General features: G+C 43.2%; 1 pseudogene; it reads right to left on the reverse strand.

Moving 5' to 3' along the window:
- Positions 1–544: 544 nt before the first annotated feature.
- LOC141147919 (guanylate-binding protein 4-like) lies at positions 545–37,408 on the reverse strand (annotated as a pseudogene).
- Between the last annotated feature and the right edge of the window lie 34,681 nt (positions 37,409–72,089).

Raw genomic sequence — 72,089 nt, forward strand, 5'->3', positions numbered from 1 at the left:
ATGCATAGATGTGAATCGAGCCTAAGAAAAATTCACATCCTTATTGTGGAGGAAGCATATAGTGAGAAAAAAACAACAGATACTGATAGCTTCATGTGTTTATGGTGAATATTTTATTGCTACATAAGAAAAACAGGAAGCAAGAACAGTTGTAATTTAAAAGATTAAAAAAAAAACACTCCAACACAGTTCAATTTCAAAGCGATAAACACAATGGGGGTTATTTACGAAAGGCAACTCTACTTTGCACTACAAGTGCAAACTACAGGTGCAAAGTGCACTTGAAATTGCACTGAAAGCGCACTTGGAAGTGCAGTCGCTGTAAATCTGATGGGTAGATCTGAAATGACGGGGAAGCTCTGTTGATTTTATTATCCAATCATGTGCAAGCTAAAATGCTGTTTTTTATTTTCCTTGCATGTCCCCCTCGGATCTACAGCGGCTGCACTTCCAAGTGCACTTTCAGTGCAATTTCAGGTACACTTTGCACTTGTAGTTTGCACTTGTAGTGCATAGTGGATTTGCCTTTCATAAATAACCCTCAATGTCTATATGTCAGCAAATAAGATTTTTTTTTATAAAGCCTTCTTCTTGAAGAAGTCACGTGATGTCCTTACCACGCCTGCCACAACGGCCCCCTGCCATGAAAAAAATTGTGCAATACCGCAGAACATATCAACTACAGAATCCACCCATGAAGTTTCTTTTAGTTTTTCCGCCTCTTCTTTTAAGTCCTTAAGCTGTTGGCAGTACATGTCAGCTTCTTCATAAAACCCTTGACTGGTGTACAAGCCTTGTTCCTGCGTAAACACAAATGACAAAACTGATTAATAGAAAAGCTGCCACAAGAAGTTTTATTCAGAAAGCTCCAATTCTGTTGAATTTCCTTCATATTTTGGTACACTTGTCTCTATCCAAAACTGCTATTGCCTTTAATCTCTACCATATCCCTTCCTTTCTAGCATTCCCAACTGCCATCATGTCCAGCCATTGACACCTCACATTCCTTTTGTATTCAATTTACCCAATATTTTATATCCCTGTCAGTAACAGCTGATGGTGACCTCTCCTTGTAGTATCACCAGGGCTTTTTTCCAGTGGGAACAGGGGGAATGCAGTTCCAGCACCTCCAACACTGAATGTATGTAATGGCAAGGGGTTCCGGGGTATGCTGGAGGGTCCATTGATGCTGGCTGCTGGGGAATCTATTGTTGCTGGGGGGGTATATTGTTGAAGGAGGCGTCTACTGTTGCTGGGGTTGTCTTATGTTGCTGGGGGGGGGCAATTGTTGCTGGAAGGGATCTACTGTTGAGGGAGGGGTCTACTGTTGCTGGCTGCTGGGGGTCTATTAATGTTGGCTTCTGGGAGATCTACAGTTGGCTGGTTGGTAGTGGTTGGCCAAATATAGGTCTCCCAGTAGCCATTGCTGACTGGTAGGGGTCTCCTGTTCCTAGGGTGGATCTGTTGTTGGTAGGGGGTATATTTTTGCTGGGGGGTCTATTGTTGCTGGGGGGATCTATTGTTGATTTTTGGGGGGGTATTGTTGCTGGTTGCAGGGGATCTATTTTTACTGCATTTCTTATTATCATTCACAATTTACTTAACAACGCAAAATGATACTTGATACAGTTTTCTCTAAAAGGGGCGGTACTGGGAAGTGAGACCACAGGACGGAACTTTGAGATGGGTAGGGGGTGGAGACAAGGGGTGATTTGTAAGAGAAGAAGAGTACCTGTACCTATTTTCAGAGAAAAAAGCCTTGAGTATCATAGAGGGTTCTTCACCTCCCACATATCCCTGGATTCACATAGAGCTCCTATAGCACTTACTCTTTCCTTTGCTTGCATTACTAGATGCAGTTTTTCTTGCAGCGTCACATTCTCACTCCACTTGCTGTACAGTTCATATCTGCAGTTCGCCTTTCATCTTCAGCTTTTTTAGACTCTTGTGACAATTTTAATTCCTTTATTTTCTTTTCCAGTTCCTCCATTTTTCTACATGATTTATTTTCTGTCAAATAGGGAAATCAGTTTTGAATTTGATGGTGATATATCATTCTGAATTACTTGTAAAGCCAAGACTGAAGCAGAGATTTTATAACTTTTAGCTCTAACACCAGAAAAGAGGATAGGGAAGCATAGATAAACCATGGAGTTTGATTGGCTCACATGTCCACACGTGACTCTGCTATGGCTGTAACCATGATTTAAGCTCCACCCACCAAACAGCAGGAGAGGTGAACACTGTCTTTGGCCACAGTTGCGGCACTGAGAGGCTTGCCCAAAAATGCTGGGAGCGGCAAGGACTAATGGGGGATGTAGTCTCCAGGCAGGCATGGCTCATCAAGACGAAGACTGAATAGGACTACAAGTCCCAGAAGAACTCTGCCCTGGATTGTGAAAAGGAGACTGGGAAGTCTCTGAGATTGGGAGGGATAGGAGTGAGTGCTACCTAAAGCTCCTGACACTGTAGTGAGTTGTGAAGTTTCACATAAAGCCTGGAAAAAGAACAGGTGCTGGATCAATGTGCTGGGTCGATGTGCTGGGTCTATGTGCTGGGTCGATGTGCTGGGTCGATGTGCTGGGTCGATGTGCTGTTTTAATGCATGGGGACTGAATTGCTGCACCTGCCCAGAGACTCCTGTGTGTATACAGAGGACAATGCCCTGGAGTAAAGAAACCCACAAGGTTGCCAGTGAAGGACTGAGTACTGAGGTTTGTGTGGGTTGTGGTTAGGGATGAGCCGAACACCCCCCAGTTCGGTTCGCACCAGAACCTGCAAACCGACCGAAAATTTGCGCGAACTTTAGAACCCCATTGAAATCTATGGAACTCGAACGTTCGAAATCAAGTGTGCTAAATTTAAAGGCTAATTTGCACAGTATTGTCCTAAAAAGGGTTTGGGGACCCAGGTTCTGCCCCAGAGGACATGTATCAATGCAAAAAAAAGTTTTAAAAGCAGCCGTTTTTTCGGGAGCAGTGATTTTAATGATGCCTAAAGTGAAAAAAAGTGAAATATTCCTTTAAATATTGTACCTGGGGGTGTCTATAGTATGCCTGTAAAGTGGTGCATGTTTCCCGTGCTTAGAACAGTCCCTGCACAAAATGACATTTTTAAAGGAATAAAAGACATTTAAAACTGCTTGCGGCTTTAATGTAATGTCGGGTCCCAGCAATATGGATGAAAATCAGTGAGACAAACGGCATGGGTACCCCCCCCAGTCCATTACCAGGCCCTTTGGGTCTTGTATGGATATTAAGGGGAACCCCGCACCCAAGTTAAAAAAAGGAAAGGCGTGGGGCCCCCAGGCCCTATATAGTCTGAACAGCAGTATACAGGCGGTGCAAACATGACAGGGACTATAGGTTTGTTGTTAAGTAGAATCTGTTTGTAATTTTGAACTGGTACATTTTTAAAGTGTAGGTCCAGCAAAAAAATCTATTTTTAAGCTTTTTGGAAAACATAGGGAAGGGTTATCACCTATGTAACATTTGTTTTGCTGGCTGTGCACCTCTTCAGAAGATTTCACATCACTTTCTGTCCCAATGACAAATGTTTTTTGACAATTTGGGGTTTTTAGTGAAACAAGGATTGGTGATAAAGCATCAGTGGAGAGGAGACACATTTTTCCCATATTAACTCTTACAGGAGAGAATTTCCCTTCCTAGGGGTAGATTTCATCTCACTTCCTGTTGTCTCCTTCCGTTTGCAATAGGAGTCGTTTGTAAGTTGGATGTTTGAAAGTATGCCCTATATACTCTGCAGAAATTGCGGCCTTAGGTGTTGCCACAACACTGTAAGCCCTCACAGTTACTCTTGGTGGGCGCAGGAACAGGCTCTGCTGTGAAATATTGGATCAAGATTTGTAATTACATGCCCCTGTTGAACAGGGTCAGAAAAATTGGGCCTTTGGTGGTGCTGGTGCCACAACACTGTAAGTCCTCACAATTTATCTTGGTGGGTGCAGAAACGGGCCCTGCTGTGAAATATTAGATCAAGAATTGTAATTACATGCACCTGCTGAACAGGGGCAGAAAAATTGGGCCTTTGGTGGTGGTGGTGGTGTTGCCACAACACTATAAGTCCTCACAGTTACTCTTGGTGGGAGCTGGAACGGGCCCTGCTGTGAAATATTAGATCAAGAATTGTAATTACATGCACCTGTTGAGCAGGGGCAGAAAAATTTGGCATTTGGGGGTGGTGGTGCTGGTGCCACAACACTGTAAGTCCTCACAGTTACTCTTGGTGGGTGCAGAAACAGGCCCTGCTGTGAAATATTAGATCAAGAATTGTAATTACATGTTCCTGTTGAGCAGGGGCAGAAAAATTGGGCTTTAGGCATTGGTGCCACAACACTGCAAACCCTCACAGATACTGTAGTTGGAGCACTGGAACGAGCCCTGCTGCAAAGTATTGCATCAAAAATTGTAATAACACGCCCCTGTTAAACAGGGGCTGAAAAATTGGGCCTTAGGCACTGGTGCTGGTGCCACAACACTGCAACCCCTCACAGATACTCTAGTTGGAGCGCAGGAACGAGCCCTGCTGCAAAGTATTGCATCAAAAATTGTAATTACACGCCCCTGTTAAACAGGGGCTAATAAAATTGGACCTTAGCCACTGGTGGCGGCACCCAGAACCAAAAATATTCTTAAAAGCTATCAGCATGATCATTGAGGAAGAGAATAGTCACTCAGCATAACAGGATAGTCACTCAGCATCAGCATAGGCAGCCTTGAAGGGATCTGACATTTAAAAAAAAAAAAATATTCGGTTACATCAGCATCAGGTGCTTGGTAGCTGGTGGTGATCCAAGACTGATTCATTTTTATGAAGGTCAGTCGATCGACCGAGTCGGTGGACAGGCGCACCCTGTGATCGGTTACAAAGCCTCCAGCAGCACTAAATGTGCGTTCTGAAAGAACGCTGGATGCAGGACAGGCCAATAGCTCAATTGCATACTGTGCAAGCTCTGGCCAGTGATCCATCCTCAAGACCCAGTAACCCATAGGATTTTCGGTGGGAAAGGTGTCCAAGTCAGATCTTGCCACTAGGTATTTCTGCACCATGTAAAACAGACGCTGGCAATGGTTGCTGGAACCGATCATACCTTGGGGCTGCGGACTAAAAAATTGTCTGAACGCATCGGTCAGACGGCCACCTTCTCCACCGCTCCTTCTTTGACTGACCGAAGCCTCAGCAACACGTTGTCCAGGAACAGGAGTTTGTAACCTCCCAGTCTCCGGGAACCAATTGCACAGACCTTTCTGCAAGTCCTCCCAAAGAGGTTTCATCCTCTGCTCCCTCTGCGATGGCAAAATAAGGTCTGCAACCTTACCCTTGTAACGTGGATCAAGGAGGGTTGCCAGCCAGTATTGATCCCCCTCCTTGATACCACGAATACGAGGATCCTTCTGCAGGCTTTGCAGGATCAGGGAGGCCATGCAACGAAGGTTTGCTGAGGCATTCTGTCCGGAGTCCTCTGGGTCACTAAGAACGACATGATCCGTAGCCACCTCCTCCCAGCCACGTACAAGTCCATGGGTTTCTTGGGACTGTAAATAATCCCCTAAAGACTGCTACTGATGCGGAGTGCCAGGCTCCACCTCCATGGTGACACAATCCTCCTCTTCCTCCTCCTCCTCTTCCTCTTCCTGTGCGATCGGCGGGCACGCAGGAACACTGTCTGGATAAAGGGGGCCTTGAGAGCTAAGGAAATCCTCCTCTTCCTGCCTCTGTTCTGCCTCAAGTGCCCTGTCCATTATTCCACGCAGTGTGTGCTCCAACAGGTGGACAAGGGGGACAGTGATGCATGCACTGTCACTGCTCACCATCCTCGTGGCCTCCTCAAATGGTGACAGAACAGTGCATGCATCCTTGATCATTAGCCACTGGCGTGGCAAAAAAAAAGCCAAGCTCCCCTGACCCTGTCCTGGTGCCATAGTCGCACAGCTACTCACTGATGGCCCTCTGCTGCGTGTGCAGCCGCTGCAGCATGGCCAATGTTGAGTTCCAGCTGGTGGGCATGTCACAGATTAGGCAGTTCTTGGACAGGTTAAATTCCTTTTGGAGGTCAGCCAGCTGAACATTGGCATTATATGAACTGCGGAAATGCACACAGACTTTCCTGGCCTGCCTCAGGACATCCTGTAAGCCTGGATACCTGCCCAAGAACCACTGCACCACATAGTTAAGGATGAGAGCCAAACAGGGCACATGGGTCAGTTGTCCCTGTCGAAGGGCGGAGAGGAGGTTGGTGCCATTGTCGCAAACCACTATACCTGCCTTAAGCTGGCATGGCATCAACCACCTCTGAACCTGTCCCTGCAGAGCTGACAGAATATCTGCCCCAGTGTGGCTCCTGTCCCCCAAGCACACCAGCTCAAGCACCGCATGGCATCTTTTGGCCTGTGTGCTTGCGTAGCCCCTTGAACGCCTACGGAGCACCACTGGTTCTGAAGACAAATCAGCACAGGAATAAACCTTGGCAGAAGAAGAAGAGGAGGGGGTGGAGGAGAGAGGTGTGGCAGAATCACCAGTAGTAGTATTTTGGAGGCGTGGTGGCGGAACAACCTCCAACACTACTGCACCCTGTCCTGCATCCTTCCCAGCTGCCAGAAGAGTCACCCAGTGCGCGGTGAAAGATAGGTAACATCCCTGTCCATGCCTGCTGGACCATGAGTCAGTGGTAATATGCACCTTACCGCTGACCGCCTTGTCCAGCGAGGCCAAGACATTGCCTTCCACATGCCGGTAATGAGCCGGAATCGCCTTCCATGAGAAAAAGTGGCGTTTGGGAACCTGCCACTGAAGAACCACACATTCCACAAACTCATGGAAGGGGGCAGAGTCTACAAACTGAAAAGACAGCAGTTGAAGTGCTAGCAATTTAGCCAAGCTAGCGAACTTCTTTCGGCGGTGCAACAGCTGGTACAATCGGATGTCGGTGTACCGATAGCAGATTGCCCCCAAATACTTGGCTGTGACACACCTAATTCTACACCTCCATTCCTCTCAGTGCAGGTCTCAGAGAGACTGAAGGTATAGGGGGTTGGAGATCCCAGCTGAAGAGGAGCAAGGAGAGGTCCTCTTTGTTCTTTGGTGTGGGTCTTTTAGGTACGCTTGCCAACAAACTGCATGGCAGGTCAACATATGTCTGGTCAAGCATGTGGTGCCCGAGCCGGAGATGTTTTGGCCATGCGAGATACGCTTGAGACATATGTTGCAAATAGCAGCGGTGGGATCTGATGCACTTGTCTCAAAAAAGGCCCACACCAAAGAACTTTTGGAATAACGTGCAGAGACAGCAGCGCCCTACACATGCAGAGCTCTGCGGTGTGATGCAGTCAGTGTGCTGCCCTTAAGCGGACCTCTGGAGGGCATCCTGCCTCATTGATGATGTGCCTCCTCCTCCTCCTCCTCTCTCCCATCAGGCACCCACGTGGAGTCAGTGACCTCATCATCCCCGCCCTCCTCATCACTGGAGCAAAGCTGGCAGTATACTGCAACTGGGGGAACATGACTGCCAGATTGCTTTCCTTCTTGGGCACCCCCTCTCTCTGGGCTCACGTTACTGCCTTCCTCTAGCTGGGTACCATCATCGGAGCCTTCAAAACACTGGGCATCCTCCTGGAGCATGTACCCAACACTGTGGTCAAACAGTTCGGGGGACTCCTCAGGAGGACATGGTGGGGCTAGGGAAGGAGTGACTGATGCCATTGAGCTGAGGGAAGAGGCTGCGTCGGCAGCTGCTTTGCCAGACAAAGTACCCTGAGCCTGGGTGAGAGAGGATTAGGAGGATGAGGATGGCTTGATCATCCACTCTACCAAGTCTTCTGGATGTTGCGGCTCAACACGGCCAGCTGCCGAAAAAAAGGACAAGCATGTCCCACGGCCATGTTTAGATGAGGATGCACCATCTCCACGACCAGCACTGTTGCCTCTAGACACAGAGCCTGCTTGCCCTCTTTTATTGGCTTGTGACTGTCTGCCTCTCCTTGTTGGCCTTCCAGACATACTAATGGCCTGCAGTGAGATGTAGCTGCACAAAGCTGTAATGTATATATATACACTGATACTGCAGCTAGCAGAATCAACTGTCTGCCTGTAATACTATTAGTATGAGAACACCAGCAATTGTCTTCAGGTAGCTTTAGGTGCAGACTGTGCAGAGGACGCAGTACACTAACTGTAAATACTGTAGCTGCCTGCCTGTGATATTAATAGGAGCAGAACAACAGCAATTGTCTTCAGGTAGCTTTAGGTGCACACTGTGCAGAGGATGCACTACACTAACTGTAAATACTGTAGCTGCCTGCCTGTGGTATTAATAGGATCAGAAGAACACCACTAATTTTCATCAGGTAGCTTTAGGTGCACACTGTGCAGAGGACACAGTACACCAACTGTAAATACTGTAGCTGCCTGCCTGTGGTATTAATAGGAGCAGAACAATAGCAATTGTCTCCAGGTAGCTTTAGGTGCACAGTGTGCAGAGGATGCACTACACTAACTGTAAATACTGTAGCTGCCTGCCTGTGGTATTAATAGGATCAGAAGAACACCACTAATTTTCTTCAGGTAGCTTTAGGTGCACACTGTGCAGAGGACGCACTACACTAACTTGTAAATACTGCAGCTGCCTGCGGTACTGTACTAAAAGGATCAGAAGAACACCTCTAATTTTCTACAGGCAGCTTTAGGTGCACACTGTGCAGAGGATGCACTACACTAACTTGCAAATGCTACAGCTGTCTGTGGTACTGTACTAATAGGATCAGAAGAACACCACTAGTTTTCTTCAGGTAGCTTTAGGTGCACACTGTGCAGAGGACGCACTACACTAACTGTAAGTACTGAAGCTATTAGGACTAATAGGATCAGAGGAACACCAGCAATTTTCTTTAGGTAGCTGTAAATACTGTAAAAACACCTGCCTGCCAGTAGTAGGAAGAGAATAACAGGAACGGATCTAGCTAAACTGAATACAGTATATATATATATATATATATATATATATATATATACACATACACACATATACACACACACAATACCTAGGATGTATATATGTGTATATATATATATATATATATATATATATATATATATATATATATATACATACATACACACACACACACACACACACACAAAATACACTGTAAGTGCAGCTAACTGACTCACCTGCCTACTCTATCTAACGTAAATCAAATGACAATGTCTCTCTGTCTATCTATATCTCTCTCAACTCCGGAACACACTACACAGGACTGCCGTGCAGGTGGACTTATATAGTGTGGGGCGTGTACTAAACCACCTGAGCCATATTTGGCCAAAGCCACCCTGTCTTTGGCCAATTACGGCTCTCTGTACAGATGGCGCTGTGATTGGCCAAGCATGCAGGTCATAGTGCATGGTTGGCCAATCATCAGCCAGCAATGCACTGCTATGCCGCAGTTACTATGGGCCGTGACGCGCCACTCGAATTTGGTGCAAACAGCCCATATCGTTTGAATAGTAAAGTGGTCAGTTGCGCTTATATTAACCTCATATTCCCTTTAAAATAGTGAAAGGTAAAAATATATACTTCTACAAATACCTCCAAATAATCTGTATCTACAAATTAATACAAAATAGATATAATAATTCAATCTAATCCACCATTAAACAAATCCTGTGCTCATAAAAAATGCATAGGTGATAAAATTCACTAAAATGTGTATATGCTCCTAAAATATATCTGTTGCTTATAATAAAATTATATCTGGTTCAATACATAGCTTGTTACTATGAAACTTCCCAAAAATAAACAAATAAGTGCAAAATGTGCCAAAAGTATACACAATAATCTTCCTTTTTCTAAATAATCCTTCATGTGAAGTGTAGGCAATTCATCAAGTGTTAATAGAACTGCTCAGTGTTAATTATATTGTGACATTATTGAAACAAAAAAATAGAAATAGAAATAGTGTCAAACAAGTGTGTTACTTTTACTTCTTTCACTTCTTCTTTACTGCTAATTGCTCCTCCACTCAGATTCCGGACATGTAAAAAGAGAAATTATATGTCCATTGCGCAGAGATTAAACATAAATTGGATATTATCTATCAGATAGAGTTATTCCACTCACATACTCTCCTAGAAGGGATCGCTTGTATTGATCAGCTGCAAAACCGGAGCTGAGCGGCAAAGTGCTTCATTCACCGCCGCTGCTATCTCACACACTGCAGATGCTGGGGACTTCACAGGCTCCTCCTACATGTTACGTCACTGCCACGTGACTTTTTCAGCCTTGAAATCTGAGTGGAGGAGCAATTAGCAGTAAAGAAGAAGTGAAAGAAGTAAAAGTAACACACTTGTTTGACACTATTTCTATTTATATTTTTTTGTTTCAATAATGTCACAATATAATTAACACTGAGCAGTTCTATTAACACTTGATGAATTGCCTACACTTCACATGAAGGATTATTTAGAAAAAGGAAGATAATTGTGTATACTTTCAGCACATTTTGCACTTATTTATTTATTTTTGTGGAAGTTTCATAGTAACAAGCTATGTATTGAACCAGATAGAATTTTATTATAAGCAACAGATATATTTTAAGAGCATATACACATTTTAGTGAATTTTATCACCTATGCATTTTTTATGCGCACAGGATTTGTTTAATGGTGGATTAGATTGAATTATATTATATCTATTTTGTATTAATTTGTAGATACAGATTATTTGGAGGTATTTGTAGAAGTATATATTTTTACCTTTCACTATTTTAAAGGGAATATGAGGTTAATATAAGCGCAACTGACCACTTTACTATTCACTGATCCAGCAATTATTTAGTTGCAGCTATATTATTTAATCATCTCATATTAACCACTGGGTTTCCATAATAGTAATTTTAACCACGTCAGCGCTTGAGCCTCTCATATACTTGATTATAGAAGCCCATATTGTTTGTAATTCGGCGAACGGCCGAACACGTGATGTTCGGGTCGAACATGGGTTCGACTAGAACACGAAGCTCATCCCTAGTTGTGGTGTCCAGATCTGTGTTGTTGTGAAAGAGCTGTGAAAGCTCCACAACTACATGGAGAATGAGAACGCTCAACTCCAGGACATCTATTGCTGTATCCAGGACAACTACATGCTGTTCCCAAACCCCGGGACTCCCAAGCTTGCCATCCCAGGTGGCTTTAGACCTGCTGCTGCAATGGAAAAGCCGTTACCCATCCCAACCAGCTCAAGATGTGGGCACAAACCTCTTGCTGGGCAATAGTAGGTGACCCTAAAGACGGCCGCACTGGTAAGAGGCCTTTGACCACCATCTTTGCTACTTTCTATATTTTCTGTACCATCTATTTTTTTGTGACCCTTAGGATCTGTTCCCTAAAGAGCTTCCTCCATTGTGTAGGATTGCAACTCAAAATCTGAGTGCTCCATCACAGATTTTGGGCACCAACGCTGCCAACCAATAGCTGTTTACCACTGGCCAGTGGGAGGGGGATAAGTATGGAGTGTGTCTTTATAGACCCTGAGTGTGTTCCCTATTTTTCAGTGTATTCCCTAATGTCGGAATCTAGGAGGTTTAATCTCTGTCCTTGAACCAGGTTTTTGGGTACCCATTGTATGTGACTCGTTGCCCAAAAAAAAAACAACCCTTCTTTCAGCCTTGTGTCAGAGAGTGCAAAACCATCAAGTGTATAAATAAAACAAGGAACAGGGGGACCCAAACACCCTCAGGTTAAGCCTTACACCTGGGTTTTTTTTTTTTTTTTTTTTTTACTTGCTTAGGTTCTTATTCTGGCCAGTAAAGAGACCAGAACACACAGGTGCAGAGATGTTGGAAGTTCTCTAAGAGTACATAGGGCACACAGGTGCAGGGAATCTTGAAGCTCTCTTGGAGTACACAGGGCATGCAGGGGCAGGAATGATAAAAGCTCTCAGGGTACTGTAGTGTACAGGTAAACTGTTTAATAATTATATCTGCACATTCTTGGGTGTTCAATCAACTGTAATTTGCTTTTTTGGATAATTGGGTTGCACATAATTGGATTGGAGAAATATTCACAGAATGCATTTGGAGTGAAGATACTCAGCTCCTTTAGTAAATCAGCAACTGTGTCTATGCATAAAAGTTCAAGTAGAACACAATGCACATAGATCCATGAGCACTGAATATAAAATCAGGTTCATTGTGGGACTTGTTGTTTAAAGGGACTTGACCCATTCCTAAACCATAGCCATTCATCTGGTGATGTACCCCTCAATGATTTAAACAGTCTGCAAGATTTTGAACAAGATTTTGGAGCGTATCAGTGGGAATTTGTGCCCATTTGTGAGATAATGTACCAATATTGGATGCAAAGACCTGGTTCACAATCAACACTCTAAATTATTCTCAAAGGTGTTCAGGTGGTAGGGTTGAGGTCAGGGCTCTGTGCAGGACACACAAGCTCCTCCACGCCAAATGTCTTTGTGGAGCTGGCTTTGAACACAGGGGCATGGTCATGTTGAACTGAAAAGGACCTTTCCCAAATGCACAACCGAGTAAGATGTCTTGCCTGCATGCTAGTGTATTTGTAAGGCATTAGGGAAGTTGGATATGGATATTTATATCATAGAGTTAACTAATAATTATTTTAAAAGTTAAAAAAATGAGAATATAAACAACTCAATCCAATAACAATAGTGTAGCACCCTCTGTGTACAGTGTAGGAAAATTTAGTTGGGCTCCTCTGTAGACAGAGGAGCCAGGATTAATTTGTTTAGAGTAGTTGGCAGAGTTCCAGGAGCTGGGTCTCTGTAGCCTCCCCATGGCTTCTGGAATGTTCTAGAACTTAGAGGGGAGAGAAGCAGAGATGAGGCATGAATATTTATGGAGTCTCCTCCAATCCCTGGGTGTAAAAATGGAGAAACCCCCTAGGGGTGGGATTTTGAAGGCACTACCATAACCACAATGTAAAAAAGTATATAAAGTTTATTAATCATGGTAAGTACAAAAAGGAAAAAACATACAATATAAGGGATGCATAGTACTTGTACACACATACGACATAAGATACACAATCCAGAAATCCTACGTTTCGGAGATGGACTGTAGTCTCCTTCATCAGGGCTTTTTCTAGGAAGCACAGTGTATCATAGTGATTAGACAGGTACAAAAATGCATCCACAATTTAAAAAGCGTGAGGAAGAGATGGAGCAGGGAGTCCCCCACAGGCTCAATCCACCAGAAAATCACTTGGTATGGTAGAAAGGATGATATGAAAAAAGGGAAGAAGGGGGAGAGAGAGAAATGTCCCCTTCCTATCACCCAACAGCCCCACTGGATTCGTGAACCGAAACAGCGACAGGCTGACACATGTACTGAGGCCCAAAAATGAGTTGGAGGATCTAGGTTAGATGGAAAAATCAGAAGACCGGTGAGGGTAGGGGATAAGACTGCTGCACAATCTGGAGAGCCAAAGCTGCAAGTGAACACTAGTACAGCAGATTTCGCAAAAATGGGGAGTTTTCAGAGAGCAGCAGGTCCCTGGTCCTGGGACAGTCCAGAGACAGTTTCAAGTCCTCAAGTTGCATTCAAGTTACAGTTCTGGGCATCCCAAACCTTCCCATCTCCATCCATGTTCATCCCTATTAAACCAAAAACAAAACACCTGGGACTGGTTCTTGACTACTGAGTGAATTCCGGGAAATTCATGTTGCCTGACTGTGCTTGTGAGAGGGACCCAAAAATCCAATGGCTCCTAAAGGGGTAGCGCTACAATAGTAACAATAATGGCTGTGTTTTAATATTAATAATTTGATACCTTCATCTTTCTTCTGCTGCTCAGTCAAAGTCTCGTCAGCCTTCATTATGGAGATTTTAAGAATTTCTTTTGTCATAATAAAGTCCTGAAGAGCAGAATCTGCCTGCAATATGAAATCTAATCGAATTATTTTGAATAACGTATAGAACATTATAAAAATGTTAAATAAATTAATATATTTCTTTGAAAAATATTCACCAATTTGATCCAGAAACAGTGAACATTTTATATAATGATTTTTTAAATCTTTCGTACAGTTTTTTGGGAACACTTTAATTGTGAAAGAGTTTTCAGATGCAGATTTATTGAGGTTTTTTTGCAAAGATAAATAGCTCTATGTTAATGTAAAAAAAAAAATCTTGTTATGCCACATAAACAGAACACTGACCTGTAGACCTTTCCCTGGTTCCTTGTTGTATCTCTCCACTATCTGCCCCATATCCTCCTGAAACTTCTGGTACCTTCCTGGAGTGCAGTACAGACCTTGTCTCATGGCTTCCTCATGGTCTTTGGAATGTTTTCTTATAAGCTCCTCACAGTATTTGAGGGACTTTTTCTAATTCATTTCAGAAAATTCATATTTTTTCTACTCCATGTTCTTCTGTTGGGAAGTTAAGCAGACTGAAATTAAAACTAGACTAAAACTAGACTAAGACTAAATTGGGGAGATTTAGGGCTGTTTAGTATGTACTTCAATGACTAAAGTGACCCAACACAAAGACACATCCATGGAACATGGCCATATGTACAATCTGTCAAGCGCATTTGGTAGGTGTCAAAAGACACTCGCTAACTCCCCCCCTTTAAAGTTTGACTTCATGCTAGCAGTAACGGATGCTCTCTTTCGGAACCTCACAATATCAAACCTAACAATATCAAATAAAAGAGCTGATATATAATATAGGAATAACTATGGAGATCTATTGTTTTGTACAGTTATCCACCTTCAGGAGTTATGCGACACACTTATGGGACAATTCATTAAAGAGGAAGTAAACCCTGATGGGTTAACTTCCTCTTTGTTTCCCTGCAAAGGTAAAGCATCATGGGCTACTATGCATCACATAGTAGCCCATTATGTGTCACTTATCTTAAACAGGAGCCGCTGTCCCTTCTTCCACGAAGCGTCCATCTTCCTTCCGGGTATTGCGGCTCCAGCACTGTGATTGGCCGGAGCCACAATGATGTCACTCCCGTGCCTGCGCACAGGAGCCACCGCTAACGGCATATCGCAGTTAGCAGTGGCATGCTCAGTGCGCCTGCGCGCCTCTGTCTATGGCGCATGCGTCGTAGACAGCGGTGCCTGTCTTTTTGTAAATATCTCCTAAACCGTGTAAGTTTAGGAGATATTTCTTAGACCTACAGGTAAGCCTCAATATAGGCTTACCTGTAGGTCAAAGTGGTCTGTAAGGGTTTACAACCACTTTAAGCATTTGCAACACTTTTCTGGAGGCATGGTCCCTTTAAAAAGTACCACACTTAATTCATGAAAACATTGTGACAGTCTTGTTAAGACTTTTAACAAGTTCAGGTAGTTCTTATGTGCACCATTTTCATAATAGGTCACTATTGCTACATAAGAATTAAAAAAAAATAACCTCCAGTTTGGAGATGAGGAAACTGGAGGTAATAAAGACCAACTCTATGTTGGTGTACAGAGACAAACCAGAGTGCTCTGAGCATGGCCACATTGTGTATACATCTCTGCATGTACCACTCCTCCAGCTGTCACTAGTTTCTCTATCCTCTCCACCATGCCTCTGTGCGATTCATTTAATGGGCCTTTTATCCACATTTGTTGGGTGGAGGTATACAACTCTTTAAGAATTCCAGGAACTGAGTATTATAATATGGTCAGGCAGATATCAGGGCCACAACTATCACTTTAGGGACCTCCCAGCTTCAGAGCCGTCCACAGAAAAAGTAATTTAAACCTGATTAAGGATATTTATACAACTTTCACAAGTGAGCCCAAATCATTTTTAACAATGAAACGTTTAGGCATAAGCCTAATCTGTTATTTTTTGACCTTCAGATATACAAAGATATAAACAAATATATATGCCTTTCTGATGGGGAAATGTTATATTTCCTTATTAAAGTTGTCTCACAATATCCAAGAAAGCAAGCCCCCAAAGCTTAGTTACCTTAGATGACTTCATGCTATAAGAATGCCATTGTAAACTGAATAAATGGACAAGTTAGTCCACTGATTTCCTTTGAGGAATGTGCTATCTTCCTTAGAAGGTAATCTTGTTTACAATTGGTCAAATACTAACAACTCATTCTGTATATATTATAGCTAAAACTTGGAATATTCTGTATCATCTCCAGAGCTGCATCATGCATAAGTCTTGTCTGATCATCTGTGCCACACCACGCAAGCAGGCAGGACTCAGTGGTGAAAAATCATCTTTGGTTAAGTATTCCTGTTATATTTTCTAATAATATTACATTTATTATCTGTATCTGTCATTACTTAATAAAATGTTATACCTACAAGTGTTTGTGTGATCTCTCATTGCACATCTCGAATACAACCCCAAAAACGTAATTTATCAAGTAACTGATCAAATAATACCATATACTGTTTCTGGAAGCTGAGTTCAGAGTCCTTGAAGGACTTTTTCATGAATATCTGAAGAGCTTCTTCCTCACACTGAATGCTTAACTCTGTAAACACCTTGTCTGTCTCTGTGGGGAATCGTCCCCTCTCTCTCATCATCTTCTCATAGTGCTCAGTTGCCTCCTGGACAGCCGCTTCATTCTCTGAGATATACTCATCACTACATTCTCCATGGAAGTGGCTTTAGAAGACATTATGGCTTTCGTGTAGCGGGTCGCCAGCTCTCCCAGCACCGAAAATGGAAAAGACATTTAGGAGCCTTGGGTCATAAACAAGGTTGATTCTGAGTGTACTGACCAAAAATGGAAAATCTATTCCTTTCAGCATCCACATTATTATTTTGGCGTGCCTTGTGTAGCTATGATGTCATCTTAGTGTAATGCTAAGGTCTGCCATTTGGCTTGGTAAGAAGGGATGGCAACACAGTTGGCCTAGTTAAGCAGAAAGTATAAATATGAATCATCAGTCATTAAAAGTCATAAGAAAAAGGTGTCAGATAATTCAAGGTTGTAAGTTTTTTTGTAGTACATCTAATTCTTTTGTAGGTTATGACTATCCTGTAAGCCTACAATTACAATACGATGACAATCTAAGCTATTTACAAAAAAAAGACAACAGGACTGGTGTCCAATGGGATAACCATGTGTACCAACTGCTCCATCCTGCCACACCCTTCTGTAATGATTTCTAACATCGTCATATAGCAACCAAAAGACAAGAAGCACCTACTGCCAAAGATGGTGGATGTGAGGAGCTGATGACTCTGATGGCAAGTCTACCTCATTGTGAACTATAAAAAGCTTGCTGCTGAGGATTCCTCACATTTAAAATCAGACATCTCTAACACTATATTTGTGGATATCCAACAATTGCAGCTCCTCTGCCCTGCACCTTCCATCCCCACTGCCATAATCTTCAGGTGTGGTGGGGGTTAATAAAATGAAAGGTTTTCACTGGCTCTCTTCAAGAGAGCCTGACTATGCCAACCCTTTCTACCCAGGTGCTATATTCATAGCCATACTACAGCTTCTATGAATGGAAAGTGATCTGTGAATGGGGGCAGAACTTTCAATCATCCACTCATGCTCCATTTCATTTACAGAAACTGTATGCTTCTATGAATGGCAGGTCTTGGTATAAAGGGTTGGCAAGATCAAGCCCGCTTGATGAGAGATTGTCACAGCTCCTTAGTTGTATTAACTCTCACTGCACCCGAAGATTACAGTAGGGGGGGTAGCAGGATGGATTAACATTACTATTAACAGCAGAGAAATCAGCACAAAGGATGCTGTAAGTTATGTCTCTTGTACTGATTTTTCCCTTTTTTATTTTAGCTACACTTAAACTGGCCATAGAAGGTTCCAATCTCAGCCAGTTCAGAAGGAACCGACTGAGATTCGAACTATGTTTTGGCAGGCTGAATGTAATTTGATTGATCAATCAACTTGGGTACAATCAGACTGCTGGATTTTACATGCGATTATTGCAATTGGCTGTTATAGCCACTAGCAACAACACTGTCTTCTCCTGGTGGGGACAGCTTTCCCTGCCCCCCCTGCCGGGTAGTCACAATGAGGTTGAATTACTAAAGGGAAATATACTGTGCACTGCAAATGCATTTGCTCTAGATCTGAGGGGAAGCTCTGAGATGAGGGGAAGCTCTGCTGGTTTCTATCATCCAATCACGTACAAGCAAAAATGCTGTTTTTTTATTTTCTTTGCATGTGATGGAGTATTCTTTGCAAAGTGAAAATCATTCCCATTTACTAAGCTCTGGAGCAAGTGCACAGTACAGTTGCCTATAGTAAATCAACCCCAATGGCTCCAGGGGGGGATTCCCCTGTCAACACTGACTTTGTTGAGGGGGGAATAGAGCAAATTTCTTTCCTGCAACCCGTGGTTGAGGAAAGAAATTTGCTCCATCTATGGCAGACCTTAGGCTTTAAAGTTGAAGTCCTGCCAGGGAAACCCTATCCCAAAACAATACCCTCCACCCTCTCTATCTAATCACTCCAGTAATATAATTTAGGTGTCCTAAAGGTCCTGAGTCTAATCTACCCTGTACTGCAGAGTAGAATTCTTCTTAGGGTGCCCATCTTGGTGCTGGGCAATGTGAACACTCATTGGGTCCATTGGGTTCCTCGCAAGGTTGTGGTGTGGTAATATAACAACAACAACCAACAATGGCAACAATGGGCCTCAACTGCAACAGTGGCCACTGGTCTTAAGTCCCAAAAGAGGCATCACATAATGATATATTTCAATGTGTTAAAATTGGCTTGGGAATATTTTATTTTTGTAATTAGAAGTGGGTGGAAGACCCATGCGTTGCTGCCAGTTTTGCTCAGAGATGGCTTTAATGGTATCTAGAATGGTTCCAGTTTTAATGGAGTTAATAAAAACAAACCCCCATTCCCTTGATGTAATCTACTTCTAAGAAAGTAGCATACCCCTAATCAATAAATACTAAAAGCTTAGCTTTAAATTACTTGATCAAAACGTTAGGATAGATAAGCTCACTTTTTCCCGTCACTTTGTGAATTTGATCCAGATATTTCACTTCAGAATTTCCATAAATGTATGTACAGAACTTCTCAACCTGAGCCAGAAATGTTGGGCTGATTTCTTCCTCAGACACTTCATCCATCCTCTGAAGCACATCTTTGTTCTTGGAGGGAAGGTCAAAAACAAAACATTTTTGGGTCTTGAAGTACATGCGAATGCATCCTCTGCAATGGTTATGTTCTACCCTTTGGGGGTTTTGCACAACATCAACTTTAAAGATAAAAAAAAATTCTATAATTGCAATCATTATCCTTTTATTACAGAACATAACTTTGCTGGTTCAGTTAGTACAGGAGATGTATTTAGGAAATTATGAAATTCATAGTTCAATAACCATACAGTAGGCAAATGTACTGGATTTGATTGATTTGGTTCTCTAATTGGCAACATGTATTGCATTCAGACCTAGTCTTATTTTACCAAAACGTTTCTGAATTCCATAGCCTTACAAAAAACCTTTGAAGAAGGGGGGAAACCAGTGAGCAACGGGTTAAATCTGAACTGCAGGTAAACAATTAAAAATACAGATAAGATGCCTTACCTTGCAAACAATTTGCATCTAAGTAGTCTTTGTCACTCTGCTTTCTCCCTCTATCTATGTTTTTGCACTACAATAAAAATAATTGGTTTCTTATGCTTATGCTCCATCCCCTATTCTGATATATGCTTTACAGGGACTGCAGGACTGAATCTGGCCCAAATTAAGGTACACTGCTTGCATTAAAAAAAAAAAAATACAATTAGGATATATTAATGATTACAGAGCTCAATTCTTTGTGTCTTTTAGATCTGCCTAGAGTCCAGCTAACCACTTGCAGCTCCCCCTGGCATCGCAACATGCCTGTACATTGCGGTGCTCATGCACACTGCGCACCTCCCCTGGGGCATGCAGTGATATGCTTTGCAACCAGTTATATGAAGATGCTGTACTGCACGGGTGACAGTATGTTAAATAAACGGTGAAAAAAACCCAAAATATTTCATTTCTTAATTTTTCAAAAAATTGTGACAAAAAAATTACAACTTCCAAAAATTTGCCATGCCTCTTACTAAGTACCTCAAATTGTCTACTTTCCAAAGGGGGGTCATTTGAGGGGTATTTCTACTGTTCTGACATTTTAGGGTCTCAAGTCCATCAGTACATCAGGATTGATACATTTTCAAATATATATACACTGTACCATAGTTTGTGGACTCTATAACTTTCACACAGACTAAATAATATACACTGATTTGGGTTATGTTTACCAGAGAACTGTAGCAGAATACATTTTGGCCTAAATTTATGAAGAAAGATAATTTATTTGCAAAATTGTATAACAGAAACAAAGAAAAATGTGTTTTCTTTCATGCTTTTCGGTGTTTTTTTTGGTTAATATAGCAAAACATAAAAAACCCAGTGGTGATTAAATACCACCAAAGGATAGCTCTATTTGTGTAAAAAGGTTATAACATTTTAATTTGGGTACAGTGTTGAACGACCGCGCAATTGCCAGTTAAAGCAGCGCAGTGCTGAATAGCAAAGAGTCCTCTGGTTGTGAAGCTGAACTAGTTAAACCCAGGCTATGAAAAACTCATTACATGCTATAAAACAGAGTGTTTATACTCACAAAATCACTAAAACATTTTTTGTGTGTAGAGTATAATATAACTGGTTGATCCTGTCTTTAGCTGTCCCTCCCATCTTTTCTGTGTCCTCATTGCAGGCTGAGATTGTTTAGACCAGGTGGTGTTCTCTACTGAGCATGCTCATATTTCAGTTCCCTTCTAAGCTCTTCACTTCTTCCTTTTTCCTATCTTTGCAGTCCACATGATTAGAGTCACACATGTGGGTGTATACACTCCCCTCCCTTCCTCCCTTTAAATGTTTTTTCTTTTTTTTTGTCATATGACCAACACAGCAGCAATCAGGGTTGGCCAGCAGAGATGAATGCGTATATGCAAGTAATTCTGCATACAATGGTTATGGGGATCTGGGTACTGCCCTGGAGAATATGTATTAAGGAAAAAAAAGTTTGTAAAAAACATAATTTTTACATGAACAGTGATTTACTGATGCTTAAAAGTGAAACCATAAAAATGTGAAAAAACAATAAAAAATGAAACATACCTTTAAATATAGTGTTGGTGGGAGGGGTCCCCTTAGTCTGCCTGTAAAGTGGCACATCTGTACTATGTATAGAACCTGCTGCAGCAATAATTGCGTTTATAAAGCCAAATAAATTACATTTTCCCTGCAAGCTTTCTTTATTTTGTAAACAAAGGCTTGGGGAGCCAGTCTGTGTGATGAGGCCACAATGTACTGTAGTGCACTGGGAACCAGATTAGAGATTTCTTGGATAAATTCTGGTGTCTCTTTCACAGACTTTGGATAGAAGTAATAGGTGCGGAAAAATTAGTCTTTGGGTGCCGGAGGTGCCTTCACACTGTACCCTTATAGAGGTACTCTTGATGAAAGCAAGAATTGGCCTTGCTGTCAAAAATTGAAATGAGATGCACCTGTCAAACAGGTGCAGAAAAATTGGTCCTTGGGTGTTAATTGTGCCCATGAAATCTATGCCAAATATTTTCTTCCAGATGAAATCAACACCCACAAAGCTAGGTAGCCTGGACAGTCTTTCAGAGATTTCAGATCCAGAAAGCACTTAAACAGCAACATCGACATCAGGGGCATAATAGCTGCTGCTAATCCAGGACTGATTCATTTTGATAAATGCCAGCCAGTCCACGGAGTATGTGGACAGACGCGCTCTCTTATCTGTCACTAAATCTCTGGCAGCACAGAATGCCTGGTCGGAAAGCACGCTGAATGCAGGGCAGCCCAGCAGGTCAATTGCATACTAGGCAAGTTCTGGTAAGTGGTCTATTTTCATGACCCAGTAACTTAGTGGATCGTCAACTGGAAAGCTCTCCATGTCTGTTTTTGTCCCTAGATAATCTCACAGCATATGATGCAGATGCTGCCAATGGGATGTGAAAGCTGACAGCCATGGGCGCTGAAAACTAAACATTTTTTGAAAAGTATCACTGAGAAGCTCCCTTCTGTACCGCTCCTCTCTTGATCATAAAAAGCCTCCAAACTATGTTTTCCACGAGACTGTAACCTACCAGAGTTGGGAAAAGTGATAAATAAACTCCTCTTTAAGGTATCATCAAGAGATTTAATCTTCTGCTCCCTCTGTGGGGATGGGTTGATTTCTGAGACTTTTCCCTTGGAACAGTGGTCAAGGAGGGTTGCCAACCAATAGTGATCCATCTCCTTGATGCCTTTGAAGAATGAGGGAGCCCATGCACTGCTAGTTTGCAGAGGCATGAGAAGCAGACTCCTCTGGGACAATGAGGATTACGGTATTTGGAACTGCCTCCTCCCAGCCACATACTCCCAAGGGTTCTGGAGATGGAAAACCATCTGTTAAGGGTTGATGTACTGTATGTCTTGCTCTGCTTCAATGCTTTCAAACCTGCCAGAATCCTTCTCCTCCTCCCTCTCCTCTTGTGTGTTCTGTGGCGCTGCAAGAATGGTGTCTGCATAAAGTGGGCCTTAAGAGCAAAGGAAGTCCTCCTCTTCCTCCTGCTGCTCTGCCTCTAGTGCCCTGTCCATATTGCCACAAAGAGTCTGGAACACAAAAAGGATTGTGTCTCTAATGTATGCATTGTCACAGCTTTGGTCACAGCTCACCATCCTTGTGGCCTCCTCAAATGTTGACAGTACAGTGCATGCATCCTTTATCAGCAACCATTCGCATGGGGAAAAAAAAAACTGAGCCGGCCTGAGCCTGTAATTGTGCCATACTCACACAGGTACTCGTTGACGGCAGCCACTGTTGCATTGCCAAAGTTCCACCTGGTGAGCTTGTCACAAATCAGGCAGTTTACAGGAAGGTGGAATTCCAGCTGAATTTCAGTCAACCAAGTACTGGCTGTGTATGACCGCCTGAAATGGCTACAGACTCTGCTGGCCTGCTTTAGGAGATCTTCCAACCCTAGGTACCTATTTAAGAAATGCTGCACTATGCAATCAAGGACATGTGCCAGGCATGGCATATCTGTACTCTTTCCCTGTCTAAGGGTGGATAGGAGGTTTGTGCCAATTTGTGCACACCATCATTCCTGGCTCTAGCTGGCATGCCACGAACCACCTCTGGGCCTGCCCGTGCAAAGCTGCAAGAATCTCTGCTCCGATGTGGCTCCTGTCCCCTAGACAGACCAGCTGAAGTACTGCATGGCACCTTTTAACCTGACTCTTTGAATAGCCCCTTAATCGCTTAGGGGGTACTTGTGGTTCATAGGACAATTCAGCAGAGGAGGGCATGGAGGAGGAGGAGGTAGAGCTGACAAATCTCGTATCGTCCCCTCTAGCTGTATGAAGACATGGTGGCACAACAAACTGCAGCACTGAGCCCTGTCCTATCCTTCCAAGTTGCAAGCAGAATTACCCAGTGTGCTGTGAACAAAATATATTGTCCCTGACCATGCTTGCTGGACCATGTGTCAGTAGTAACGTGGACCTTGGGGCTGACTGCCTTACCCAACTATGCCAAAATATTGCCTTCCACGTAATGGAGGAGAGCTGGAATAGCCTTACGTGAAAAAAAATAGTAACTGGGAACCTGCCATTGTGGTACAGCACATTCTGAAAATTCATGGAAGGGGCAGATGGCTTGGATAAATGCCTTGTCAAGCATGTAGTACCCAAATCGCTGGTGTTTTTGCCATGCGTGATCTGCTTGAGGCAAATTGCAACAGTGCGATCTGCTGCATATGTGCTAAAAAGGCCCAAACAGCTAAGCTGTGGGAAGTGAGCCAGGAGATAATAGCTCCACAATCTGGTGGAATAGGGTTACTGCTCTCTACTCGTCCATGATGGCTGACTCGTTGGTGTTGTGCCTCACCCTCACTTTTACACTCTGCTCTCTCTGGCACCCAAGTCGCTTCAGTGACTTCATCATCCCCTCCATGCTCATTATCACTGGAGACAACTTGGCAATACGCTGTAGCTGGGGGAACATGACTGCCAACTTGTTGTTTACCAGTGTTCTCCCCTCTTTGTAGGTTCATGTTCCTACCTTCCTCAACCCTAGAACCAACATCAGAATCAACTAATGACTGTGCATCCTCAAGGAGCAAGTTGCTGACCAGAGTAGCTGTGGACAGGGAGGCGGAGGCAGAATAAGCCAATCTAGCAGCTGCAGTGGACTGTGCACTAGTCTCTGCTTGGGTGATAGAGGATAAGGAGGATGAGGATGGTTTAGTAAGCCAATCCACTACCTTCTTTGCATGCTGTAGCTGGATAGCACAGGGAACATCACTAAACAGATGAAATTAAATGATACCTGCCTGAGGATGGACCATGTCCACTTTTGCCTGTGGACACATACGTTGCTGGGCCCCCTCCCAGTGCCAACAAAATGTAACAAAAATGTGGAAATGTGTACGTGGATGCACTTTAATCAATGGAACGTGGTTTTGGTGCACTTTAACTTGAGTATTCACTACACAGACACACTCCAATGACACACTCCAATATACTGCAGTAAAACTGAACTGACGCGCTGGAATATACTGTGGTAAACGTGCACTAACACACTGAAATATACTGCACTGAAATATACTGTACTGCGTTAAACAGGCACCTACGCACTGAAATACACTGTGTTAAACTGCAGTAACGCACTGAAATATACTGCGTTAAACATGCAGTAACGCACAGAAATATACTGTGTTAAATATGCAGTAACTCGCTGAAATATACTGCGTTAAACACGCAGTAACGCACTGAAATATACCGCGGTAAACATGCAGTAACGCATGGAAATATACTGCAGGACACCTAAAATATTTTAAAAAAGACACTAAAGTAAAAATGAATGGGCAAACTACACTCAGGATGCATTATATTCACATATACAGTTCCCGTTTGTCTTGATATGTAGCTGCTATATAATTTCTTCTATAGTTTCTTTAAAATAACTCACTCTTTTGTGGTGCCAGCGCATTCTCCAGGTACTCATCTTCAGTGATCTTCTTTCCATCACACTCCAGCTTCAAGAGAAAATCTCTCACCGCCCAGATGAAGATGGGGAAGTGTCTGGAGAACTCATCCTCCTCATCTTCATTGTCTTTAGATTTCACCTTAATGAAATCAGCCAATTCACTCACAAAGCTGTTAAAGGTAAGTAAAAAATAAAAAAAAATACATTTTTTATTTTTTTAATTCAGAAGATCAATTTCAAGTTTTGTTTTATGATTTAAAGGGTAAGTTCAACTTTTCCAAAAAAACAGCCTATGCTGGAAATGGGAGTCTCTAGATAATAACAAACTGTAGCTTTGACCAAAGTTGAATAATGTTCTAGCTATAGGTGTAGGCCATTTACATACCTCATGAAGCCTGACTGAAAAACTCCTGGAGGTTGCATCATTCCATCCTATCTTGTTGCTAGGATGTTGCTAAGAGGCTCCAAGTTGAAACTGTTCACCTTCATCATCACAAAAATAAGCTCAGATCTATTGCATCAGGGGAAAGAAAGCACATGTGAGGGGGTTTGAATCAGAGAAAGAGCTTGCTCCAGTGTTGGTGGGGGTGAGCAGTAACAGCTGGGAGTCTCTTTGCAATGTCCTAGCAAAAAAGCCAGGACAGGATGATGTCATCTCTGGGAGTTTTTTGGTCAGGCTTCTAGAGGTAAGTTAATAGCCTACACTGATAGCAAGGGCATTATTTTAAGTAGAAATATAGGCAAGGTTTTTTTTTCCATTTTGGATAGAGTAAGGGAATTTATAACCCTGGTTAGACATTTTTTCGCCATCTGTGTCCCTGAGCCAAACAGGAAGTGAGAGGAAATCCCTGAAAATTAAAAAAAATACTTGGAGACCCCAGGTCACCAGAACTAGTGTCCTCATTGGAAGAGTTCCCCTCTATTACTTTTCAGGGGACAAACCAAAATTTAGTATTTTCTTGCTATTGCAAATTGGATACAGGGAACCCACATCCAATTTGCAGTGGTGTGAACCCAGCCTTAATGATAATGGTAAAATAGAAGAAATAGAGATGGGGGAGTAGGGTTGAGCCGAACACCCCCCGGTTCGGTTCATACCAGAACCTGCGAACGGACCGAAAATTCGCACGAACGTTAGAACCCCATTGACATCTATGGGAATAGAACGTTCAAAATCAAAAGTGCTAATTTTAAAGGCTAATTTGCATGGTATTGTCCTAAAAAAGGGTTTGTGGACCCGGGTCCTGCCCCAGGGGACATGTATCAATGCAAAAAAAAGTTTTAAAAACTGACGTTTTTTCGGGAGCAGTGATTTTAATGATGCTTAAAGTAAAAAAAAAAAAAAAATTAAATATTCCTTTAAATATCGTACCTGGGGGGTGTCTATAGTATGCCTGTAAAGTCATGCGTGTTTCCCGTGCTTAGAACAGTCCCTGCACAAAATGACATTTTAAAAGGAATAAAAGTCATCCCCTGAAGAAGTCACGTGATCGGTGCTGACATGCGTAGGGGCGGAATAGGCTGTTTCACATTGCTAGACACAGAACGAGTTCGCTGATCGTAGGAGAGAGGTTTGCTCTGCATTGTTTTTATGTGAGTACATCTACTTAAAGATTTTTAATAAAGCATTACCTGGTTAATACATACTTCACTATCAAGTACCTTTGTCCTGCATATTCCTGTACATACATACCTGAGATGTGGAGGCTGAGCTAGGATCCGCGCTGGTCCAGGACCCCTGATAGGACTATAGCCACTTGTAATCAGCTGCCATTAGGATAACCCAACACCGGCAAACGTGGATATAGGGACGCGATTGAGGCTCAGGACCTGGCGTTTTAGCTACAATTCATGCGGTTGACCTAGCACTGTTAGGTAAGGGGCCACTGCTTACATTAGTGTTTTATGCACGAAGAGGACACTGAGTGAATTGCATCCCAGACACCCCACTGTTTTGTTGAATACACCAGAACTTGCTTTTGCACCTTCAATGACTTTTACACTGGCACTTTAAGTTTGCTGCACTTACTGGCATGTCATTGGTCATTTGTTTCGCAGGCCAGCACAATATATTTTATATCACTATTTTTGGGACATGTATTTATATTATTTATTATCCATATTGCGTTGGATTGATGTGTTTTATTTGCGATATCTAGATCACCTTTAAGCACTGGGACTTTGTACGTTTTGCACCATTTATAAGGATATGTTTTTGAGGGTTATTTCTGATTTTTTTCTATGTATTTTTATTTAGAATTATTCAAATGAAGTAGTGTTTATGTCCCTTTGTGCACCTACACATGATTATCTAGATTTATATGTTTTTAGTGTCAACACTTATTTATGCGATTTTACATGCAATTTTTTTGTCATTTAGTATATACCAATTGAAAAGGATTTTTTATGCACTTTTTTTCACATACACATGATGCTGATTATTAAGACTTGAATGTTTTTTAGTGTCAACACTTATTTATGCGATTTATGTGATTATGCAATTTTATATCATTTTATTAATTGACCACAGACAGAGATTTACAGCTTTCTTCTTGTTAGCGCAGCACCTCCCCCCTATACCTCATTTAAAACTGCTTACGGCTTTCATGTAATGTTGGGTCCTTGCAATATGGATGAAAATTAGTGAGACAAACGGCATGGGTACCCCCCAGAGCATTACCAGGCCCTTTGGGTCTTGTATGGATATTAAGGGGAACCCCGCACCCAAATTAAAAAAGGAAAGGCGTGGGGCCACCAGGCCCTATATACTCTGAACAGCAGTATACAGGTGGTGCAAACAAGACAGGGACTGTAGATTTGTTGTTAAGTAGAATCTGTTTGCAATTTAGAACTGGTACATTTTTAACGTGTTTAGCTCCAGCCAAAAAATCTATTTTAAGCTTTTTGGAAAACATAGGGAAGGGTTATCGCCCCTGTGACATTTGTTTTGCTGTCTGTGCTCCTCTTCAGAAGATTTCACCTCACTTTCTGTCCCAATGACAAATGTTTTTAGAAAATTTGGGGTTTTTAGTGAAACAAGGTTTGGTGATAAAGCATCAGTGGAAAGGAAAAACGTTTTTCCCATATTAACTCTTACAGGAGAGAATTTCCCTTCCTAGGGGTAGATTTCATCTCACTTCCTGTTGTCTCCTTCCATTTGCAAGTAGGAGTCGTTAGTAAGTTGGATGTTTGAAAGTAGGGACCTGCCCTATATACTCTGCAGAAATTTGGACCTTAGGTGTTGGTGTTGCCACAACACTGTAAGCCCTCACAGGGCCCTGCTGTGAAATATTAGATCAAGTATTGTAATTATATGCCCCTGTTGAACAGGGGCAGAAAAATTGGGCCTTTGGTGATGGTGGTGGTGCTGGTGCCACAACACTGTAAGTCCTCACAGTTACTCTTGGTGGGCGCTGGAACAGGCCCTGCTGTGAATTATTAGATCAAGAATTCTAATTACATGTCCCTGTTGAACAGGGGCAGAAAAATTGGGCTTTAGGCACTGGTGCCACAACACTGCAACCCCTCACAGATACTCTAGTTGAGCTCAGCAACAAACCCTCCTGCAAAAAATTGCATCAAAAATTGTAATTACATGCCCCTGTTAAACAGGGGCTGAAAAATTGGGCGCCAAGAACCAAAAATGTTCTTACAAGCTGTCAGCATGATCATTGAGGAGGAAGAGGATAATCACTCAGCATAACAGGATAGTCACTCAGCATCAGCATAGGCAGCCTTGAAGGGATCTAACATTTCAAAAAAAATATTCTGTTACATCAGCATCAGGTGCTTGGTAGCTGGTGGTGATCCAAGACTGATTCATTTTTATGAAAGTCAGTCGATCGACCGAGTTGGTGGACAGACGCACTCTGTGATCAGTTACAAAGCCTCCAGCAGCACTGAATGTGCGTTCCGAAAGAACACTGGATGCAGGACAGGCCAGTAGCTCAATTACATACTGTGCAAGCTCTGGCCAGTGATCCATCCTCAAGACCCAGTAACCCATAGGATTTTCGGTGGGAAAGGTGTCCAAGTCAGATCTTGCCCCTAGGTATTCCTGCACCATGTAAAACAGACGCTGGCGATGGTTGCTGAAACCGATCATACCTTGGGGCTGCGGACTAAAAAATTGTCTGAACGCATCGGTCAGACGGCCACCTTCTCCACCGCTCCTTCTTGACTGACCGAAGCCTCAGCAGCACGTTGCCCAGGAACAGGAGTTTGTAACCTCCCAGTCTCTGGGAACACATTGCACAGACCTTTCTGCAAGGCCTCCCAAAGATGTTTCATCCTCTGCTCCCTCTGCGACGGCAAGATAAGGTCCGCAACCTGAATGAAAGACATTCGTATGCGAAAAGACAAAAAATGGCTGCACACCCCGAGTCAACACAGTCAGCGAGAGAGCCCGAGAGAGCTAGACAGGGGGAAAATGAAAAAAGAAGAAGCTGATGTTAAGGATTATATAACATATAATATGTAACATAGATAAATATCAGTGCATCATATGTCAGCATATGCCAGATACACACTGCCGATGGCAGATGTACACAATTTATTTTTGTAGAAAATAAAATTAAACATGATTATGAGAAAGGTCGATTAGGGCTGTGAGCTATTGGAGTGCAATACGGAGTCCATATATTAATAAAGGTGAGCGGGTATTATTGATGGCATTCCAAATGAGTTTATGTTGGTCATACAACAAATAGCGTGGAACCACATAAAGTACTGTCGTCCCTCTCATCCAGTTGGAGAAAAAATTGTGTGCAAAAAACGTCCAGAAATTAATTAGAATGTTGGGTATCGCTGCGTGACTCCTTGTACGGCGCGCATGAGCAGCAGGTCCGCAACGGACGGATCAAGGAGGGTTATCAGCCAGTATTGATCCCTCTCCTTGATACCACAAATACGATGATCCTTACGCAGGCTTTGCAGGATCAGGGAGGCCATGCAGCGTAGGTTTGCTGAGGCATTCGGTCTGGAGCCCTCTGGGTCACTAAGGACGACATGATCCGCAGCCACCTAATCCCAGCCACGGACAAGTCCATGGGTTTCTTGGGACTGTAAATGATCCCTTAAAGACTGCTGCTGATGCTGAGTGCCAGGCTCCACCTCCATGCTGACACAATCCTCCTCCTCCTCTTCCTGTGTGATCGGCGGGCACGCAGGAACACTGTCTGGATAAAGGGGGCCTTGAAAGCTAAGGAAGTCCTCCTCTTTCTGCCTCTGTTCTGCCTCAAGTGCCCTGTCCATTATTCCACGCAGCGTGTGCTCCAACAGGTGGACAAGGGGGACAGTGTCACTGATGCATGCACTGTCACTGTTCACCATCCTCGTGGCCTCCTCAAATGGTGACAGGACAGTGCATGCATCCCTGATCATGGCCCACTGGCGTGGGGAAAAAAAACAAGCTCCCCTGACCCTGTCCTGGTGCCATAGTCGCACAGGTACTCATTGATGGCCCTATGCTGCATGTGCAGCTGCTGCAGCATGGCCAACGATGAGTTCCACCTGGTGGGCATGTCACAGATTAGGCATTTTTTGGGCAGGTTAAATTCCTTTTGGAGGTCTGCCAGCCTAGCACTGGCATTATATGATTGTCGGAAATGCACACAGACTTTCCTGGCCTGCCTCAGGACATCCTGTAAGCCTGGGTTTCTGCTCAAGAACCGCTGCACCACCAAGTTAAGGACGTGAGCCAAACAGGGCACATGGGTCATTTGTCCCTGTCGGAGGGCGGAGAGGAGGTTGGTGCCATTGTCGCAAACCACCATTCCTGCCTTAAGTTGGCATGGCGTCAACCAACTCTGAACCTGCCCCTGCAGAGCTGACAGAATCTCTGCCCCAGTGTGGCTCCTGTCCCCCAAGCACACCAGCTCAAGCACCACATGGCATATTTTGGCCTGTGTACTTGCGTAGCCCCTTGAACGCCTATGGAGCACCGCTGAACGCCTATGGAGCACCGCTGGACAAAGCACAGGAAGAGGCCATGGAGGAAGAAGAGGAGGGTGTGGAGGAGAGAGGTGTGTCAGAATCACCAGTACTGGCATTTTGCAGGTGTGGTGGCGAAACAACCTTAAACACTACTGCACCTTGTCCTGCATCCTTCCCAGCTGCCAGCAGAGTCACCCAATGCACCGTGAAACTTAGGTAACATCCCTGTCCATGCCTGCTGGACCATGAGTCAGCGGTAATATGCACCTTACCGCTGACCGCCTGCCACTGAGGAACTGCGCTTTCCACAAACTCACGGAAGGGGGCAGAGTCTACCAACTGAAAAGGTAGCAGTTTAAGTGCTAGCAATTTTGCCAAGCTAGCATTCAACCACTGGGCATGTGGATGGCTGGGAGCGAACTTCTTTCTGCGGTGAAGCAGCTGGGGCAGGGAAATTTGCCTGGTACAATCTGACGTCGGTGTACCGATAGTAGATTGCCCGCAAGTACTTGGCTGTGACACACCTAATTCTACACCTTCATTTCTCTCAGTGCAGGTCTCAGAGAGGACTGAAGGTATAGTGAGGTTGGAGATCCCAGCTGATGAGGAGCAAGAAGAGGTCCTCTTTGTTCTTTGGTGTGGGTCTTTTAGGTACGCTTGCCAACGAACTGCATGGTAGGTTAACATATGTCTGGTCAAGCATGTGGTGCCCAAGCGGGAGAGGTTTTGGCCACGTGAGATACGCTTAAGACATATGTTGCAAATAGCAGCGGTGGGATCTGATGCACTCGTCTCAAAAAAGGCTCACACCAAAGAACTTTTGAAATAACGTGCAGAGACAGCCGCGCCCTACACATGCGGAGCTCTGCAGTGTGATGCAATCAGTGTGCTGCCCTTAGGCTGGCCCCTGGAGGGCATCCTGCCTCGTTGGTGATGTGCCTCCTCCCTCCTATCAGGCACCCACGTGGAGTCAGTGACCTCATCATCCCCTTCCTCCCCATCACTGGAGCAAACCTGGCAGTATGCTGCAGCAGGGGGAACATGACTGTCAGATTGCTGTCTTTCTTGGGCACCCCCTCTGTCTGAGCTCACGTAACTGCCTTCCTCTAGCTGAGTACCATCATCGAAGCCTTCAAATCCTCCTGAAGCGTATACCCTACACTGTGGTCAAATAGTTTGAGGGGGACATGGTGGGGCTAGGGAAGGAGTCACTGATGCCATTGAGCCAAGGGAAGAGGCCGCATTGGCACCTGCTTTGCCAGACAAAGCACCCTGAGTCTGAGTGAGAGAGAATGAGGATGATGAGGATGGCTTGGTCATCCACTCGACAAAGTCTTCTGCATGTTGCGGCTCAACGCAGCCAGCTGCCGAAAAAAGGCCAAGCGTGTCCACGACCAGCACTGTTGCCTCTAGACACAAAGCCTGCTTGCCCTCTTTTATTGGCTTGTGACTGTCTACCTTTCCTTGTTGGCCTTCCAAACATACTATTGGCCTGCAGTGAGCTGCACGAAACTGGTATGTATATATATATATATATATATATATATATATATATATATATATATATATATTATATATATATATATATATATATAGATTATACTGCAGCTAGCAGAGTCAACTGCCTGGCTGTAGTATTATTAGTAGGATAACACCTGCACTTGTCTCCAGGTAGCTATACTGTTGGTGCAACTGTGCAGGGTACACAGTACAGTAACTGGAAATACTGTAAAAACACCTGCCTGTCAGTATATTAGGAAGAGAAGAACAGGAACGGATGTAGCTAAACTGAAAATAGTGTGTATATATATATATATATATATATATATATATATATATATACACATATACACACACACACATACATACACACACACATATACATACACACACACACACACAAACCACCTGGGATGCATATATATACACACAATACACTTTAAGTGCAGCTAACTGACTCGACCTGCCTACTCTATCTAACTTAAATCAAATGACACTGTCTCTCTCTCTGTCTATCTCTCTCTCAAGCCGGAACACACTACACAGGGCCGACGTGCAGGTGGCCTTATATAATGTGGAGCATGTACTAAACCCCCTGAGCCATAATTGGCCAAAGCCTCCTTGGCTTTGGCCAATTACGGCTCTTTGTACACACAGCGCTGTGATTGGCCAAGCATGCGGGTCATAGTGCATGCTTGGCCAATCATCAGCCAGCAATGCACTGCGATGCCGCAGTGAATTATGGGCCGTGACGCGCCACACGAATTTGGCACACGATGTTCAAGTCGAACATGGGATTGACTCGAACACGAAGCTCATCCCTAATGGGGAGTCTCCATAATGGGATACAGACAGCAATAAAAACTAATACATGTTCTAATCACTCTCCACTCAATCCAAAACTAAAAAAAAGTTCATATTAATGAACAGGAAATAATAATACCTGAGTTTCTCAATGGCGTCCTCGTTTGTTTGTGCCTATGCTGTTGTAGACCAAAGCGCTACTCAGAATGACAGATAGACAGAAAATATTGAAGTCATTCCTCTTGTCTCCCTGTAAAATATTATTGGACTTTATCAGTGTGTGTCTAAAATAATGGCTACCAGTGCCACCAAATATATTCAAATCTGAACAATAAAAAATTACATTTGAGGGTGGGAAGTTTGAACATGGGTGGTATTTGTGCATATGAACAGCTGCACATATATAGTTCTGCTTTGGACAATCAGAAGATTGGCTCATTCATGTGGGGAAGCTCTACTGGTTGAAGAAAACTTTTGCCAAAGCCTAAGAAGTTTTAGGCCACCACCAAATATCTTTTTTTGCCGGCAAGTATGAGTTCCGATACTTTTGGCCAAGTACTCACCTATACCAAGTACTGATACCTTTGCGGTGTGATTTGAGTCCATACAAAATTAATTGGGCTCAAACTGCACTGCAAAAAATTGCATTTGATTTGAACAGGAATGCGAGCGATTCTTGCCCGAATCACATGTGGTTTCCCCCACCACTCCTGTGTGATCCCAGTATAGAAATACAAGGAAGGGCCATCTATGAAGTGCAGCAATGGGCAAACAAATAGTTTTATAAAAATGTTATCACAGCTCACATGTTAAAAGTTCATTAATGGGGGGGGGGGGGGTTTACTAAAACTGGTGCCCTCAGAATCTGGTGCAGCTGTGCATGGTAGCCAATCAGCTTCTAACTTTAGCTTGTTCAATTAGGCTTTGACAATAAAACCTGAAAGCTCTCTATGGAGAGCTGCATCAGATTTTTCACGCTCTAGTTTTAGTTAATCACCACCAATACTGTACATCCTGCATGTCAAATCCAAAACCACAGCTGCTTGCGGTGCCCACAGGGCTGGAGGAGATGTTGGAAGTTCCAGGACCTTTGTGGGTATAGGGTGGAAGCGATGTCAGCTTGGGGGGCAGGCCACGTTTACAGGGCCGTCTTTAATACCGATTGGACCCTGGGGAAACATTACTATTTGCTGGCAGTGCAGGCTCAAGGGGCAGCTGCTTTGGGCACCACAACAATAATTGGACATGGGGCAGCTGCCCCTTTTGCCCTGCGTTAAAGACAACCATGCACCTATACATTTCCTCCAGCACTGTAAGCGTACTTTTAACATGAGTTGTGATAACATTTTTTAATAAACTGTTTGTTTGGCCATCGCTGCACTTCTTAGATAGTGATTCCCTGTCCTCCTATACTGCGATCACACAGGAGTGGTGGGGGAAATTGCATGCGATTTGGACAAGAATCGCACCACATTCCTGTTCCAATCGTATGCAACTCTTTTCAGTGCAGTTTGAGCCCATTTATTTTGTATGGGCTCAAATAGCAAAGCAAAGGTATCGATTTTGGGTATTGGGACCATTTGCATGAGTAGCTCATTCATTTTGTATGGGCTTAAATTGTACCACAAAGGTATCTGTTCCGGGTATCGGGAGCATTTGCACGAGTATGAGTACTCGTGCAAGTACTCGGTATCGGCACCAATACCAGTATCAGTGCAACCCTAATCTCTAGCTTTGCACACTTGTATGATGTATACGATGGATCGAGAACCTCAAATCAGCAGCAGTGCCATCCAAGGGAACATGCATGAGACTACCACACTCTTCATTATTGAAAGAGTTCTCTCTCTTTTTTTTATTGGTTCAAAGATTTTATTAATGAATATAAGTGGTACAAACATACACTGGTCCAGAACAAGATCTCAAAACATGTAAATAACATTATGGTAGCATTACGTGGTTGTAGTAAAAAGAGTCAGACCGACAAGAAGATGTGGGGCTAGCATAGAAGAGTCTTAATGGCAGTTGAATAAAGTCAGGTGAGGGGGGGTATTCTACAATACTGTGTTCAGGCTACACCTTAGAGAGGCAATATCGGCTGCCATCGTGTCTACCAAAGGAGTAGAGAGTTAGGAGTGGAAAGTAAGGGGAAATACATGAAAGAGGAAAGGCCAAGAAAAGAGGGAGGGGGGGAGGGAAGGGGAACCCCGTGTACCACTAGAGGAAGCCTGAGACGTGATGTTGAGGAAAAGCCAAGAAGTTGCTGATCATGGGAGCAAGAGGGATTCATCAAAGTTAGGTGGAAGATAGTGTGTCACCCATGGTGCCCAGAGGGCTTCATATTTAGTTACCCTATTCATGATAACTACTTCTATTTTAGCAGGTACCATGGCCTGTGTAACTTTATTTTTAACTGCAAGAATACTTAGGGTGGGGGTCTTCCAAGCCTTAGCAATAATTTGTTTGCTGCTGTTGTGATCTACAGGAGGAGTTTGAATTGACGCTGATTACATTTTGGCGGTTTTAGATTCAGAAGCACAACAGCAGGGTCTGGAGATAAGGGTGTGTCAAAAGATTGTGAAAAGTATGTTAAACAAATCAGACCAGAAGGCCTGAACTACCGGGTGTTCTCTTTATTTTTAAGTGATAATTCTCAAGTGTAGGTCTGTAGGTCCACCATTAGAAATCATGGGACCTCATACAGCCTACCTGATATTCCCAGAGATGGTCATTTTACTTTATCTCTATGTTAAGGCAGCAGGATGCAGAACTCTATCAGGACTGGGGTTAGTCTTGTCACAGTGCAATTACAGTGGTCACCCCGTGCAACAAACTTACTTTCACACCGCACCAGTGTATCCACTCTCCTACACATGCAGGGGAAGGAAGTTTGGAGGACTGGCCAATCTGTCCTGCCAGCCAACACAGCACACAACCCTAGGCTGAGGGACATTTACTTTTTCCAGATCTTGTCAGATGGTATGCAGCTTTTCTTGCTTTTCACCAATGTGCTTGTAGAAAGATTCCAAATGGCACACACCTGTCAATTGATCATAGCCTCCCAAGAAACAACCCGTCACCATGGCAACACTAGCAGCACCAAAATAATTGCCAACATTTGAAAATAATTAGGAGGGACACCTTAAAGAGTTAAAGAGGAAAAATGCTTATGGTTTTTGTGGGGGTGTGACCAAAGTGGGCTGGACTCTTAAAGTGTATGTGACTATACAAGGTATGGCTTGTAGTGTGGCACCTTTACCTGTTTGGTATATTTGTAGACAAAGTATGATCTGGAGAGCACACTGAAGAGAAAGTGAGAGTAAAATAAGTCCTATCATCAAGATTCTTCCAGACTGAATGGCACCCAGCTGTTAATGGGTTTTAAGACCTCTTTATTGGATAAGATAATATGTCTCAGGTGTGAAGGGTCATGGAAGGCCATTAGTTATGACTCACCTTCTCTACGTCACCCAAGCCTTCTGTATCCAACAAAACCAGTGTATGGCTCTTCTTAGTGGGGTGGGAGACACACCACATCCAGATACCTTTGGTTTTTGCTTGCACTGTGGCCCCCAGTTCAAAACCTGCAGCGATACGGTGGAATATATATATATATATTTATAAAAATATATATACAGTTTAAATATATATATTTATTATACTGTATGTAAAGTCTTAATAACAAAATATCTTTGCGCCTGACCCCTTAGCTCACCTCTTTGAGCTTTAGCTAACTTGTTCATCAGGTAGGACTTCCCTGTGCGGTACATTCCTACAATTCCCACCACCACCACCGGCTCATTGATCCTGGACAGGATGCTTGCAGCCACAGGATTGACTTGGAGCGTACCATCTTCACGGTTCTCAATCAGGCACACTGGAGCCTTCATTCTGATAGACATCTTTATGAAGACCTAGGAAGAATCCAAATAAGTCTGTTTGTACACAGGCAATTTGCAGCACAACCTGAATCTCCTGATTGAAACTAACCTCTATCCAATTGTATACCTACCTCTTTACTGGTCTGCTCAGTAGGCAAAGAGCTCTTCTTCAAATTTGTATTACTTCTTTATTCTTGTAAGTTACTCACTTAGATCCAAGAAAGTGGCTTCAGGAGCAGTGACCGGCTCACACGTTGTTTAGCAGTATTCTCCTGAGTATGTAACAGCTTTATAGAGGCTTGTAATAGTTAAACAGGGATGTGTGCAAAAAGGGAATTGAAAGCAACGGTAGCATAGAATAATATGATTGTGGGCTCTTGTTAACTCCTTCTACGTGTGAAATACACAGAATGCCTCTTTATTAGGACATTGTGTCACACTTGCAGAACTCAGCGGTAGACCTCAGATGTGAATGCAGATGTTATTATACTTACTCGGCATGCTATGCATCACACTTACAGTCCAGAACTACCACTTCTGAGATTTCACATGATTTAATGCAGAGTGTCTTGTGAAATAAAACCTGCAGTGTGGACTTTTAACCCTTGCCCTCAATTAGTGCACCAAGATAGTGAACCACCACCTGCCCTCTATACACATTAGACATAATGAGGCCAAAGAGAGGAAGAGTGTGCTATTCTCACCCACCACCTGCACTCTATACACAGTAGAAGTATCACAGTTTAATAGAAGATGGGTGCACAATACTCACCCACCACTGTACTCTATACACAGTAGAAGTTTACAGAAGGTCATACATGCACTTAGTGATTTGTAATAGATTTACATACAAAGAATTGCAAACCAGTGATTGATTGTTAATTAAAATATTGAACAATGCAACACAAATTGTTCCACCACCTCTACTCCCTGCCCACCGGTCACACACAATGCAGTCAACATAGACATGATCAATGTACACAATTATACACAAATCCCTCTCAATCCCTCCATATCCACCTCCCATAAATTACTTTACCCCTTTACTGTATACTGCAAGACATTACCGTACCCTTCTGATTACTGAATATATACCTTTTATATACACTTCATGTGACTGTATATTACTTCTTTATTCTATATTTCCAGTCATTGTACATTAACTGTAGATGTTGTAAATAGAGTTCTAAATGATTCCATGTCTGCTATCTTTAACCCCTAAAATTCAAGCACCCACCCCTAAATTCATTGTACATTAACCCTTTACTTTACTGTACACTTCTATTCACCGTATATTAACCCTTTACTGTACAGTTCTATTCACATACATTAACCCTTTACTGCGCCCTTCTTTTGGCTATACATTAACCCTTTACTGTACACTTCTAATGACCGTACATTAACCCTTTACTGTACACTTCTATTCACCATACATTAACCCTTTACTGTACACTTCTATTCACATACATTAACCCTTTATTGTACACTTCTTTTGGCTGTATATTAACCCTTTACTGTACACTTCTATTCACCATACATTAACCCTTTACTGTAATCTCAACTCAAACTCAACTTAAAAAAATCTGAAACATTAAGCCTTAACACCTGTAAAACTAGAGATCATTCATATCAAAAGCACTTTCCCTTCATGTGGGGGCAAAAAGAATTAAATTACTTAGGGATAAAAATTACAACCTCACAAGAGACACTCTTTCAAGCCAACTTCCTGCCACTTCTTAACGAGGTAAAGCAAGAACTTAAGAGAATATCACTAGGACAACTATCTTGGGGGGGAGAATAAATATTTACAAAATGGTTGTATTGCCAAGAATAACTTACAAAATGCAAATGTTGCCAGTGGCGCTCCCACAAGCCTACCTTAGAAAACTGCACTTGATTTTTTTAAGATTCATCTGGAGAGAAAGAATACCCCGACTAAAATTTACACAATTGATAAAAGCCAAAGGCAAAGGGGGATGGGGAGCACCAAAAGTTCGTAAATACTATGAAGCCATAGCTCTTGCCAGAGTAATAGACTGGGCGAAAGATAAAGCAGATAAACATTGGGTAAAAATGGAGAAGGAAATTAGCGACACTAAGTTGAATAAAATAATTTGGATCCCACCACACTTAAGGAAATTATGGGACACTGTCCACAAAAGGGAGCACTGGGGATATAATTCTCCCCTAATGTCACTTAAGGACTCAGACTATTTTGCACCAGGGATAGGGGAGTGGTTTGGGGGGGTGGCTACTGGACGAGAACATACAGTTAAAAGACATAATGCATCAGAATAAAATATGTACATATCAAGAGTTAAAGGACAAAAAAAGCTTACTGGTTATAAATACTTGGCAGTACAACCAATTGAGTCAGTTCCTAAGAACCCTACCACAACCAATTAGATCAAGGGAGAATCTACGCCCATTAGAGAAAATGTGTATGGATAAAGACAAGAAGGGGGGGGTTCTCTCAGACGTATAGAATGTTGATAGGCTTGGGGAGCACAGAAGCCCCGTCGTTTATACAGAAATGGGAGAAGGAGCTAGGAAGGAAGCTCACAAGCCCAGAGGGGTCATTGATCCTAAGCAGAGTATCGGCCACGTCGGTAAACTGAAAAATCCTGGAGTTAAACTTCAGATGTCTGGCCAGGATGTACCTGACCCCGGATCGCCTGAATAAATTTCAAAATGGATCTCCACAATACTGCTGGAGGGGGTGTAAGGAAACAGGATCAATGGCCCACATCTGGTAGCTATGCCCGACAATCAAAATATTCTGGAGTGAAGTGAGGGGATTTATTAAAGCCATAACGGGAATTAACCTACCAGATGATCCTTGGGTCTGCCTATTTCACATGAGTGAAATGCCCAATAAAGCCTACCAGAGAACGTTCCTGCCGCACCTCATCGATGCGGCCAAAAGTCTGATACCCAAGTACTGGAGAAGGAAAGAAAGACCCGCAATGAGGGACTGGTTTAATAAAATCAATGAGATCCACAGCCTAGAATATTTAAGGTATAGTGAAGGGATAAAAATGGGGGCCTTTGAGATAAAATGGAGAAGGTGGGTAGAATTTAAAGATTCCTTGAGAGAGGCCGAGATATGGACATCCTAGGAAGGAAATGAGAGAGACCCTAAGACCAACGGAAAGGAAGGTCGGAAGGCTGAAACAGAGGTAGAAGTGAAGACATCCAAGGAGAAGGGGGGAGCAGGTGGGGTACTTTCTCGGGGGGTGGGGGGGGAATACGTAAAGGTGAATGTAAAATTTAAATACCACCTAAATAAGCTTTGAGGTGTACAATAATGGAATTATTACAACCACAATGATGTGAAGAAAGAATGGGACAAATTTTTAATTACTGACAACTAGGGATGAGCCGAACACCCCCCCGGTTCGGTTCGCACCAGAACCTGCTAACGGACCGAAAATTCGCACGAACGTTAGAACCCCATTGATGTCTATGGGACTCGAACGTTCAAAATCAAAAGTGCTCATTTTAAAGGCTAATTTGCATGGTATTGTCCTAAAAAGGGTTTGGGGACCCGGGTCCTACCCCAGGGGACATGTATCAATGCAAAAAAACTTTTAAAAACGGCCGTTTTTTCGGGAGCAGTGATTTTAATGATGCTTAAAGTAAAAAAAAAAAAAAAGTGAAATATTCCTTTAAATATTAAGTACCTGGGGGGTGTCTATAGTATGCCTGTAAAGTGGCGCGTGTTTCCCGTGTTTAGAACAGTCCCTGCACCAAATGTCATTTTTAAAGGAAAAAATCTAATTAAAAACTGCTTGCGGGTTTAATGTAGTGTCGGGTCCTGGTAATATGGATGAAAATCAGTGAGACAAACGGCATGGGTACCCCCCAGTCCATTACCAGGCCCTTTGGGTCTTGTATGGATATTAAGGGGAACCCCGCACCCAAATTAAAATAAGGAAAGGTGTGGGGCCACCAGGCCCTATATACTCTGAACAGCAGTATACAGGCGTTGCAAACAAGACAGGGACTGTAGGTTTGTTGTTAAGTAGAATCTGTTTGTAATTTTGAACGGGTACATTTTTAACGTGTTTAGCTCCAGCCAAAAAATCTTTAAGCTTTTTGGAAAACATAGGGAAGGGTTATCACCCCTGTGACATTTGTTTTGCTGTCTTTCCTCCTCTTCAGAAGATTTCACCTCACTTTTGTCCCAATGACAAATGTTTTTTGAAAATTTGGGGTTTTTTGTGGAACAAGGATTGGAAAGCATCAGTGGAAAGGAGAAATGTTTTTCCCATATTAACTCTTACAGGAGAGAATTTCCCTTCCTAGGGGTAGATTTCATCTCACTTCCTGTTGTCTCCTTCCGTTTGCAAGTAGGAGTCGTTTGTAAGTTAGATGTTTGAAAGTAGGGGCCTGCCCTATATACTCAGCAGAAATTTGGGCCTTAGGTGTTGTTGTGGCCAAAACACTGTAAGCCCTCACAGGGCCCTGCTGTGAAATATTAGATCAAGAATTGTAATTACATGCCCCTGTTGAACAAGGGCAGAAAAATTGGGCCTTTGGTGGTGGTGCTGGTGCCACAACACTGTAAGTCCTCACTCGCTCTTGGTGGGTGCAGAAATGGGCCCTGCTGTGAAATATTAGATCAAGAATTGTAATTACATGCCCCTATTGAACAGAAGCTGAAAAATTAGGCCTTAGGCACTGGTGCTGGTGCCACAACACTGCAACCCCTCACAGACACTCTAGTTGGAACGCAGGAACGAGCCCTGCTGAAAAGTATTGCATCAAAAATTGTAATTACACGCCCCTGTTAAACAGGGGCTGAAAAATTGGGCCTTAGGCACTGGTGGTGGCGCCCAGAACCAAAAATGTTCTTACAAGCTATCAGCGTGATCATTGAGGAGGAAGAAGATAATTACTCAGGGATAGTCACTCAGCATCAGCATAGGCAGTCTTTGAAGGGATCTGAGATTTCAAAAAAAATTATTCGGTTACATCAGCATCAGGTGCTTGGTAGCTGGTGGTGATCCAAGACTGATTCATTTTTATGAAGGTCGGTCGATCGACCGAGTCGTTGGACAGACGCACCCTATGATCGGTTACCACGCCTCCAGCAGCACTGAATGTGCGTTCCGAAAGAACGCTGGATGCAGGACAGGCCAGTAGCTCAATTGCATACTGTGCAAGCTCTGGCCAGTGATCCATCCTCAAGACCCAGTAACCCAGAGGATTTTCGGTGGGAAAGGTGTCCAAATCTGATCTTGCCCCTAGGTATTCCTGCACCATGTAAAACAGACGCTGGCGATGGTTGCTGGAACTGATCATACCTTGGGGCTGCGGACCAAAAAATTGTCTGAACGCATCGGTCAGACGGCCATCTTCTCCACCGCTCCTTCTTTGACTGACCGAAGCCTCAGCAACTAATTGTCCAGAAACAGGAGTTTGTAACCTCCCAGTCTCTGGGAACGCGTTGCACAGACCTTTCTGCAAGGCCTCCTGAAGCTGTTTCATCCTCTGCTCCCTCTGCGATGGCAAGATAAGGTCCGCAACCTTACCCTTGTAACGTGGATCAAGGAGGGTTGCCAGCCAGTATTGGTCCTTCTCCTTGATGACACGAATACGAGGATCCTTACGCAGGCTTTGCAGGATCAGGGAAGCCATGCAGCGTAGGTTTGCTGAGGCATTCGTTCCAGAGTCCTCTGGGTCACTAAGGACGACATGGTCCGCAGCCACCTCCTCCCAGCCACATACAAGTCCATGTGTTTCTTGGGACTGATCCCTTAAAGACTGCTGCTGATGCTGAGTGCCAGGCTCCACCTCCATACTGACACAATCTTCCTCCTCCTCCTCCTCGTCCTCTTCCTGTGTGATCGGCGGGCACGCAGGAACACTGTCTGGATAAAGGGGGCCTTGAGAGCTAAGGAAGTCCTCCTCTTCCTGCCTCTGTTCTGCCTCAAGTGCCCTGTCCATTATTCCATGCAGCGTGTGCTCCAACAGGTGGACAAGGGGGACAGTGTCACTGATGCATGCAGTGTCACTGCTCACCATCCTTGTGGCCTCCTTAAATGGTGACAGGACAGTGCATGCATCCCTGATCATGGCCCACTGGCGTGGGGAAAAAAAAACAAGCTCCCCTGACCCTGTCCTGGTGCCATAGTCGCACAGGTACTCATTGATGGCCCTCTGCTGCATGTGCAGCCGCTGCAGCATGGCCAACGTTGAGTTCCACCTGGTGGACATATCACAGATTAGGCGGATCTTGGGCAGGTTAAACTCCTTTTGGAGGTTCGTCAGCCGAGCACTGGCATTATATGACCGGTGGAAATGCACACAGACTTTCCTGGCCTGCCTCAGGACATCCTGTAAGCCCGGGTACCTGCCCAAGAACCGCTGCACCACCAAGTTAAGGACGTGAGCCAAACAGAGCACATGGGTCATTTGTCCCTGTTGGAGGGCAGAGAGGAGGTTGGTGCCATTGTCGCAAACCACCATTCCTGCCTTAAGTTGGCGTGGTGTCAACCACCTCTGAACCTGCCCCTGCAGAGCTGACAGAACCTCTGCCCCAGTGTGGCTCCTGTCCCCCAAGCACACCAGCTCAAGCACTGCATGGCATCTTTTGGCCTGCGTACTTGCGTAGCCTCTTGAACGACTACAGAGCACCGCTGGTTCCGAGGACAAAGCACAGGAAGAGGCCATGGAGGAAGAAGAAGAGGAGGGGGTGGAGGAGAGAGGTGTGTCACAATCATTAGCATTTTGGAGGCGTGGTGGCGGAACAACCTCCAACACTACTGCACCTTGTCCTGCATCCTTCCCAGCTGCCAGCAGAGTCACCCAATGCGCCGTGAAACTTAGGTAACATCCCTGTCCATGCCTGCTGGACCATGAGTCAGCGGTAATATGCACCTTACCGCTGACCGCCCTGTCCAGCGAGGCATGGACATTGCCTTCCACATGCCGGTAGAGAGCCGGAATCGCCTTCCGTGAGAAAAAGTGGCGTTTGGGTACCTGCCACTGAGGAACCGCACATTCCACAAACTCACGTAAGGGGGCAGAGTCTACCAACTGAAAAGGCAGCAGTTGAAGTGCTAGCAATTTTGCCAAGCTAGCATTCAACCGCTGGGCATGTGGATGGCTGGGAGCAAACTTCTTTCGGCGGTGCAGCAGCTGGGGCAGGGAAATTTGCCTGGTACAATCTGATGTCGGTGTACCAAAAGCAGATTGCCCACAAGTACTTGGCTGTGACACACCTAATTCTACACCTTCATTCCTCTCAGTGCAGGTCTCAGAGAGGACTGAAGGTCTAGTGGGGTTGGAAATCTCAGCTGATGAGGAGCAAGGAGAGGTCCTCTTTGTTCTTTGGTGTGGGTCTTTTAGATACGCTTGCCAACGAACTGCATGGCAGGTCAACATATGTCTGGTCATGCATGTGGTACCCAAGCTGGAGATGTTTTGGCCACGTGAGATACGCTTGAGACATATATTGCAAATAGCAGCGCTGCGATCTGATGCACTCATCTCAAAAAAGGCCCACACCAAAGAACTTTTTGAATAACGCGCAGAGACTGCAGCGCCCTGCACATGTGGAGCTTTGGGATGTGCTGCCCTTAGGCTGGCCCCTGGAGGACATCCTGCCTCGTTGGTGATGTGCCGCCTCCTCCTCCTCCTCCTCTCTCCTATCAGGCACCCACGTTGAGTCAGTGACCTCATCATCCCCTCCCTCCTCATCACTGGAGCAAAGCTGGCAGTATGCTGCAGCAGGGGGAGCATGACTGCCAGATTGCTGTCCTTCTTGGGCACCCCCTCTGTCCGTGCTCATGTTACTGCCTTCATTGAGCTCAGTTCATCATCAGAGCCTTCCAAATGCTGGGCATCCTCCTGGAGCATGTACCCAACACTGTGGTCAAACAGTTCGAGGGACTCCTCAGGAGGACATGGTGGGGCTAGGGAAGGAGTCACTGATGACATTGAGCCGAGGGAAGAGGCCGCTGCTTTGCCAGACAAAGTACCCTGGGCATGGGTGAGAGAGGATGAGGAGGATGAGGACAGCTTGGTCATCCACTCGACCAAGTCTTCTGCATGTTGCGGCTCAACACGGCCAGCTGCCGAAAAAAAGGCCAAGCGTGTCCCACAGCCACGTGCTGATGAGGATGCACCGTCTCCACGACCAACACTAGACACAAAGCCTGCTTGCCCTCTCTTATTGGCTTGTAACTGTCTGCCTCTCCTTCTTGGCCTTCCAGACATACTAATGGCCTGTAGCTGCACTAAGCTGGGATATATATGTACTGATACTGCAGCTAGCAAAATCAACTGCCTGCCTGTAGTATGAGAACACCACCAACCTTCTACAGGTAGCTTTAGCTGAACACTGAGGTGGACGCACCCACTAACTTGTAGGTTTAGCTGAACACTGAGCAGGACGCACTGCACTAACTATAAATAGTCTAGCTGCCTGACTGTGGTACTAATAGGATCAAAAGAACACCAGTAATTTCCTTCAGGTAGCTGTAAGTACTGTAACAAGACAAGCCTGCCTGTCAGTAGGAAGATAACAGGAACGGATCTAGCTAAACTAAATACAGTGTATATTATATATATATATATATATATATATATATATATATATATATGCGCAACACCTGGGATGCATATATATACACAATACACTGTAAGTGCAGCTGACTGACTGTTCTGCCTAATCTATCTAACTCAAATCAAATGACACTGTCTGTCTCTCTGTCTATCTCTTTCAACGCCGGAACACACACTACACAGGGCCGCCGTGCAGGTGGCCTTATATAGTGTGGGGCGTGTACTAAATCCCCTGAGCCATAATTGGCTAAAGCCTCCTTGGCTTTGGCCAATTACGGCTCTCTGTTCAGGCGGCGCTGTGATTGGCCAAGCATGCGGGTCATAGTGCATGCTTGGCCAGTCATCAGCCAGCAATGCACTGCGATGCCGCAGTGAATTATGGGCCGTGATGCGCCACCCGAATTTGGCGCAAGCGGCCCATATTGTTCGCAATTCGGCGAACGACCGAACAGTCGATGTTCGAGTCGAACATGGGTTCGACTCAAACACGAAGCTCATCCCTACTGACAACTGAAAAATGAATCCCAGAGAAATTATCTTGCTGAGTGGTAAAAAAAGAAAAAAAAAAAAAAAACACCTTTACTGTACACTTCTAATCACAGTACATTTACCCTTTACTGTGCACTTCTATTGGCCATACATTAACCCTTTACTGCACACTTCTGTTCACATACATTAACCCTTTGGTGTACACTTCTATTCACATACATTAACCCTTTACTCTAACCTTCCCTTCACCATACATTAACCCTTTAGTGTACACTTCTATTCACATACATTAACCTTTTACTCTAACCTTCCCTTCACCATACATTAACCCTTTACTGTACACTTCTAATGACCGTACATTAAGCCTTTACTGTACACTTCTATTCACCCTACATTAACCCTTTACTCTAACCTTACCCATACATTAACCCTTTATGGTACACTTCTATTAACATACATTAACCCTTTACTGTACACTTCTAATGACCGTACATTAACCCTTTACTGTACATTTCTATTGGCCGTACAATAACTCTTTATTGTACACTTCTATTCGCTGTACATTAACCCTTTACCGTACACTTCTATGGGCCGTACATTAACCCTTTACTGCACACTTCTGTTCACATACATTAACCCTTTACTGTTCACTTCTATTCACCGTACATTAACCCTTTACTGTACACTTCATTTAGCTGCACATTAACCCTTTACTGTACACTTCTATTGGCCGTACATTAACCCTTTACTGTACACTTCTATTCACTGTACATGAACCTTTTATTGACCACTTCTATTGGCCGTACATTAACCCTTTACTGTACAGTTCTATGGGCCGTACGTTACCCCTTTACTGCAGACTTCTTTTGGCCGTACATTAACCCTTTACTGTACACTTCTGTTCACCATACATTAACCCTTTACTCTAACCTTCTATTGGCCGTACCTTTACCCTTTACTGTACACATCAGCATACATTAACCCTTTACTGTGCACTTCTATTCACCACACTTTAACCCTTTACTGTACACTTCTACTCACCATACATTAACCTTTTACAGTATACTTCTATTGGCCGTACATTAACCCTTTACTGTACACGTCAATTCACCATACATCAACCCTTTGACTGTGCACTTCTATTCACAGACCGTATATTGACCCTTTATTGTACACTTATATTTGCATACATTAACCCTTTTCTGTACACTTCTATGCACCGTACATTAACCCTTTACTGCACACTTTCATTCACCATACATTAACCGTTTATTTTACAATTCTTTGCCGTATATTAACTCTTTACTGCACACTTCTATTCACCATACATTAACCCTTTACTGCACACTTCTTTTGGCTGTACATTAACCCTTTACTGTACACTTCTATTCACCACACTTTAACCCTCTACTGCACACTTCTATTTACCGTACATTAACCATTTACTATACACTTCTATAAGCAGCACATTAACCCTTTACGATACACTTCTATTAACATACATTAACCATTTACTGTACACTTCTATTCGCTGTACATGAACCCTTTACTGTACACTTCTATCGGCCGTACATTAACCCTTTACTGCACACTTCTTTTGGCCATACAATAACCCTTTACTCTAACCTTCCACCATACATTAACCCTTTATTGTACACATATATAACCGTACATTAACCCTTTACTGTGCACTTTTATTCACCATACATTAACCCTTTACTCTAACCTTTCCTTCATTATACATTAATCCTTTACGATACACTTCTATTAACATGCATTAACCCTTTACTGTACACTTCTATTCACCGTACATTAACCCTTTACTGCACACTTCTTTTGGCCGTACATTAATCATTTACTGTACACTTCTATCCACCATACATTAACCCTTTACTCTAACCTTCCCTTCACCATACATTAACCCTTTATTGTACACTTCTATATAACCATACATTAACCCTTTACTGTACACTTATATTCGCATACATTAACCCTTTACTGCACACTTATATTCACCGTACATTAACCGTTTACTGTACACTTCTATTAACACACATTAACCCTTTACTGTACATTTCTATTGGCCGTACATCAACCCTTAACTGTACACTTCGATTGGCCGTACATTAAACCTTTATTGTACACTTCTATTCACCGTACATTAACTGTTTACTGTACACTCCTATTGGCTGCACATTAACCCTTTACTGTACATTTCTATCACCATACATTAACACTTTATTGTACACTTTTAATTGGCCGTACATTAACCCTTTACTGTACACTTCAATTGGCCGTACATTAACCCTTTACTGTACACTTCTATTCACCATACATTAACCCTTTACTGTAAACTTCTATTGGCCGTACATTAACTCTTTACTGTACACTTCTATTCACTGTCCATGAACCCTTTACTGTACACTTCTATTTCACATACATTAACCCTTTATTGTACACTTCTTTGGCCGTACATTAACCATTTACTGCACACTTCTATTCACCGTACATCAACCCTTAACTGTACACTTCATTTGGCCGTTCATTAACCCTTTACTGTACACATATATTCAGTGTACATTGTTTACTGTTTACTACTATTGGCCGTACATTAACCCTTTACTGTACACTTCTATTGGCCATACATTAACCCTTTACTGTACACTTCTATTCAGAGCACTTTAACCCTTTACTGTACACTTCTATTCACCGTACATTAATCGTTTACTGTACACTTTTATTGGCTGTACATTAACCCTTTACGGTACACTTCTATTAACATACATTAACCCTTTTACTGTACACTTCTATGCACTGTACATTAACCATTTACTGTGCACTTCTATTCACAGTACAATAACCCTTTACTGTGCCCTTCTATTCACCATACATGAACCCTTTACTGTACACTTCTATTGGCCGTACATTAACCTTTTACTTTACACTTCTATTCACTGTACATTAACCCTTTACTATACACTTCTATCACCATACATTAAGCCTTTACTGCACACTTGTATTCGCCGTACATTAACTCTTTGCTAAGCACTGCTAGTAACTGTATATTAACCCTTTACTGTGCACTTCTAATAATTGTATATCAACCCTTTGCCATACATTTCTAGTTAACACACATTGTGAGTTCACCATAAACTTAAATTCCCAGTTTATTAAACCTTTGCTCTATACGTACAGTCACTGAACATTAACCTTTTACTTGCCACTTTTCAGTCACTGTACGTTAACCCTTTACTGTAAATTTCCATTCACACAGTCATAAGCCCATAATTATATACATATATTAAACCTTCGAGGTATACTTAAAGCCACTAGCGGACTGCCCCATGTACATATACTGCAATGGGGCACCCACTTTGCGCCGGATCATGTACATGTACACGATACGGCATTTTCTGGATACGGGGCACAGGCACATGCTCCACCCCATCTGTGGAGTGATTCAGTACAGCTCAAGTTGGTCAGCAGGTCCCAGCAAGTGATGTATGGCCAGGACCTGCTGATTGACTTAGCAAATCACAGCACAGAGGCCTGTGTTTGCTAACAACACAGGGCTCTGTTCATGGAGCAGAGATGAGGCTGTTTTTTTTTCAGGGAATTTAATCTAGTTGTAAAAACAGCACAAACTACACTTGTTAGGTACACAGTTAACCCTTCCATTGCCCCAGATGTTAACCCCTTCCCAGTACAGCGACATTGTACAGTATTAGCACTAATCACTGTATTAGTGTACCGCCCACCCAGTGTCAGTGTCAGTTAGTGGCAGATTCCCCGACACACTATCACATTCCCAGTATATGTCGCTGATCACCACCATTACTAGTATAAAAATATCTGGTATATATACACACCATTGTTTGTAGACACCATAACTTTTACACAAAAGTTTATGAAGACATTTGATTTTTTAATTCTTTTATTGCATATGTTTTATAGCAGAAAGTAATAAATATTGTTTTTTGTTTTATTTTCCAAATTGTCATTTTTTTCTCATTCATATAATAAAACATAAAAATCCACAGTGGTGATCAAATAGCACCAAAAGAAAGATCTATTTGTGTGAAAAATATATAATTTTTCTTTGGGTACAATGTCGCACAATTGGCAGTCACAGTAACGCAGTGCCGAATAGCAAAAAATGGCACTTTTCAGTCACTGTATATTTAACCCTTTATACTTGGACATTTCTGCTCAGTTAAATTTGTGTGAATTGAACACAAGGCGTAACCTCAAAATCACTGATTACATTTTCGTCTTTAACCCACCATTCCAGCATAGTTAGTTATGTCTAATTATAGAACTTCATCCATGACAGTCTTCCTTTAAAGTGTATCTATGGTCAAAATGTAAAATCAAATTATTAATTAACCACTTCAGCCCCAGAATGTTTTACCCCCTTCCTGGCCAGGCCATTTTTTGTACGGCACTGCGTCGCCTAAACTGAAAATTGTGCGGTCCTGCGACACTGTACCCAAATAAAATTGATGTTCTTTTTTTCCCCACAAACAGAGCTTTCTTTTGGTGGTATTTGATCACCTTTTCATTTTTTTTTTGCAATTTTATGAGCTATAAACAAAAAGAGAGCGACAATTTTGAAAAAAAAAACAATATTTTTAACTTTCTTTTATAAAACATATCCAATAAAAGAATGAAAAAAATCTAATTACTTCATCAATTTAGGCCAATTTGCATTCTGCTACATATTTTTGGTAAAAAAAAAAAATCCCAATAAGTGTATATTGATTGGTTTTTGCAAAAGTTATCACGTCTACAATATAAGGGATGGATTTATGTACTTTTTTTTTTTTTTACTAGTAATGGCGGCGATCAGCGATTTTTAGCAGGACTGCAACATTGCGGCAAACAAATCTGACACTAAGTGACACTTTTTGCGGACCAGTGACACTAATACAGTGATCAGTGCTAAAAAAATGCACTGTCACTGTATAAATGACACTGGCACAGAAGGGGGTTAACATCAGGGGTGATCAAAGGGCGGGCTTTCCTTCCTCCATGACTCCTGTGAATGGGAAGTGAAGCATCTTGGGATATGTGCTGTACACAACCCAGGAGGCGTCACATGACTGGAGAGACGTCCTCCTCACCTGAGGTGTATTAGGTGGGCACAGACCAGCTTGTTAGTCTAATTGCAGATACACTCTGGAAGGTTGACACGCTGACGTCATCGCTGTGTGTCTCGTCTCGGACAGGTGTTCACTGGCCAGTCGGCTGCTGATATTTTAATCCATGCTTTTACATTCTGTTATCTACGTAAGTGCAATACTTCATTTAATAAACTGTTCATACATATTGATTTGCGCTATGGAGAGCCGTGTTTTTATTCTTTTTGGGTCCTCCCTGCTGCCTTATACTGATCTTTCGGATGGAGCTACCCTGATGTGCCTGGCTGCCTGGTTATTCTGGTCATCCTCTCTCCATACTGTTGATCCTAATAGGACGCCATTACAATCGTGTGCCTGAACTCAGGTAAGGTTATTTTTGAGAAGAAGGATTCAGCTTCTGTAGGATTAAACTCATTGTTTGTCTTGTATAAAGTTGCGAGATGTGAGTGAAATTTATGGACTATTTTAACTGGATTACAAGTGTAAACATTTTTTGATAATTTCAAACGTATTGGTTTGAAAGATTTGTTAGTTGAATTTAATGCCCGAGCCAAATATGTACCTGGTTTGTTTGTATTCATGTAGAAATTGTGTTTGGAGCGTTTGAGGGATTTATCAACTGACTCAGTGAGAAATAGATCGTATTCCAATCTAGATTTTTCCAGATGAGATTTTGTACTCTGAGATGGATTATCTTGAAATGATATGTAGGCTGCATTAAAATTGAGTTCTAGTTTTTTTGCTAGATTTTTGCGTTCCCGTTTAAATAGTGCCATTTGTCTTTGTATTGTACCACGCAAGACAGGCTTATGAGCTTCCCACAGTGTTATTGGGGAGATGTCTGTTGTATTATTAATTGATATGTATTCCTTTAAAGCTTGTTCAATGGCCATCTGATGTAGTGGGTGTTTGAGCATTATGTCCGGTAAGTACCACGTTGGGTCATGCGCTTTTGGTATGGCTGAGGCTATAGTAGTGTATACTGCATTATGGTCAGACCACGGAATCGGAATTATATCTGATGCAATAATTTCTGGTATCATTCCTATTGTTAGAAAAATATGATCTATTCTGGTGAAGGTTTGATGAGGGTGCGAGAAATAAGTGAATTTCTTTTTCATTGGGTTACTTTCTCTCCACGAATCTACCAGATTGTATTTGGAAAGAAGTTGAGAAAAAGGTAATCTAGAGGTTATTTTGGATGGTGTAAAAGGTGATTTATCTAGAAATGGGAGGAGGACCTGGTTCGAATCCCCACACATTATCACTGTTCCTATTTTGTGTGTATTAATCGCTTGTAATATATGTGAGAGGAATGGTGTAGGTTGTTTGTTAGGAGCATAGTAGGAAATCACCGTGATTGCTGTATCCATTATATAACCCATGAGTATCAGGTATCTACCTTCTGGGTCTTTAATTTCTGATGATAAGGTGAATGGTGTGGATCGGTGAAATGCAATTAGAGTTCCCCTTTGCTTGGTACAGGCAGAAGCCGTGTAAATTTGTTGATAAAAAGAAGAAATATATTTTGGAGTAGAATCTTTGGTGAAGTGTGTTTCTTGGAGGCATACTATGTGAGCCTTCTTGTTATGAAAAGTACGGAAGGCTTTGGTCCTTTTTTGAGGGACATTTATTCCCTGAACATTCAGGGAAAGTATATTCAGTGGTGCCATGGCAACAGATCAAATAGTTTTGACTTACTTTTTGTTATGCAGAGCTGACTGCGCAGATCAACCTGTGTGGACTAAAGAGATGAATAGATAGAAAAGAAACCAGTGAATTCTGGAGTAAAGAGTAAACAAAAAACATATTAGATTAGATGATACATTGTATAAATTATTTTTTGCAAGTAATCACAATTTACCCGTGAAAGAGAATAAATATCTCTCTCTGGGGAATAAGTGCCTTCGTCACACTCCCACATAATATGGTTGGGAGAATGAGGGGGGCTAATGGGGGTACACGGATCTTCCGCTTACAGGAGAGAAGTGCTATGTCAAAAGACATCAAAATGATGTTTCATTAATTGGAGTGCAGAATATAGTTTTTGTTGAAATTATTTATTCCAGGGTGGTTGTATATGGTTAGTCTTGCCCTAGGCTAAATAATTCAGTTAGAAAGGTACTGTTAATAACTTTGGTATTGATGAAGATAGTTTGAATTATTTTGGGATTTTAACCCTTTTAGAGTAAACAATTACATATTTTATTCATATGTAACTGTTTAGATATGTTAACTCATAAAATTGAGGTTGTATTGCTTCAGATTAGAATAAACAAAAACATAATTCTAGGAACTAGTTAGGTAATAATATATTTGTTTTAAGAAAAGAAAGAAAAAGCTTCCATTACTTCTGGATTATTGAACATATTTGTCCTAAAAAGTAATAAATCTATTGTTATTACCTGATAATATATAACTGAACAAGAATTTCCTTATTTCACTTATATATTCTAAGGCTATATGAATCAGAAGTAATAATAAATATAACTGGAATGTAACATGATCCCACACAGTGTGTGACTATCAGAATGCAGTTACATTCAGTTATAAATATAGGTTTTTTATAGGGAACCATCTCTTAGTATAATAAATGAAGAGATATCAGGAATTAGGATGTCAGTCCATTGAATCTTCTTGGTCCATGGATGATGTGGCATAACGGCCTCTTTTGTGAGAATGATGATTCCCATTTTGTTCTGAAATTTTCTGGGTGCTGCCTGATGGTGAAGATGACGCCATTCTTCTGCGTGTGGGAGTGTTGCTGCTTGTGGGTTCTGTCAGATTTAATTTTAAAAGGGTTTGTTGTAGTTCATCTGCTGATCTGCTTCTGTAAATTGTACCTTGGTAGTTAAATCTGACTGAAAAGGGGAAGCCCCATTGATACATAATGTTGTGGCGTTGCAGTTCCATTAGTTGGGGTTTCATAGATCGTCTTTTAGTAATAGTAAGTTGGGATAGGTCAGCAAAAATTTGATAATTGTGTCCTTGAAAATTAAGTTCCTTTTTTTCTCTTGCAGCAATTAGTATTTGTTCTTTCGTTCTGTAATAATGAAATTTTGTGATTATATCACGTGGGGGTCCATCTTTCTTTTTGGCTGTGAGGGCTCTGTGTACTCTGTCCAGTTCTAAACGTTCAATAGGGATATCTGGCTTTAGTTCTTGTAATAGAGCAGTAATAGTAGATTGCAGGTCTGTCACAGTTTCAGGTATTCCCCTTATGCGCAAGTTTGAACGTCTGGCTCTATTTTCGTAATCTTCGAGCTTAGTTTGAAGTATTAAATTCTCTTTTTTTAATTGTTCCAATTCTGTTATATTTTCTTGGGTTGTAATTTCAATTTCATCCATTTTTATTTCTAAGGCTGCGGTGCGGTTTCCCAGCTCTCTTATTTCTTTGGTTAGGCTTTTTGTTATTTGGTCTGAGGTTTGTTTTAAAGCCTTATGAAGCATCTTTTCAAATTGTAATAATATTACTGGGGATACTGAGGAGGCTTGTGGAGAAGTTTGTGAGAGGATTTGTTCTGTATCTGACTCAAATGGAGAGTCTTGCTGTGACATTTTCTGTCTGTGAGAGCGCCCTGATGCTGTATCTTGTGAGGTGACTGGAGCTGCTTCAGCTGCAGTGAGTGCCTGTGAGCTCTTTGTGAAGTGATTTTTATTTCTGCCACGGTTTCCTCCCAGTACCATATTTCCAGCCCAAACTTTCACAGTTTGTTCCCTGGGGCAAAAAGGTTCAAATGGATACCTTTTGAGCCTGCAGGCTCCGCTTTGTCCTTCTCTTCTCTCCTCAGCGGTGTGGAGCTCTAACAATGCATGTCTGCTCTGCTAGGCTCCGCCTCCTGCCCTGACTTAATATTTTTTATACACAGTTATGTTTGTGTTTTTTCTTATATTATTTAAGTGATCTTTCAGAGATCCATACACAATTTGGTTACAGTGTGGTTCCTACCCACCCACTATTCTATTTGATTGTGCATATCCCACAATTTAGAACTGCTACTAATTTATGTATTTTTTATTTTTGTGTTAGCGCGGTAATATTTTTTCTATTCATAGTTAGATATGTTTGTCATTCCTGAGAGTGTGATTATAAATACAGATTTTCATATGACCCAATAAAGAGGAACTGTGTACACAAAGTTCATATTGGCACAGGCAGACCACAAAAGTGGAAGTAGATAAATGAAAGTCAGCAAACCACAATGGCATTTGTGGTCATAATAACATTATGAGAAGTAACCTTGTGGGTCACCATAGGAGAAATAACTTATCGGTGGCAGAGTGTGACAAGGCTTGCAAGGCATAAATAAAAGACAAAAACAGAACATTCCATAGCTCAACTCACCAACCAGTCTGCCAACTGACCAAATTAACCTGTCCAACAGTCTGCGTTAAAAACAGGGGTTTAGTTAGCACACATTTGCAAACGCATGCATAAGCTGCAAGGCCTCTTCACGGCACCCTGTGAATGCTTGCAGTCCTAACACTACTGAATTTATAAGCGTCTCCACAATGGAAGCACATGCATTAAATGGATAGATGAGGGGCATGTGGGCCTGGAGGCAGCCCAATCCCCCTTAAAGGAACAGGAGCACACTGGACACCCAGCAAGAGCACAATGGCAGCAAAGGTGTACAGTGTGTCCCAGGACCAAACATACCCCAGTAACAAACAAATGGCCCCTGCCCCCACCTATAACTGGCCTTCACAGCAAGGAGCACATGGAAGGGCAAACGCATGAAAGACAAAAACAGAACATTCCATAGTTCACCAACCAGTCTGCCAACTGACCAAATGAACCTGTCCAACAGTCTGCTTTAAAAACAGGGGTTTAGTTAGCACACATTTGCAAAAGCATGCATAAGCTGCAAGTTTGTATGGTTATTACAATGCTGTGTGTTATAAAATGAAAGTTTAGACCAAAGATTTAAGGAGATCTGCTTAAAACATTCATAGTTAAATATTTTTGTCATTCCTGAGTGTGTGATTATAAATACAGATTTTCATATGACCCAATAAAGAGGAACTGTGTACACAAAGTTCATATTGGCACAGGCAGAACACAAAAGTGGAAGTAGATACATGAAAGTCAGCAAACCACAATGGCATTTGTGGTCATATTACCATTATGAGAAGTGCCCTTGTGGGTCACCATAGGAGAAATAACTTATCGGTGGCAGAGTGTGACAAGGCTTGCAAGGCATAAATACTCAAAATCATGAAACCGGAAAGACCACAAATTGTGAGACAGGCTCTTAGAGAGGTGCAATTTCAGAGGGCAGTAAAATGACTTGTGCTTCATCATCCTGATTTCTTTCTTTCGCCATTTAGACATGTAGCCAGGAGCTGGATAATGTTGCCTGCATTGTCAGGAGACACTGTTCTCTCCTAGTGTTCAGCTCGGACTGTGTTGTCATATCCTGAACATATATATCCTGAAGAGTGACTGAGTTCGAAGAACAAAGAAAATGATCTTGAGATGTGTAGTCCAGGGAGCTAAGATTTGCATTCAGCTGGACTGTTTTGAACTACAAATACCAGCTGGCTGGAGAAGAACAGGATACTGGGTGAGGTGGTTCTATGTCAGTGTGTGCTGTGGCTGAGTTGCATGCGGGTGCAGGAACATCCAATGCTGTTCAGCGGCAGCCTACAGGCCGATCTTCGCACATCAATGCCAGATCCAGCTGAGCTGAAGTATGGTGTGTCATCAGACCGCTTTACCGCTTGAGCAGGGCTCTATGGAGGCCTATTGCTGAGGCTCACACCACTTCCATTACCATGAGTTGTTGGGACTGGTGAGGGGGCACTTGCCCATTCTTATAACACAAGAGACACTGCATGCAGACACCATTGTTTTTTTATTTTGCCTATGCCTGTAGGACCTGGTGCTACACTGACTCTTTGTGGAGCAGCAACAGCATTCCTCCTTCCACAGGACACTAGAAGTACACATTGCTACACACTGTTGCCTAAGCCATCACCCGGCCACTTCACCTTCTCTTGATTACCAGGATATCTCAAGTACTTCATAAAAAACTAGCTGAAGACCAAAGGCTTCTTTCTTCTCTGAGAGACTACAACATATCCCTCCCCACTAAGGGATTAATCAGTTAGTTACATAAATACAAATACTTACACCCAGGACTCTATTTTTCTATTTGAGTGGGTTTACATACTTAAGGGTTAATAGTTCCATTCATTTAAGGACAGTGTTGTAACTTTTTGATTCATCTGGCCTGTGGTGTCGAGGCACAGAAAGGAGCGGTTTGGCATAAGAATGGTCACTCCTCTGCCCTTCTCATGCCTGTTCACATGCTGTAGGTTTCCAACTAAGAAGGAAAATTAGGGGAAGAAGGAAAAAGTTTCACCCTAGAAAGGTGGTTATTTCTTGGGACTATTTGGGCATATATCCTGACTGAGTACGTAGGTTATATAATTTATGCAAGTATGCTAATAACAAAATGAAGAAATTGACAATTCATAAAAATATGACAAATCAAAAAAAAAAACATCACCACTCCAGAGACTATGTTGTCTAGACCAACATATACGATAAATAAAGTCATAAGTGGCCACTTGTGGGACCGACTAATCAGGATACAGGCATTCACTATACCTGTCAGGGAATGGGAATAAAAACCAGCCCTGGAAATAATTTCATACCAGCCCCATAGCATTATTATACCAACCCAACAGCATAACGTCATTATTTTCCTGTTCATAAAAGGGAAAACACATTTGAAGAATGTATTATACTCACCAGTGCCCATTAGCACAGCCTCATCGTTGCCCTGCAATGCAGCCTGATCAATGCCCATCAATGCAGCCTCACTAGTGCCTATCAATGCTGCCTCACCAGTGCCCATCCAATGCAGCCTGATCAGTGCCCATCAATGTAGCATCACCAATGCCCATCAGTGCAGCCTCACCAGTGCCCATCAGTGCAGCCTTGCCAGTGCCCATCAATGCAGCCTCACCATTGCCCATCAATGCAGCCTGATCAGCGCCCATCAATGCAGCCTCACCAATGCTCATCCTATGTAGCCTCACCAGTACCCATCAGTGCAGCCTCACCAGTGTTCATTAGTGCAGCCTCACCAGTGCCCATTAGTGCAGCCTCACCAGTGCCCATTCAATGCAGCCTTACCAGTGCCCATCAATGCAGCCTGATCAGTGCCCATCAGCGCAGCCTTACCAATGCCCAATAATGCAGCCTGATCAGTGCCCATCAATGCAGCATCACCGGTACCCATTAATACAGCCCTACCAATGCCCATAAAAGCAGCCTCACCAGTTCCCATCCAATGCAGCCTCACCAGTGCCCATCAATGCAGCCTTACCAGTGCAGGGGATTTGAGAGAGAGGAGAGTCACATGTCCCGGCATCAGACCAGTGTGACATCTATCAAAGGAGCCGTGCCAGGAGGTGGGACTTTGTCTGACAGTGGCCACTGGGTAAGCAAAAGATCCCCACTCTGTGTAATCCGGCTGTGTTCGCAATCCCCTTCCCCTCCAAGGCAGCCCAATGGACCATGACAGGGCCGGCCTGAGCACCCAGGATCTGCCCTGCAATGCGGCCCCAGGGCAGACGACATACCAGGAAATTTCCCGCTGTCCGCAGTAGGCCAGTCCAGCCCTGCATTTCAGTCCTCCTAAAAACTCCTTCTAAATATGTGTGAGTGAAGGTCAGTGCTTGTAGTAAGGTGCTATGGATGCCGACAGCAAATCTATCAAGATGTTTTAAATGGGATAAGTTTATTTGTGATGATTGCTTTAGTTTAGTTTTTCCTGTCAGTGCACATTTAAAGTTCATGTAGCTACATGTAACTCTTTGAAGATGATATATTGTTGTAATCCTTTCCTGAGAGTTAATTAATCTTCAGTCAGATAGTCCTAATGTCCATTCAGCCAGTCCTAATGTCAATTCGGAGCACAGTGCTGTGTTTTTTTTTTATTAATGCCGCTAGATATGCAGATAGATGACAGTATCTGAGATCAGGAGGTATATAGAGTAGGCATAACAGATGTAGTGTTAGATGCTAGTATTGGCAGCAGGAATCAACTCATTTGGGAGTTGTTACTGGACTCAGCTGGTGATGTTAATGAGGATCGCTTCAGTCTCGGCATCCATCCATCCATCCATCCATCTCAGTCTGGTCTACTTTGTGCGGGTTTTGGAATAGCAGTGTTGTAATGTGGCAGTCACAGGCTGTGTCACGCCCCTCCAGCCTGTGTTTTAGAATAACAGGGAGGTGAAGCCTCAATCAATAAACATGTAATATCCCATCCCCATTGTGCTTAGCTGGTTAGTGGGCATTGAGGAGGAGGGAGTGAGTGGGCTGTCATTTAGCACTGTGTATACGTCCACATGTGTGACTCTATAGTCACATGAGCTGCTCAGATTTGATAGGGAGGAAATGCTCAGCATAGAAACTCACTGAAAACTGAGCATGTGCAGATCTGCCAACACTGCTCTGCAAAATCTCCAACTGCAGTGGGGACATGGACAGTACGGGGAGATAGAGAACAGAGGGATCAACCAGGTTTTTTGCAGAATGCAGAAAATGAATCCCATAGTGACTGAGTGAGTATAAACAGCATGTAATACACCATTTATTTATAGTTTTTAATGATGTAGGTTTAGTGACACAGTAAGGCAATGCAAACAAACAAGGGGTAAATCAACAAATGTGTAAGTACACAGACTTAACAAACTTAAGGGTTCTATAAAGGGTGAAAAGTTCAATTACCCATTAACTGGCACTCAAAGGTTATAGCAAGATGAAATAACCTACAGCTGGGTAACTGGAGTCTCTAAACAACCTCAACCACTTTAGAAGAATCAAAAAGGGTCTTGGTGTACACCTTGTGCATACAACCCCAACAGCAAGTGGCTGTAGTAGTTTTGTGTGTAGTTTTCTAGTATGGAGGTACCCCTGGAGGTGGCAGTTCCTGGTGCCTAGTAGTTAACATTGGCCAAGTTTCAGTGGAGCCCTTCTTTAGGTGTGCACTGTCCCTTTGTGGTTAGATGATAGGAGATAGATTCCTAGGTAGGAACAGTCTCTATGCAGACTAATGCCCTGTACACACGATAGGATTTTCCGATGGAAAACGTGTGATAGGACCTTGTTGTCGGAAATTCCGACCGTGTGTAGGCTCCATCAAACATTTTCCATCGGAATTTCCGACACACAAAGTTTGAGAGCTTGCTATAAAATTTTCCAACAAAATCCGTTGTCGGAAATTCTGATCGTGTGTATACAAATCCGACACACAAAGTGCCACGCATGCTCAGAATAAATTAAGAAACGAAAGCCATTGGCTACTGCCCCGTTTATAGTCCCGATGTACGTGTTTTACATCACCACGTTCAGAACGATCAGATTTTCCAACAACTTTGTGTGACCGTGTGTATGCAAGACAAGTTCGAGCCAACATCCGTCAGAAAAAATCCATGGATTTTGTTGTTGGAATGTCTGATCAATGTCCGACCGTGTGTACAGGGCATAACAGTGTGTTGCGGGAGATTAGGATGTGAAGTTCAGCTCCCCACTTCCTGGTAGATGGCTAATCTGGTCTCAATGGCTTTGTGATGAGCAGTTCCCAGGGATCAGGTTCTGGATCCTCAAACACAGGCCACAGTCTCTCCATTGCTGTCATCCAAGCTCCCCACCTCTTGGTACCATGGCTTGTGTGGATAAAGTCCGGTAGCCATAAGCCTTTATTCACAGGCATGGTGCAGCACTTCTTTAAGAACTACAGCTCTTATGATCCATGGCAGCTGCACAGCAAGTTCTCCCTGGTGTCCACGTTGGCTCCTTTCTTTCCCACCCTCTGGTTGGATTGGACCTGCCTGTCAGGAGGGAGGGGGGAGGAAAGAGTGAGTGGGAAAAAACACAAAGCTGCTCTCATACATCCCTGATGGGTTGAGCGGGGGATCAAACCCACACACAGGTCCTCTCACAGTTCCCAGTGCAGCATTGAAGGAGCAATAGGCTGCACTCAGTTCCACAATACCGCCGACAGGGAGAGGGAGCAGGGGAAAGAAAACACAGAGCTGACTGCATCCGGCTACAGAAGATATATATATATATATATATATATATATATATGTATATATATATATATACTGTAGACCAGGGGTGTCCAACCTTCGGACTTTCCTGGGCCACGTTGGAAGAAGAGAAATTGACTTGGGCCACACATAAAATACACTAACAATAAGGATCGCTAATATAGAAGATATACCTATCCAAGTAAAACAACTTAATTTTATATGTAGACAACGATGGGAAAGATCCTGTGAGCCACACAAAACTTAATAAAACACTACTCAGCTGCGTGCATTAAACACGTCTCATACGCGTGCAAATGACAAATGTAAAAAAGATTAAGCTACGCTAGAGTGTGTTAGACCTGCTACTAAATTATAGCATGAAGGAACAACTACGTCTAAATAAACGCATGTGGGTGAGGGAAACAAAATACCTCTACAAGGTAAGCGAACCTAATAATAGATGAATACTAATAAATATGAATACAAATGTGAAATATGTCAAATACATATAAACGCATCAAAGTAATAAATGCAAATTCAAATGTGAAATATGACAAATAAACGCATCAAAGTGCACAAGTACCAATAAGCATAACTGAATCACAGCATTACTAGAAAGTGCAATGAATAAATGAATATAAAAGCATCAAAGTGCAAATGTGTCAATATGAATAACTAAATGACAATATTACTCAAATGTGCAAAATATAAACGCATAAAGTGCACATGTGCAAATAAACATACTTATTACAATATAAATATATATATGAGCAAGTAAAAAGTGCTAAGTGCAAAAAAACAAAACAAAAAGTAATTTGGTGGCACACAGTTCATGTGTAAAAAAGTCCTCAATGGAACCAAAAGATATAGTTCACTATGAAGTCCTACAAAAGGTATAAAGGTGGCTAAATGTGATGTCCACTGGTGATACAATCAAATTTGCTAGTAACTCTCAAAGTGCCACAGACCATGCAATGGTGCGATTCAGTGACCCCAAAGGTAATGCTCTCACCTCAGAGCGTGTGACCAAGTCGCTAGACAAAGTCAAACCACGCTTGTGAACCACCCCGGGTTCTATGTAGATCACAGGATCCCAGGCTCCAGTGCAGTAAAGAGTATATAGATGGAAAGAAAAAACAACATAGTATAATACCGTTTGAAAATTTATTAAAAGATATAGATACTCTCCCCAAAAGAGGTACTCACAATATATAGGTGCGTCAGTGCACCGCTCTAAACATGGCAAGTGTGATATTTTTCGTGAGGGTATGGTGTGCGTCTCCTCAATAGGCAGCTGTCTCTTGCCTCTCTCCTATGCATGTTCCACACAGGGATCACATGTCATCATCAGGGGGATACTGATTGGATGGCCAATCTATCGTTTTAAATAAAATCCCTGTGGCCATTTTGCTGTGGTCCGCAGACATTCTAGTGTTAGGCTACAAGATATAATATGAGCTAAGCAAAACTAAGGCACAGCTGAAAACCAACTGATCTCAATGTATTAATCAGTAAGCACAATGAAATGAGCGCTAATCGCCAGTATTCGTTAGAGAAAAAGATCATCTAATATAAAGTTGGAGAATATACTGAAATAAGTCGTTAAATAAAAAATATAAATCTAGAATAGTATTCCAAAATACATGAATAAAAAACAGTATGTGATTATAATTAGTCACTACCTAAACATCATACGATGCCCCATAACGCATCGCCCAGGGGAACGTTTAAAAACGCTCAATCTTTATTCACATTAAGATATGTGTAATAAATAATGTTAAAAAAGGGGGGTTATAGCCACCTTTACAAATAACTAACTAAACAACCCATATAAAATCATAATAAAATTAAATTGAAAATAATATAAATATAAATAATACAGTTAAGTTATATATATATATCACATATGCCAATCAACATGCTCATAGGGTATATATGAGTGGTAAACATAGACCATGGGCGCTAGTCATAAAAATATATATGTATGTAGCGCCCTTATCGCGTGTGCTACTATATTATGAGTTCTATGGAACACCCCTAAAACGTGAATAGATCGCAATTAGGAATCAAAAAACTAAATAACAATGGTATACTGACTGACTATTAGTGATTGCTTAAAAAACATCCCAGGTCGAACTCTTTGTTCAAACCACCAGGTGATAATGAACCAAGCTGGTGTGTCCACCAAGATTCTCGCTTTCTTATTTCTCTGGGATAGTTAGAACCCCTCCAATGACGTTTGGGCGCCCCAGAATCGCATCCCAATTGTGCTCTGATTATGAACATCTCTAAAATGTATGGATAAATAATGCTGGTCGAAACCTTTATGTATGTTTCTAACATGTTCTTCCATACGATCTTTAAGAGTGCTTATAGTGCAGCCAACATACAATAAATTGCAGGGACATTTGACCACATATACAACTCCCACAGTATCACATAATATAAAATCCCTAATTCTATAAGTTTGACTAGTCAGAGGATTGCAGAATTCCTTTACTTTCCTTATATTAGTCAGAACTCTTATGCAGCTATAGCATCTACCACATCCATAAAAGCCTTTTAAATCCCAAAATATCATGGGATTCGGAGGGAGTGGTTCTACAACATTATGCACAAACCTATCTCGTAGATTGGGTGCTCGTTTGTAAACAATCTTTGGTTTTTCTGATAGACAACCTTTAAGATGGATATCTTGTTTCAACACGTTCCAGTATTTATGTATAATCCTTTCCACCTCCTTATTTTGTAGGTTGTAATCCAGTAATATGCACAAACCCATATCAACATTAGTACCTCTATTAGCATCTTTTTTATTTACCAAGTCTTCTCTGTTCAGATGCCTGACCTTGGTTCTTTCCTTGGTGAGAAATTCATTATGATATCCTTTATTTTGTAAACATCTCGTTCAACATGTCGGATTGAGTTTCAAAATCTTCATCCAGTGTGCAATTTTTCTTTTTTCTTATAAATTGACCTTGAGGTATGTTATCCAGCCATGGCCTAAAATGGCAACTCATAGTCAGAATGTATGAGTTGCGGTCAGTGGCCTTAAAGAAGGTTTTAGTTACAATTCCTTGTGTGGTGTTACATATTTCCAAATCTAGGAAGTGTACTTTGTTTTTGCTGATGTCCCAAGTGAGAGAGATGTTTTGATCAATGTTGCTCATAGACTCCAATAATCCCATCAAGGATTCCATACTGTTGTTTCAAATGATCAACAGGTCATCTATGAATCTCTTATACAACATGATGCCTGTGTGGTTCCCACTCAGAACACATTCTGTCTCCCATTTGGCCATATAGAGGTTCTCTACACTCGGGGCAAATTTAGCACCCATAGCGACTCCTTTTTTTTTGCAAATAAAATTTATTATCATACCAAAAAAAATTGTGTTGTAAACAAAGCTCTAAACACTTCAGAATAAATATGCATATATTACCCTCCATCTTACTTTCGCCATTCTCTAAGGCCCTTAAGGCCCACTTAACAGCATCCAGGGCCCCCTTGTGGTCAATATTGGTGTACAAACTAGCCACTAGGGATGAGCCGAACACCCCCCTGTTCGGTTCACACCAGAACATGCGAACAGGCAAAAAATTTGTTCGTACATATGAATACCTTTAAAGTCTATGGGACACGAACATGGATAATCAAAAGTGCTAATTTTAAAGGCTTATATGCAAGTTATTGTCATAAAAAGTGTTTGGGGACCTGGGTCCTGCCCCAGGGGACATGGATCAATGCAAAAAAAGTTTTTAAAATGGCCAGGTAATGGGTGACCCCGCCCCCCTCTGATGTCACGGGGAATGCCACAGGGAAGTCCCTGTCAAGTCCCCGTGGTGTGTCAGAGGGGGGCAGGGTTACCGGGTGGCCCCGCCCTTTCGTTATTTAAGAACCGTCAGAAGAGGAGAATCATCACACAGCAGGAGCCTCCCATCATGCCATCATGGATGCAGAGCGGCCCGAGGAGAAGAAGGGAAGAAGACGCCATGGAGGAAGATGCGGGACGAGAACACCAGAGGAAGAACCACAAGAACCAGAAAAAGAGGAAGAAACCGAAGGAAGATAGAAGATAGAAGAAAGAAGATAGAAGAAAGAATAAGCATTTAAATAAAGGAATTGTCAAAAACATTTTTTTGTCATTTTTAACATTTTTGACAGTTTTTTTGTAAAATGGTAGGGGTACTTTTGTACCCACTTACCATTTCACACAGGGGGCAGGGCTGGGATCTGGGGGTCCCCTTGTTAAAGGGGGCTTCCAGATTCCGATAAGCCCCCTGCCCGCAGACCCCCACAACCACCAGCCAAGGGTTGTGGGGATGAGGCCCTTGTCCCCATCAACATGGGGACAAGGTGTTTTGGGGGCTACCCCAAAGCACCCTCCCAATGTTGAGGGCATGTGGCCTGGTACGGTTCAGGAGGGGGGGCGCTCTCTCATCCCCCCTCTTTTCCTGTGGCCTGCTAGGTTGCATGCTCGGATAAGGGTCTGGTATGGTTTTTTGGGGGGACCCTACACCATTTTTTTTTACATTTTGGCGCGGGGTTCCCCTTAAAATCCATACCAGACCTGAAGGGTCTGGTATAGATTTTGAGGGGGACCCCACACCATTTTTTAAAAGCAATTTTGGCAGGTGACTGGCAGCGGCACCACATCATTACATTAGATTGTTGCAGGATCATAGGGAAGATTTGAAGGTGTGGGACTCCTTTTTTGCTTCCTATAATGGCCGATCTCTTTGGTTAGGGTGGGTGGTTTCGAATCTTGACTTGGAACTTTTCACCAACGCGGCAGGTTCAGGTGGTTTTGGGGCTTTCTACCAGGGTCATTGGAGCACCGGGGAGTGGCCAGCAGCATGGAGGGAGGCTGGTTTGGTACGCAATCTGGCAGCATTGGAATTGTTTCCCATCGTGCTGGCTGTTGAGCTCTGGGGGGAGGATTTCAAGAATCGCTGTGTACATTTTTACTGTGATAACCAGAGGGTGGTACAGGCCATTAATAATAACAGTGCTTCTTCACCTCCAGTTGTGCACTTACTGTGGCATCTGGTTCTTACTTGTTTGCGTATTAATTGTTTTGTGTCTGCTGTGCATGTTACGGGGATTGATAATTCAGTGGCTGATGTGTTGTCTCATTTCCAGTGGGACAGATTCCATCAATTGGCGCCGGAAACGGAGCTACGCGGGATTCCCTGCCCCGAGCAATTATGGAGCATTGCATTGCCCCTGCCCAGTTGTTGATTCATAAGTCGATCTCTGCAGATACTTGGACAGCATACAGCAAGGTTTGGCAGGAATGGGGAGACTTAGTAAGGGAAGTTGGGGAATGCTCTCACAGTGAGGGTAGAGTTAATTTGTTGCTTTATTTTATTGGTAGGAATTTTGAGGGCGGGGTCTTGGCCTCGTATATGTTGCGAAAATTAGCTGGGCTGGCTTTTATGTTCCAATTGGAGGGGCAACGGGATGCGACCAAGGCATTTATGGTTCGGCGTGCTATGCGGGGATACCGTGTTGGTTGGGCGGCTGCCGACATGAGACGCCCTGTTTCTTTCACGGTCCTGGGTGTTGTGGTAGGTCAGTTGGGTAAGATTTGTGTGTCTGGGTATGAGAGTATTTGTTCCGGGCCGTTTTTGTATTGGCCTTCTTTGGGGCTTTTCGGGTGGGCGAAATGGTTAGTCAGAATAGGAATGGTGAAGGTGGCCTGGGAATTCAAGATGTGTGGGTACGGGGTGATACTTTGGTGGTGTTCCTGAGGTGATCTAAGATGGATCAGTTTGGTAGGTGTGCCCGGGTAGAGTTTAAGGCGGTCCCTCGCTCTCCAATATGTCCAGTTGCGGCTGTGGGGCATTTCTGTCAAATTAGGCCTCAAGGTCAGGGAGTTTTCTTCAAGCATGAAGACGGGACGGCTTTGTCTCACTTCCAATTTCAGGCAGTGTTTAAAAAATGTTTGGTCGCAGCGGGATTGAGGGCGGATAATTATTCTTCCCATTCTTTCTGCATTGGAGCAGCTACGGAGGTGGTCCGCTGTGGATTAGATGAGAAGGTGGTGCAAAGTATTGGGCGCTGGGAGTCTACTCGATTCTGATCCTATATCCGTCCTCATTTATTGTAAGTTTTTCAGGGGGGGTGGTTTTTTGCTTGTGGCTCCTCTCTCTCTTCTATTTACTCACATATTCATGTTGTTTGTTCGTGTAGGTCATTAATTTGGTTTGGGGGTTATATGTTTCCTTTCCCCCTTTTGTTTCTTTTTTCTTTCAGATTCAGAAGCCTACCTGGTGTGGACCCTGGGACACTCCTATGTGTATTGGGGTGCCAGGAGGGCGGATGTCAGAAAGGGGGGCAGGCTCCTGGGTTTGTGTGGGGAGGAGGGCATTGTGCTTTGGCTTGGGATTCCAGGCATGCTATGGTCCAGAGTTGTGCCTGAAATGCATAAGTAAGCTCGATTGGATCGCCCCCCTGATGTGGTTCTATTACATGTGGGGGGTAATGACCTTGGTTTGCGTTGCGCACGGGAGCTGATCCGGGACATTAAGTTTGATCTGTTGCGACTACAGTCTTTTTCCCAGATACCATTTTTGTCTGGTCTGATATAGTGGCTAGGACTGCTTGGTGTTTGGCTCGTTCTGTCGCTGGTATTAACAGAGCAAGGATCAAGGTCAACAAAGCGGTATCCAAGTTTTTCGTATGCAATGGGCATTTGGTTGTACGTCATTGGGATCTGGAGGAGGAAACGTGACGTTTTCTACGTTCAGGTGGGGTTCACCTAAATGCCATTGGTATCGACCTGTGGCAGCTGGGTTTGCAGGATGGCATGCAGAGGGCTTTCCGAGTTTGGAGGGCGACACGTACGTAAGATGTCACGTTTGTGTGCTGTGGCGGGAGGTCTATGGGGTCTTTGATGGCAGTGCTGAAAAAATAATGGAGGTTTAGGGGGGGTTGGGCCCATCTGGAGGTATGGGTGTCCCTTCCCTTAATAACAATACTATTGTAACAATGGTGTGTAGTTGTTTGCATCCTGAAGGAAGTAACTGGTTGTCCCTGAGCTCGCGTAATACACGGCGTGGGGCCTTTATGGGGTGTACCGATACAACTATTTGGTTGAGAAATAATTTGCCCTTCAAAGACCTCTAGATCAGGCAGGTTTAAACTGATTTGGTTTAAGGTTTATGTAAAAAATGTATTATATGCATTACGTTGTATGTTTTTGTGTGAATTTTTTGTATTCTATTTTGTTGTAATAAAGAGGCTGCTATGGCCATTTGACTCAAAAAAAATGTGTCGTCTGGTCAATGGAAGATAATAATTTAGAAGGGGTTGATAGTGAAGAAAACGGTAGCCTCAGTAATATGCACATCCCTTAGTCAAGAGCCTCCACCCTTGACTATAGGGATTCCAGTACACACGGGGTTAAGAGCCTCCAGGAAGCAGCCCTTAAAAGACAGGAAGTAGTGCTAGGTGTGGTGGTGAAGAGGAGTTGGTGAAAATACCTGTCTTGGAGAGCTGTGAGTTTGCTGGGGCTGTTAAAATAATAAAAATAATAATCAAGGACTGCTGAAGATAAGCAGACTTTATTTTGTATCTTTGCCTGTGTGCTGCTGCGGAAGCCTTATTTTGATTTGCTTGCTGAAAATAAAAGCCTTTTTGTTTAAAGTTCACCTGCTTTGCACTTGGTCCTGTGGAGCTACAATCCCCCAAACGTTACAACATATATATATATATATATATATATATATATATATATATATATATATATTACACACACAGTATCTCACAAAAGTGAGTACACCCCTCACATTTTTGTAAATATTTTATTCTATCTTTTCATGTGACAACACTGAATAAATGACACTTTGCTACAATGTAAAGTAGTGAGTGTACAGCTTGTATAACAGTGTAAATTTGCTGTCCCCTCAAAATAACTCAACACACAGCCATTAATGTCTAAATCGCTGGCAACAAAAGTGAGGATACCCCTAAGTGAAAATGTCCAAATTGGGCCCAAAGTGTCAATATTTTGTGTGGCCACTATTATTTCCCAGCACTGCCTTAACCCTCTTGGGCATGGAGTTCACCAGAGCTTCACAGGTTGCCACTGGAGTCCTCTTCCACTCCTCCATGATGATATCACGGAGCTGGTGGATGTTAGAGACCTTGTGCTCCTCCACCTTCAATTTGAGGATGCCCCACAGTTGCTCAATAGGGTTTAGGTCTGGAGACATACTAGGCCAGTCCAACACCTTTACCCTCAGCTTCTTTAGCAAGGCATCACATGATCTGTAACAACCTCCTCCCAGCCCCGTACAACTCCTTGGGTTTCTGGGGACTGAAAACGATCCCTTGAAGACTGCTGCTGAGTGTTATCCTCCACATCCATGCTGACACAATCCTCCTCCTCTTCTTCCTGTGTGTTTGGCGGGCCCGCAGGAATACTATCTGGATAAAGGGGGCCTTGAGATGTAAGGAAGTCCTCCTCTTCCTTCCACTGTTCTGCCTCAAGTGCCCTGTCCATTATCCCATGAAGTGTGCGCTCCAACAGGTGGACAATATCACTGATGCATGCATTGTCGCTGCTCACCATCCTCGTGGCCTCCTCAAATGGTGACAGGACAGTGCATGCATCCTTGATCAGTAGCCACTGGCATGGCGAAAAAAAGCCAATCTCCCCTGACACTGTCCTGCTGCTATACTCACACAGGTACTCATTGCCAATGTTGAGTTCCACCTGGTGGGCATGTCACAAATGAGGCGGTTGGTGGGCAGGTTGCATTCCCTTTGAATGTCAGCCAGCCGAGCACTGGCATTGTATGACAGGTGGAAATGACCACAGACTTTTCTGGCCCGCCTCAGGAGATCCTGTAAGCCTGGGCACCTGCTCAAGAACCGCTGCACAGCCAAATTCAGGACATATGCCAAACATGGGACATGGGTCAAGTGTCCCTGTCAGAGGGCAGAGAGAAGGTTGGTGCCATTATCACATACAACCATTCCTGGCTGAAGCTGGCATGGCGTCAACTATCTCTGAGCCTGCACCTGCAGAGCTGAAAGAATCTCTGCCCCAGTGGGGCTTCCGTCCCCTAAGCAGACCAACTCAAGCACCGTATGGCATCTTTTTGCCTAAGTGCTTGCGTAGCCCCTTGAACGCCTACGGAGCATCGCTGGTTCAGAGGACAAAGTTGCAGAAGAGGCCATAGAGGAAGTAGAAGAGGAGGGGGGTGGAGGAGAGAGCTGTGGCAGAATCATTACTAGAATTTTGGACATGTGGTGGTGGAACAAGCTCCAACAATACTAAACCCTGTCCTGCATCCTTCCGAGCTTCCAGCAGAGTTACCCAGTGTGCCGTGAAGGAAAGGTTACGTCCCTGCCCATGCCTGGTAGACCCTGAGTCAGCTGCAATATGCACCTTACTGCTGACCACCCTGTCCAACGAGGCCAAAACATTGCCTTCCACATGCCGGTAGAGAGTCGGAATGGCCTTCCTTGAAAAGAAATAGCGTTTTGGAACCTCCCACTGAGGTACAGCACATTCCACAAATTCACAAAACAGGGCAGAGTCTACCAGCTGAAATGGCAGCAGTTGCAGTGCTAGCAATTTGACTAAGCTAGCATTTAGATGCTGAGCATGTGGATGTCTGGGATCTAATTTCTTTTTACGGTTTAGCAAATGGGGTAGGGAAATTTGCCTGCTAAAATCAGATGGAGGTGTACTGATAGCATATTGGCTGCAAGTACTTGGGACACCTATTGCTATACCTTCATTCCTCTCTGTGCAGGTTTTTGAGCGGAGTGGATGTATAGTGGGGTTGGAGATCCCAGATGAGGAGCAAGGAAAAGTCTGCCTTTTTCTTTGTGGGTCTTTCAAGTGCTGTTGCCAAGGGACTGCATGGGAGGTTGTCATATTTCTGGTCAAGCATGTGGTGCCCAAACAGCTTCTGTTCTGGCTACTCTTGATCCGTTTCAGACATAGGTTGCAAACAGCAATGGTGCAATCTGCTGCACACGTGTCAAAAAAGGCCCACACCAAGGAACTTTTCAGACTCAGCGGGAGTCAGCATCGCCCTGCACCTGCAGATCTCTGCAGTGTGATGCAGTAGGGTGGCTGCCCTTAAGCTACCCCCTAGAGGACATTATGCCTCATTGGAGTTGTGCCTCCTCCTCCTCTCTTCTTTCAAGCACCCAAGTAGAATTAGTGACCTCATCATCCCCTCACTCCTTGTCACTGGAGCAAACTTGGCAGTATGCTGCTGTTGGGGGAACATAACTGCCAGTTTCTTGTCCTTCTTGGGCACCCCCTCTCTCTGGGTTTAAGTTACTCCCTTCCTCAACCTGGGAACCAACATCAGAGCCTTCTAATTGCTGCACATTCTCCAGCAGCATGTACCCGACACTGTGGTCGAATAGTTCGGGGGACTCCTCCGTGCATGATGGTGTGGCTATGGAAGGAGTGACTGTGGACAAGGAGCTGGTGGAATGGGCCGCTTTGGCAGCCACATTGGAAGGAAAACTACTCTGAGCCTGGGTGACAGAGGATGGGGAGGATGAGGGTGGCTTTGTTATCCACTCCACCAACTCTTCTGCATGTTCTGGCTCAATAACAAGGCCAGCAGCAGAAAAAAAGGACAAGCGTGCCCCACGGCCACCTGCAGAGGATGCACCATTTCCACGACCTGTGAAAATGGTGAAAGTGGCCTGTGAGCGTCTGCCTCTCCT

This window comes from Aquarana catesbeiana, linkage group LG06 (assembly GCF_042186555.1).
Source record: "Aquarana catesbeiana isolate 2022-GZ linkage group LG06, ASM4218655v1, whole genome shotgun sequence".
Classification (NCBI taxonomy): Eukaryota; Metazoa; Chordata; class Amphibia; order Anura; family Ranidae; genus Aquarana; species Aquarana catesbeiana.